This window comes from Crocodylus siamensis, chromosome 15 (genome assembly GCF_052110815.1).
Source record: "Crocodylus siamensis isolate JL-2025a chromosome 15, ASM5211081v1, whole genome shotgun sequence".
Taxonomy (NCBI): domain Eukaryota; kingdom Metazoa; phylum Chordata; order Crocodylia; family Crocodylidae; genus Crocodylus; species Crocodylus siamensis.
Window position 1 is genome coordinate 55,746,115 of NC_143409.1, and position 72,089 is coordinate 55,818,203.

General features: G+C 46.3%; 2 protein-coding genes across 2 annotated transcripts; both read right to left on the minus strand.

Annotated features, from left to right (window-relative positions):
• Nucleotides 1-28,450: 28,450 nt before the first annotated feature.
• Nucleotides 28,451-29,407, minus strand: LOC149853010 (olfactory receptor 14A16-like). Its single transcript, XM_090029454.1, has one exon. The coding sequence runs from the start codon at nucleotides 29,405-29,407 to the stop codon at nucleotides 28,451-28,453; it is 957 nt and encodes a 318-aa protein (XP_089885580.1).
• A 34,080-nt stretch (nucleotides 29,408-63,487) lies between these two features.
• LOC149853011 (olfactory receptor 6M1-like) lies at nucleotides 63,488-64,375 on the minus strand. Its single transcript, XM_090028440.1, has one exon. The coding sequence runs from the start codon at nucleotides 64,373-64,375 to the stop codon at nucleotides 63,488-63,490; it is 888 nt and encodes a 295-aa protein (XP_089884566.1).
• Between the last annotated feature and the right edge of the window lie 7,714 nt (nucleotides 64,376-72,089).

The following is a 72,089-nucleotide window of genomic DNA, read 5'->3' on the forward strand; positions in this document are numbered from 1 at the left end:
AGTTGAGCCAATTATAAAAATCACAAAAAAGCCTTGCCCATCAGACATATTCTGGACCATTACAGCTACAAAACACTTCAGTCCTAGTACATGATCCTCCTAGACCCTTGTGTGTATCCTAAATTAAGATCTACCTCTACCAGTGTTGGCTACAGTGAAGAGTTCTGTTTTACACAAGAAAAGTCTAAACATGATAAAACTTGCTGCACATCAGAGTAGAGATGAGATACCTTAACATTGTATAAACAAATAGACCCTGGGTATACCTGAAACAGTACACGTTCCAGGAAGAGAATTTATGACATATGGTGTGTGACATGGGTGGGGGAGGGAGGGGAGGAGGGTTTAAATTGTCTTGTGCAGTAAAGAAGGAATCAGTTCTACCATCAAAAAAGTTCTCACTTGAGGAAATGTTCACTTTTGGCCCTGCAGATCAATTTAAATCATAGGGTACAGGAAGTCACTAAATGAAAGAGAAGAGTTTTCAGGTCAGAAAATAAATAAAAGTAATAACTAAGGGGAAGTCTAGGGTATGTCCGTTTCCTTTCTTAGTGAAGCAATGTGTGTAAATCTTAAACAAATCAATGCTGATTTCTCTTTTCAGACTCTTATGACCTACAACAGTGGTTCCCAACCTTGGATTGTGACCCAAATGAGGGTCGTGGTGGCAATGCCAGCATCACTGCACAAAAAGGATGAGCCACTCTGCATGCCAGGAGCTCCCTTGTCCCTGGGCTGCCACCACTGCACTCTGCTCCCAGCAGCAGATCGTGGCAAAAAAAGGTTGGGAACCACTGCCCTACAATGTGTAACTGCATGGAATTTCAAAAATCCCCTTAGCAAACACATCATTCTTTTTTGTTCCTTCTGAAAATCTAGTTTTTCAAGCCACGGAAGAAGAAACTGGATACACTGAACTCCCCATGGTTGCATTCACAATTTGATTTCAAAACAAGTATCACATATTACACAGAGATACAATAGGAGAAACTCACCTAACAGTAGAAACATGATCCCGGGATATATGAGATTTTACGACTTGATACCTCATTCTTTTCTCCTATAACAATGAGAGAGAGAGGACAAGGAAAGAGAAGGAGAGAATGCTCACATCCATTTAAACTTGAATGATTTTAAATAGGGTAACTGACTGTTTCTTTCCTGAGCAACAGAATCTTGTATCTTATGAATGGAGATATCCAGAGTAGAAATGAATTGGATGTAGTTACATCAGTTCTAGATCAACAACTATTTTTTTTTCTGATGCCCAGTTGATCAATTATTTCCAAAGAATGAATGATCCCTTGGGGGCAATTCTTTTCCTTGTCTATTAGTTGGATTAAAAGAAAAGGAACTCTTTCAAATGGTTGTGAATGTAAAGCTACCACAGAGCCCAGTTTGGCCAGGGAGAAAAGAACTGGCCCAGCATCTCAAGGGAATTTATATTCTTGGATTTTTTTTTCATCTTAACATGTTTGGCTGGGAAATGCACATGCATTAATAGATTCATAGATTGTAAGGGGCTTGATGGGACCTCACAGATCAGTGGGTCCACCTCCCCCGCCCCTCCGCTCTAGGCAGCAAAGTGGCTGTCCAGTCTCCTCTTGAAAACCTCCAGGGTAGGTGACTGCACCACCTCTGGAGGGAGTTTATCCTACAGTCTGGACACCCTGACTGAGAAGGAATTTTTCCTGGTATTAAGCCTGAAGCAGCATTTCAGGAGTTTATATCCATTGGTCCTAGTTTTCCCCAGGGGTGCCCTAGTGAACACTTGTTCACCAAGCTCCTGATGCACTCCTCTGATATGGCAGTAAGCCACTATCAAATCCCCTCTCCACCTTCTCTTCTTTAAGCTAAAGAAGCCCAGGTTCCTCAGTCTTTCCTTGTATGACCTGCCTTGCAAGTCCCTGATCATGCAGGGGGCTCTTTCCTTTCAGGGTTTTCCACATCCTTATTGAAGTGCAGTGCCCAGAACTGGACACAGTACTCCAACTGCAGTCTCACCAGTGCTGAGTACAGTGGGAATATCACTTAGTTTTACACAAGATACATCAGTTGATGCATGCCAGCATGTTATTTGCTCTTCTGGCCACTGTATTATGCTGTTTTGCCCCTAGATCCCTTTCAGCTGTAGTGCAAGTCAAGTTGTCACCTCTAAGCCTGTATGTATGTTGAGGGTTATTTGCCCCCAGATGAAGCACCTTACACTTGGAAGTGTTAAACTTCAGTGGTTCCAGTCTGCCCAACTCTCTAACCTCTTCAGGTCCACCTGTATTGGCAATCTATCTTCTGACATGACCACACTGCCCCATAACTTAGTGTCATCCATGAACTTGGTGTGGTAAGTTATTCCATCCCTTTTCTGTGCATGCTACCTCCTGTACCAGATGTTGTGTAACCACCTTAGTGTAGTGCTGCATACACCAGTGCTGGCCCAGAAACATATGAGCTGAATCACTGATATTTCAATATCTTTAGAATGATCCTGCTATGAGTCAGCTACATTCCTGGGCCAATTTCTGCACATGTGTGTTGGACTCCCATTGCCAGTAAATAGTATCAATAATCCAAGGAGGTTATCTTACAGATAGCTTTGGTGGAAAGCAGGGTATTTTAAGGTCTTCCACCAGGACTATACCAACACATGTGTCCCCTGGTAAAAATGGTGTAGCCCTTGGGTAGTGTGTGTAATAGTACATTGGAGCTATTGCCATGCATCCACTTAGGGTGCATCCAGATGTTCACAGTCATGCAGTTTGTGGCACTGAAAACACATTTTCAGTGCCACATACCTCACAGTCTGGAGTGCTCTGCACTGCAAGGGCATGCTGCCGGAGCATGTGCTGCTCCATTGTTTTTCCCCCCACCTTTTTTTAACCCCAGAGGTTAAACAAATAAAATAAAAAGGGAAAAAAATGGAACAGTGCATTCTTGGGCAGCATGCGCTGCTAAAAACCGAAGCTGGGCTGCTTGGCCAGGCTCTACCCAGCTTAATTGCCATGGCTGAAGCTCTGGGAGGCCCCCAGCATCCCAGGAAAGGCTTCTGGGGCCAGCACAGTGCTGTCCCCAGCCTCCTCTATGCCACCTGGGGCAACCTGCTGTTCAGCAAAGTGCACTTGGCATGAGTATTCCCCGGGGACAAGGAGCAGCAGTGCAAGGTGTGCTGCTGCTACTTGACCCTGAGGAAGCAAACAGCCACACACCTCTAGATATGTCCTTAGAGAACAATCCAGGTTGGTCATACAGGTATCTCTACTAAGGCATTAAAGCTCTCCAAGTTTAGGTACCTGGTTTACATTGGGAAGGTTAGGCACCTATGAATCGTATACAACAAACAGCAACATTTAGGAGCCTGTGAAGGGTGATTCAGAGGGGCAGGATGTGCTGCATGTTAACCAGTAGCATAGAACATATGACCCACTCCAAATCTTCATTCCCTGATTCAAGCTATGCATCCTACATCTCCATTCCTTTGATATACGGAGCACCTACTTCTACTTCTCATGGGTGACTGCCATGCACCTTCTGCACAACAAACTACATATCTGAACATTCCCTCAGGAAATGTGAGACCTGGGTTTTGGGTCCCCTTTAATCTTAGTTAAGCCTAATCTAAGTTCCCCTTCAGTGGACACTAGCCTTTCCACTAGGCTTTGTAATAGACTGGGGAGGTGGCACTCTTCAACTTTTCTGTAGCTGTAATGGGAGCTGGACTAACTTGCAAGCAAAGATGCAAGAGTCAGGTTCAGAAGAAACTAAGGAAGAAGGAGAGTGAGTGTCTGACCACTTTTTTTTTAACAACACTAAAAAGAATGCCTGTGTTATGATTTCTGGATCCAGGCCCACTTGTCTACTGTAATTATATAGGCCCCAGATAAGAACAGGAAAGACCTGTGAGCAGGACTGATCCAAAGCCTCCTTCCACCCAGATGAGTGCCATAAGCATGAAGCTACAAGGCACAGACAGAAGTTACAATTGTCACATGGCTGAAAGTTCTCTACAGTTGTTCTGTGACACATGTGCATGGCTGCAGAGCATTTTAAAAGTGGCCAATCATGCAACACAGCTATATTCATGAACCGAGGGATCAGATGAAGGTGCTTTATTTTGGAGTGCCTTAGGGGGATGTGTGTACTGCAGGATTAATTTGTAGTAGATCAGGGCTAGGCTGTCTGCAGGAAATGAAAGGGCAGGGGAGGGGAGTGATCTGCAGTCTGAAATTTGCTTTTCCTGATCTAATGGGGTGGGGATGAGTGGATTGGAAACCCACTGCCATACAACACCTCTCAGGCCCTCCTTCCAACTGTTGGTGTCACTGGGCATAACCCTAGATAACTCAGAGGGATGGAAGACCATGAGTGTCAATGAAGCCCCTCTGCTCTAGGCCCAGGCGAGCTAGGGCCCCCCCTTGCCCAACCTTTGTAACCCTTTCTTTGGCTCCTGTAATCTCCTGTCCTTCTGGAAAACAGGCAAGCTGAAACTGTTATCTGTGGAATGCAAGGGCACCGCTCAGAGAGAGAAGGGAGGAGGGAAAGGGGAAGGGCGGGGGCCAGCTAGTGGAAAATTACTGCAGAAAGTGACCAGGGTATAAATATACACTGTTGCAGGGCTAGGGGCGCAGGATTTGAGACAATACAGTCTCCCTGCACCTTTTACTTGAGTCTACTTCTCCCCCCAGTGTGTTTATTTGGCGCGACACACACCGGGCAACGAACCCAATTGTTGCCTCCCTCGGGCACCTTGTGCCGGCAACACAACTCATGCCAGGCAAACCCAAGCCCTCAGCTTGCTCTTCCTCCCTTCTCCATCCTCCCTTCTGGCAGACAGCACTGGAGCTGGGAGGGGCAAGGGTTGGGGTTGGGTTTATAAGCAACGCCTCTGTAGGTAGGCTCCCTGGGCTCCTGTAGCTAGTTTCAATACTCCCTGCCCCGACTCAGAATTTTAGGGCTGGAAGGGAACTTATGAGATCATTGGGTCCAGCCCCAGTGCTCTGGGCAGGAAATATTGCTGAGGTCAAAAAAACTCATCAAGGTGTGCATCGTCTCCTTTTGAAGATTTCCCGGGTAGGTCTCTGCACCGCCCCCACTGGGAGTCTATTCCAGAGTCTGGTCACATGAACTACGAAGAAGTTTTTCCTTATGTCCAGTCTGAAACCTTCTAGGAGGTCATGACCATTGCTCCTGGTTTTCCCCTGGACCACTTTGGTGACTGTTTGCATAGCTCCAGACTCTCTTCCTTGATATTACCACCAAATCCCCCTGAAGTCTTCTCTTTTCTAATCTAAACAGTCCCATATCTTTCAGCTTTTCCTCATCTGGCTTGCGTAAAAGAGTGAAGGAAAACTCTCCCAAGCTTATAGCAGGGAAGGACTCACCAGCCCCATTAGAGCTGACACCCGAGAAACACCAGCAACTGGGACGCTTTGTCAGCAGCTGCTCAACCAGGATTGGCCCTGGCCACAGCTCCACAGCTATTTCTGACAAATACTTCTGGCTGACAGGGCAGGGAGAGGAATGAGACTGATGCCAGATGAACAGTGCCAGATTTACACCTCATGTGCCCCTAAGCACGTGATCTTCAGTGCTGTCTATTTATTCTGACTTTCATTTTTTTCTAGGTAGTTCAACAGAAAGGTTTCAATTGTGTATTGTGCTGCTCACTGTCCTTATTGATACTACTATATATAATATCTATTTTATTATTTTTATTATTTTTACTTCAATGTCCACATTGTTAATGAAGATGTTGAACAGTATGGGTCCCAGGACAGAGCCTTGAGGGACCCCACTGGTCACAGGGCACCACGATGAAGGAAGGGGATGAGCTATGATGCTCGCCAGCTTGTTGAGTACCCTGGGGTGCAGAGTGTCAGGGCCGGCTGACTTGAAGGTATCCAGCTTCTCAAGGTGTTCCTTCACGAGGTCAGCATTGATGGAGGGTAGGGGATCCCCATCACTCGGATCTCCCTGTCCCATAGCAGGCATGGGCGTCCCATGGGACTGATGAAAGACTGACGCAAAGTACCTATTTAATAGCTTGGCTTTTTCCTGGGTGTCAGTTGTCAGTTGCCCCATCTGGTTTAGCAGGGGTCCAACATTGCCCTTGCTTTTCCTCCGGCTCCCCACATATCTGAAAAAGGACTTTTTATTGTCTTTGATGCTTGAAGCTAGTTGGAGTTCAGTTTAAGCCATGGCTTTCCTGGCTTGGTCCCTGCAGGACCAGACCAGAGCAGAAGAATCCTCGTTGGAGGTGAATCCCATCCTCCATCTTTTGTAGGCTTTCCTTTTCAGCTGCAGGAGGTCCGCTATGTCCCTGGAGAGCCAGGAGAGCTGTTGTGCCTTCTTGCTGCCTTTCCTCTGTGTTGGAATAGTGTCGCGGGGCACTCCCGCGCCTCGCTCCTAAGGAGATGCCCCAGGAAGGGGAGAGGTGTAAAAGGGCACCAGGGTGCCTGCTACTAGCAGGAGGAATAGGGCTGTGGAAGCACCCTGGAGCAACACAGATGGGGGTTGCTAGGGCAACCAGGCGGGTCATGTAGCCAGGAGGGGGCAGGGCCAGGCCCTTATAAAGAGCTAGGCCAAAGCCTGGCTAGCAGTACCCTTCTGGATGCCACAGGAGCAGGAGCTCTGTGGCTGAGCTGAGCAGCCAGAGTCGGGGGTTGCAGCCTTACCTTACTGACCGGCGGCAATGATGCTAGGGACAAGAGCACCCTGATAAGAGGTAGGGCTGGGAGCCCGAGAGGGGCTGAGAGTTGGCTTTACGAGCGGGTAGGCTCTTTGTTGGTTTTGTTACAGCCGTTCGGGCTTGGTTTGAGTTATGGTTAACCGGAGGACCGGGTGAGGCTGTAGGGGAGCGAGGAGGCCTCAGCAGGGCTCCCCAGCAGTTTGGGGGCTCCAGGTGCCCAGTAGGGGCACAGTGCCAGGGAGGCACAACGGTTTGTGCCGGAGTGGCATGGAGCACGGGGTTGGACCCCGGCCTGTAAGGACGGCACTTTGCCCAGTGGGGCAAAAGACCCCGGAAAGGGTCAAGGGGGCCAGGCACGGCTAAGGCCACCTGAGCCCCAAGCCCAGAGAAGGCGCAGCGCTGAGAGAGCGCGGTACACAGGCCCCAGAGAGGGCGAGGCCCCCAAGAGAGGGTGCGGTGCTGAGAGAGCGCGGTATACAGGCCCCAGAGAGGGTGAGGCCCGGAGAGGGCGCAGAGTAGAAACGACCCAGGAAAGGGTCAAGGGGGCCAGGCACGGCTACGGCCACCTGAGCCCCAAACGCGGGAAACCCGCAAGCGCGGAGGACGCGGCAGAGACCCCGAGTGGGGCCGCAAGCGCGGAGGGCGCGGTGGAGACCCCGAGAGGGGTGAGAGGAGCTAGGGAGACCCAAGGGCATCAGTAATAGGCCGGTGGGTGAGAGCCCGGCCCAGGGGCGCCAGGTGGGTGACGAGCCCAGGGTGCCAGAGGGAGAGCACCCGAGGGGCAGGGGACCAGACAACTTCCCCCGGGACAGCTGCGAGGCTTGGGGCGTGCTAAAGGGGAGGTTTTGGAGGCACGCATTTGCCCATAAGGCTGGGGTGAGAGGACCCCACTTTGGAACGGAGGGGATACCATCAAGGTGCCGTTAGGTGTAAGTAGGCAGCCTCCCATTCTGGACCTCAACAGCAAAGATGTGGCGGGCCAGTAGAGGGTGCCAGACCACCCTAATTGGCACGGCAAAGGGGCACTTGCGAGCTCACGGCCGCTCGCGGGGCCATCCGTGACAAATAGATTTAGCGTGTGCATTGAGGATCGCTTCCTTGAGAAGCAACCACTCTTCTTGAACTCCCATCTCCCTGTGGTCATGATCCCTAAGGGCCTGACTGACAAGCCTCTTGAGCTTGTCAAAGTCGGCTTTTCTGAAGTCAAGGACTTCTGTGTTGCTGACTGACTTGCCAGCTTTATGGTGGATGGTGAAGGTGATCAGCTCATGGTCACTGTCACCCAGCTTCCCATCGATCACTAGGTCGCCGATTAGGTCGTCCCCCGTAGCCAGTACCAGGTCGAGCAGCGCTTTGCCTCTCGTTGGCCCATAGACTTCTTGAATCAGGTAGAGGTCATCCATGCACAAGAGAAAGCTTTGCGACTGCTCGGATTTTGCTGAGTGATCTTGCCACGAGATGTCCGGGTAATTGAAGTCACCCATGACAACCAAGGTCCTGGAGCAAGCGGCCGCAGTCAGTTCCCGGGCCAACTCCTGGTCAAGCTCAGGACTTTGAGTGGGAGGTCCGTAGTACACTCCCACCGTTGTGTCCCGTGTGCTGTATTCCCCACAAATTTTTACCCAGAGGGCCTCTAGCTGTCCATGCCGGTTGCCAACATCAGCTTGCAGGGACATGTAGCTGTCCTTCACATAGCGAGCTACACCCCCGCCCCTTTTGTCAACACTATCCCTCCTGTACAGTCCCATGGTCCAGTCATGGGTGGAGTCCCACCAGGTCTCCGTTATCCCAATGACGTCATAATTCTTTGCACTGAGCAGGAGGACGAGTTCATCCTGCTTGTTGCCCAGGCTCCTGGCATTAGTGTACAGGCAGGCAAGTGTGCCCTTGGGGGCTCTTGCCTTGCCCACAGATTGTGCCAGGGCTGGGGCAGGGGTGGGCTCCCTTAAGTGCCTTGGTCTGCTGGCTTTGCAAGGGTTGCTCATTGGGCCAGCAGTGGCAGTAGTCCCCCCATCCCCCAGCAGGCTTAGTTTAAAGCCCAGTGGAGCAGGTCAGCCAGCCTGGCTGAGAGGAGCCTCCTCCCCAGGGGGGAGAGGTGGAGGCCATCTCTTCCCAGCAGCTCGCTGCCTCTCTCGCCAAAGAGTGGACTGTGGTCATGGAAGCCAAAGCCTTCCCAATGACACCAGCTCCACAGTCTTTGGTTCACTGCGTGGATCCTCCTCTCCCTCCTCAGCCCATAGCCTGAGTCTGGGAGGATCGACGAAAACACCACCTGAGCTCCCAGTACATTAGAAGCCAATGACTTGACAAGGGGTCACTTAAGCCTTTGGATGAATGGGGTATAAAAGGGGCAATAAGGATGAAAAGGCAATTGCTGAGAAACTAAATACATTCTTTGTATCTGTCTTCACGGCGGGAGATGTTAAGGAGATTCCCTCAATAGATCCACTTCTTTTTAGGGAAAAGACCATGGAACTGACCCAAATTAACATTTCAATAGATGTGGTAGTACAGGAAATCACGAGGACCTGATAACATTCACTCTAGGGTCCTGAGAATCTCAGATCAGAAATTGTTGAACTCCTAATTGCTGTATGCAATGTAACACTAAAAACAGCCTTGGTATGAGAGGACTGGAGGGTTGCCAATCTGAATCCCATATTTAAAAAAAAAAAAAAAAAATTGAGAGAAAACAGAACTACAGGGTTGTGAGCCTAACTTCTGTTCCTGGAAAAATGGTCAAAACAATAATTAAAAAAATGTTTAGTACATAGATGAACGGGACTTCATAGATTTCATAGTTTTTTTAGGATCATAAGGGACCTCAGTAGATCATTGAGTCCGACACCTTGCCGTGGGCAGGAAAGAGTTCTGGGGTCAGAGGACCCCAGCCAGGTGCTTGTCCGATCTCCTCTTAAAGACCTCCAAGGTAGGGGAGAGAACCATGTTCCTTGAAAGCCTAGTCCAGATTCTGGTCATCCTTACCATAAAGAAGTTCCTCCTGATGTCTAATCTAAATCTGCTCTCTTTCACTTTGTGTCTATTGTTTGTAGTTACTCCAAGAGGCTCTCTGGTAAATAGTATTTCCTATTTCTTGCTGCCACCACCCCGCAATGAATTTATAGACCACCACAAGATCACCTCTCAGCCTTCTCTTGCAGAAGATGAAGAGGACCAGGTCCCTTAGCCTCTCCTCACAGGACCCTACTCACAGGCCCCTAATCATACGAGTGGCCCTCCTGTGGGCCCTGTCAAGGTTATCCACATCCCTCTTCAAGTGTGGTGTCCAAAACCTGGAAGCAGTACTTTAGCTATGGCCTCGCCAATGCCACATAGAGGGGAAGTATTACCTCCTTAGATCTGCTTTTGATGTCCCTGCTAATGCACGACAGAGCGTGTTTAGCTTTACCTATCACTTGGTAAGAGCATTAAAAATTAATTTCAGATGAATGCATGAGTGAGTGTGAGAGAACAAGGAAGATAATAGGAAAGATAAGGAGCAAAGCAGACACCCTGTCTTTCAGCTTCAGGATGTTGTAAATCAAAGTAACTCCTCACCATCCATACATGTGCACACCTAAGCCATGAGGTATGTGACTAGAGCCAGCTCAATGACAGCAAAGTGATTGGGTGAGTGGGTTGTCAGGAGTACCACAGCAAACTGCCTAAACTAAGTATATAAAAATACCAGGCCCCAACAATACTGGCCCCACATCCCATCAGGAGAAAGCTGTCAGCATCCCTCCCATAAGTTCATCATGATAGACAGTGGCACTGCAACTGTCTATCATGAGTGAACCTGAACACCAGTGAATTGGCTTGTGTGTGTATGTTTGTGTGAGTATGAATGATTTTAGATAGAGAATTGCTTTTTCCCACTTGTTCTGTGTGTCACTCAATAAAGACCTTGGTTGCTGTAGCTGGGTGTTGGTCTTTCATCCAACATGTTTATCTTGGAGTCATCTATGACTCCAAGATCCCTTTATGCTGCTGTGGTGCTTAGGAAGTCACCCCCCAGTTTGTAAGTGTGTTGTTGTTTCTTTCTCTCTAGATGCAACACTTTGCACTTATTTTTTTTAAACTACATCCTATTCTTTTCTGCCCAACTTTTCCAACCTGTTCAAACCAAGATGAATCCATTCCCTGACCCCCAGAGAGTTTACTTTTACCTATAATTTGGTGTAATCTGCAAATATGGACAGAATGCTTTCGATGCCCTCATCTAACTCACTGATGAAGATCTTGAAGAGTGCTCCTTCAGGGGGACTTCACTGCCCACATCTTTCCAGGTCGATACCAGCTCATCCACCATCACTCTCTGGGTGCATCCCATAAGCCAGTTTGCCACCCACCTGACTGCATAAAGAGAAGCTTAGTTTACTTATAAGAATGGGATGGGACACAGGCCCTTTGGAAAACTAAGTAAATGACATCTGCTTCAATTTCTTCATCTAACGAGTTGGTTACCTAATCATTAAAAGAAGCATGGTTAGTCAGGCAGGAACCATCTGCTATGAATCCATCCTGGTTGCCTTTCAGCATTATTTTTCCCACTGGACTCCCGCAAAGGTGGTCCTTAATATTTTTTCAAAGATTTTCCCAAGGATAGAGGTGAGACTAATTGACCTATGGTTACCTGTATTCCCTTCTCCCCTTCTTGAAAATAGGAACCACACAGGTCCTTTTCCAGTCCTCTGGTACCTGTTCTGAGCACCACAAGTGTTCAAACAGTCATGCCAGTTGTTCAGCTCAAACAGTCATGTCAGTGGTTCAGGACTTGCTGGGTAGAACTCAAGATGGCATTCTCAAAGGGAAATCATGCCTCATTAACTAGAGTTATTTAAGGGTGCCAGCAGCAGTGATCCCTCATAGTGGGGGATGATCACTCCCATGGGTCAAGTAAAGTTTTAAGGGTATTGCTTAGGGGTGGGCAATTATTTTGGCTGGAGGGCCACTTAACCAAATTTGGTGAACTGTATATGTGGGTGGGTGTATCTGGGTGGTATGTGTGCGTGTGTGAATCTATGTATGGGGTTAGTGAGGGTTGTGGGTTGGTGTGGGGAGTGTGGGTGTGTGTGGGTGGGTGTGTGGGTATGTATGTGTGGTGGGGGAAGGGGTGGGTGAATCTGTGGGGTGTGGGTGGGTGTGGGGGACTTGTGGAGGCTGTCTTTAAGGGACTGTGTGGATGAGTATGGGGTGGATGTGGGGTTTGTGTGGGTATTTTTGTGGGGATGTATGGGTGTGTGTGGGTGCATATGGAGTTTGTGGGGCGATGTTGGGGGTGTGTGGTTACTTAATTTACACACACACACACACACACACACACACACACTGCATTCGTACCCCAATTTCTGTTCTCCACTGGTATACTTTACCAGTCTTATCAGTACTCTTACCAGCCAAAGTAAGTACTAAGGGGAGTACCAAGGGGACCCCTTGCCTGTCCCACATGTGCCTGGATTGAAGGGTCTAGAAGGGCAGGTGAGGGAACTCCAGGCTGAGGTGAGCAGGCTGCATGGAATGAGGGCTGCAGAGGATGATACTGATGAGTACTTTCATTCCCTGTAGGACCAGGCAGCTAGTACAGAGGCACCATGAAAGGGTCCCAAGAGAGTTGAAAGGAAGACAGCTACTTCCAGAGCCAGACAGTGTGCAGCTCTGACTGCTTTCCCAACACAGATGGGGAACAGATACAAAGCCCTGGCAGCACTGAAGAATGATGCAGCAGAGGAAGTCACAGGGGAAGACACATCCACAACAAGCATGCAAGCTGAGCAACAACCAGGCAGATGGAGGTCATCGTGGTGGGTGGCTCCCTCCTGAGAGGCACCCACCACGATGAACTCCTGAGAGGCACCCTCCTGAGAGGCACCCACCACGATGACACTCCTGAAGGGCCTATTTGTTGACCGGATCCCATGGCATGGGAGGTTTCCTGCCTGCTCGGTGCCAAGATCTGAGACATCACTGCAAGAATTCCTGACTGCATCCAGCAGTCCGATTACTATCCCATGGTCCTTATCCATGCAGGCACAAATGATGTGGCCAGGAGTAGTCAAGACCACAACATGAATGAGCAAGGCTCTGGGGGCCAGGCTTAGGAAGTTGGGGGTGCAGGTGCTCTTTTCATTGATCCTCCCAGTGAGCTGTAGCTGTCCACACCAAAACACCTGTATCAGAGAAGTCAATCTATGGCTCTGGAGTTGGTGCTATCATGTGGGTTTTGGATTCTACAACCACAATCTGCACTTCTATGAGAGAAGTATCCTGGGATGAGATGGTCTTCATCTTCCTTCTAAAGGTAAGAGTATGTTCTCTTACAGGTTGGCTGATCTCTTTCAAAGGGCTTTAACCTAGGTTTTTCCAGGGGATAGGGATGCAGTGGACAACAAAAACCTAGGTTCAGAGGTTCAGAGAGCCACAAACCATGCACTGGATCAGCCAAGGTAAGTACTAAGGGGCCTGATAGACATCAGGTCAGAGGGGTACCAAGAGCACCCACTGGGGGGCTTAAATGTACCTACACTAATGCTAGAAGCATAGGGAACAAACAGGAGGAACTTGCACTCCTGCTTGCAAGCAATGACTTCAACCTGGTTGGATTAAATGAACCCTGGTGGGACCTTAATCACAACTGGGTGGCAAGCATTAAAGGTTATAGGTTGCACAGATGGGATAGAGTGTGAAAAAAAGGAGTGGGGAGTTGCTCTCTATGTTAAGAATCAATATACATCTTCTATAATCAAGATGGGATCAGAGAAGGACCAAACTAAGGTACTGTGGGTTAAGATACAAGGGGACTGGGGGGAAAGGGATTTGGTACTGGGGGTCTACTATACACTGCCACACCAGGAAGATGAGCTAGACCTGTAATTCTCCGCGCAGCTCTCAGTGGCTGCACACTCAAGAGATATGGTTGTCATGGGTGACCTAAACTACCATGACATCTGCTGGGAGTATCAGTCAGCCAGAGCTAATCACTCATGTAGGTTCTTAACCTGCATGCAGGACCTCCACCTAATGCAGGAGGTATACAATCCCACTGGGGGAATGCCTTGCTGGACTTGGCGCTGGCTACGGAGGATTACTTGGTGGAGGATCAGCAGGTACAAGGCAACCTAGTGGGTAGTGACCATCAATTAACTGAATTCACTCATCCCTCATGGACTCCCATATCCTCTACCTTTCGGGCCCTCAGTGCCTCCCCCACTAATCTCCTAAGTATGTTGAAGTTGGCCCTTCTGAAGTCAGGGGCTTTAGTTTTGGTATAAGCCCTCAACACCCTGTGCTGGATAGTGAATTCCAGCAGGTGATGACCACTGTCACCCAGGTGGTCAAAGACCTGCAGTCCCCTCACCAGGTCATCCCCAGTGGCCAAAACCAGGTCCAGCAAGGCATCATCCCTAGTGGGGCTGTGCACCTCCTGGATAAAGTGGAGATCCTGTATTTCAGCTAGGAATCTACACAAATGGTCAGACCTGGCTGACTGCTCCTCCCAACAGATGTCTGGGTAGTTTAGGTCCCCTATGACTATGACATCCCTAGATCCAACTGCCTCCATAAGCTGTGCTGAGAAATCCTGGTCCAGTTCAACCCCTTGGCAGGGTGGTCTGCAGTAGACACCCACCGTAATATCCCTTTCACCTTGCTTCCCTTGAAGTTTGACCCACAGTGCCTCTGCCTGACCTTCCTCTGCCCCAAAGGTAATTCTTGACGTTGTGAGTTGCTCTTTGACATAGAGGGTAATCCCTTGCCTTTCCTTCCAGTCCTGTCCCTTCTATATACTGTGTATCCCTGAATGCCCACCACTGAGTCATGGGTAGGACACCACCAGGTTTCTGTGAGCCCCACTAAGTCTGGATTCTTCCCTGCTATCAGAAGGCAAAGTTCCTCCTGCTTGTCACCCATACTATGTGCATTAGTGTACAGACATAAGAGGCCTCCTGAGAGTGCACGTATGTCCCCCCTGCTCCCAGGACTGCCGTGCCTATTGTTGGTTACTTGGGTTTCTGTTTCTCTTGTTCCCTTGCTAGTTGGCGAAACATCCCTTCCTCTTTGGGCAGCCCCTTCCCCTGATGAAGCTAGTTTAAAGCCTGCCAAACAAGATCAGCCAACCTAGAAGAAAAAAATGTGTTTACCCTTGGGTGAGAGATGTAGTCCATCCCACCCCAGCATGTCCTCAGCTCAGAAAACTGGGTCATTGTCCAGAAATCCGAAGCCTGCCTTATAGCACCAGCTCAAAAATGCTGGTTAACTACACCAATACAGGCCTCGTGGTGTCTACTCCATCCACTTACTGGGAGATTGGAGGAAAATACCACCTGGGCTCCCATCTCCTTGAGTAGGTGACCCATGGCCTTGTAGTCTTCCATGATGGAGTGAGTCTTACCCTTAGATGTATCATTAGTCCCCACATGGACCACCACTAGAGGTTAATAATCGAGGGCTTAATGATCTTTGGGATGGTCTCTGTGATGTTCTGAATCCTCGCGCCGGGCATGCAGCAGACCTCCCGCAACATGGGGTCAGAACGACAGACTGGGCCATCAGTTCCGCTAAGGATGGAGTCCCTGATGTCCAGAACTCTGCGTCTTTTCTTTCTCGGGGGCTTCCTCTTCACTGCCTGTGATGTAGGTGGAACAGCCTCAGTGACTCTGGGGATATGTTCTTCTACCCTCTCCTCCCAGGTGGCCAGGGCTGAATACCTGTTCACAAGGGGGATCTGATTAGGCACAGCGATAGTATGAGCCACCTTGGCCCCAGACATGGCAAGAACCTGCTGCCATCATTTAGTTGGGTGTTTTGCATGGGGGGTCTCTGCCATGGATTCCTGGCCCTGCAGAGAATGAAAATATATATCAATTTCATCCTCTGCTGCCAGAATCCCCCACAGCCTGCTCACCTCAGCCTGGTGCACTGCCATCTGCCTCTCTAGAGCCTGAAGATGGTCACAGGAGGGGCAGGCAGGGGAGTCACCAGATCTCATCCTTACCACCGTGGTCCCCACCCACCTGCTCCCACAAACAGGGGGCAAGTGGACAACAGGCACCCAATGGGCTCCATCTGGGTGGCAGCATCAGTGGAGCCCCGGGAGGGTGGCACCACCAGGGCAGAGACCCTGGTAGCACTGTGGGTCCTCACCATAGCTTGTAGGTAGTACTTACCTCTCTTCTTGGTGAAGCCCCCTTTCTTCCTAGGAAGACTTGCTCTCAGCTCCACCTGTTTCTGTCCATGTGAACACTGGTGCAAATGCCAGTGCACTCTTACAGAGCAGGCCTGTTTCCATGCTCTGTTCATGCACACGGCTCGGGAGCGTGGCTCCCTGCCCAGCTCAGCCAAAGAGGGCTCTGGGAGGGTTCCCCTCTGGATCCTCTGCAGCTGTGGAGGCTCCTACCCCACTTACCTTGAGGGGATGAGCTGTTGCTACCCCCACTGATGGTCCTTGGCCTCCACCACCAGTAAGTTGAAAGTTGAAAGGGGTACACGTGTGGTGAGAGCCCCATGTGTGCCCGGTCAGTAAGAATGCTCTGAAACTCCCATGGCTCAGCAAAGGCATTTAAGAATGCCTGAGGGCCAAAAGGGAGGTGTACACCCAGTGGAAGGGAGGGGCTATCACCAAGGAGGAATACTCCTCCTTGGCCCGTGAGTGTAGGAGGGCTATTAGGAAGGCCAAGGTGGGGGTGGAGCTCAGGCTAGCAGCCAGGATTAAGGACAACAAAAAGTCCTTCTTCAAATACATTGGGAGTAAGAAGAGTGCACTGAGTAATCTAGGGCCCCTGTTAGACTCAAATGGTAATCTTGTGGCTATACTAGATGAGAAAGCTGAAATTTTTAACAAGTTCTTTGCCTCTGTTTTCTTGGACAGGGACAAGGACAGCTGTCTCACCACAGGTAGGGTCAATCTTGGGGATAGCACTTCCAGGCCTCGGGTCTGCACAGAAGTAGTTAGGGATCTTCTGGAAGGGCTGGATGTTTTCAAATCTGCGGGCCCTGATGCCCTCCACCCATGGGTGTTGAGAGAGCCAGCAGGGGTTATTGCTGTGCCCTTGGCCTGGCTGTACAAGCGATTGTGGTCCATGGGCCAGGCGCCTGGAGATTGGAAACTAGCTAATGGGGCCCCCATTTATAAGAAAGGAAGAAAGGAGGACCCAGGAAACCATAGGTCCATAAGCCCCACATTAGTCTTGCGGAAAATTCTAGAAATAATTATCAAGGATTACATGGCCTTTGACACTGTTTTGCACCCCATTCTCATTAATAAATTGAGAAACTGTGGCATTGATGCCTACAGAGTTGGATGGGTCAAAAATTGGCTGATGGGGTGCACCCAGAGAGTGGTGGTGGATGGGTCATACTCGACCTGGTGGGATGTGAACAGCAGGGTCCCTTAGGGCTCAGTCCTGGGGCCCACACTGTTCAACATCTCCATCAGTGACTTAGATGAGGGGGTGGAAAACACATTGTCCACGTTTTCCAATGACACTAAGATGTGGGGAGAAGTAGGCATGCTGAAAGGGAGAGAGAGGCTGCAATCAGTCTTTCATCAGTCACACGGGATGCCCATGCCTGCTATGGGACAGGGAAATCTGGGTGAGGGGGATCCCCTACCCTCCATCAATGCTGACCTCGTGAAGGAACACCTTGAGAAGCTGGATACCTTCAAGTCAGCTGGCCCTGACAACCTGCACCCCAGGGTACTCAAGGAGCTGGCGAGCGTCATAGCCCAGCCCCTGGCACGGATCTTTGAAAACTCCTGGCGCTCTGGTGTAGTGCCCAAGGACTGGAAGAAGGCCAATGTGGTGCCGATCTTCAAGAAAGGGAGGAGAGTGGATCCGGCTAACTACAGGCCCATTAGCCTGACTTCTATCCTGGGGAAGATCTTAGAAAAGTTTATTAAGGAGGCCATCCTTGAGGGACTGGCCCAGGCTAACATCCTAAGGGACAGCCAGCACGGGTTTGTTGCGGGTAGATCTTGTTTGACCAATCTCATTTCCTTCTATGACCAGGTGACCTATCACCTGGACAAGGGAGAAGAGATTGATGTCATATAACTTGACTTCAAAAAAGCTTTTGATCTGGTATCCCATGATCACCTCTTGGCCAAACTGGTCAGTTGTGGCCTTGGCTCCACCACGATGCACTGGCTGGGAAATTGGCTCCGTGGTCAGACCCAGAGGGTTGTGATTGATGGCAGTCACTCATCGTGGTGCCCTGTGACCAGTGGGGTCCCTCAAGGCTCTGTCCTGGGACCCATACTGTTCAACATCTTCATTAACAATGTGGACATGGCAGTCAGGAGTGGACTGGCCAAGTTCGCTGATGACACCAAACTTTGGGGCAAAGCATCCACGCCAGAAGATAGGTGGGTGATCCAGGCTGACCTGGAAAAGCTCAGCAAATGGGCAGATGAGAACCTCATGGTGTTTAACACCGAAAAATGCAAGGTTCTCCACCTTGGGAGGAAAAACCTGCAGCACCCTTATAGGCTCGGCACTGCTACGTTGGTTAGCACTACAGAAGAAAAAGACTTGGGGTCATCATTGACCACAAGATGAACATGAGCCTACAATGCGATGCTGCGGCTAGTAAAGTGACCAAAATGCTGGCGTGCATCCATAGATGCTTCTTGAGCAAATCCCAGGACATCATTCTCCCCTTGTACTCGGCCTTGGTGAGGCCGCAGCTGGAGTACTGCGTCCAGTTTTGGGCTCCACAATTCAAAAAGGATGTGGAGAAGCTTGAGAGAGTCCAGAGGAGAGCCACATGCATGATCAGGGGTCAGGAAAACAGATCTTATGATGACAGGGTGAGAGCCATGGGACTCTTTAGCCTGGAAAAGTGCAGGCTCAGGGGTGATCTGATGGCCACCTATAAGTTTATCAGGGGTGACCACCAGGATCTGGGGAAACGTCTGTTCACCAGAGCGCCTCGAGGGATGACGAGGTCGAATGGTCACAAACTCCTGCAAGACTGTTTCAGGCTGGAGATAAGGAAGAATTTCTTTACTGTCCGAGCCCCCAAGGTCTGGAACAGTCTGCCAGCGGAGGTGGTTCCAGCACCTACATTGAACCCCTTCAAGAGTAAATTGGATGCTTATCTTGCTGGGATCCTATGACCCCGGCTGACTTCCTGCCCTTTTGGGCAGGGGGGCTGGTCTCGATGATCTCCCGAGGTCCCTTCCAGCCCTAATGTCTATGAAATCTATGAAATCTATGAAATTAGATTGAGACAGACTACAGAAGTGGGTGGATGGTAATAGGATGGGGTTCAATGTAGATAAATGCAGGGTGCTGCACTTGGGTAGAAGAAATCCACAGCACACAGATAGGCTGGGTAGCTCCCCCTTATGAGCACAGAGGTGGAAAGGGATCTTGGAGTCATTATTGACTCTGAGATGAACATGAGCTGCCAATTCCAGACCACAGCCAGCAAAGCCAACTGCACCTTGTTGTGCATCCAAAGATGCATCTCAAGCCAGTCCAGAGAGGTGATCCTCCCCCTCTACGTGACATTGGTCCAGCCTCAATTGGAGTACTGCATCCAGTTCTGGGCACCGCACTTTAAGAAGGCTGTGGCCTGCCTTGAGAGGGTTCAGAGGAGGGCTACCTGCTTGGTTGGAGGGCAACAGGGCAGGCCCTATGAGGAGAGGCTGAGGGGAGATTTGGTGGCTGCCTACAAACTCATTAGGAGAGAGCAGCAGCAAGTAGGAAGGACCCTATTCTCCCCATCAGCAGGGTGATGAGGAACAATGGCCAGAAGCTGCTGGAGAATAGGTTCAGGTTAGAGATTAGGAGGCACTATTTCCCTGTTAGGATGGCTAGGATCTGGAACCTAGGGAAGTGGTCCTCACTCCTAACTTGGGTAAATTCAAAAGAAGTTGGATGAACACCTGTCTGGTGCCCAGTGTGTGCTCCTGCCAGTGGGGGAAGGTCAGACTAGATGATCTATTCAGGTCCCTTCTGACCCCAAAGTACTATGAAACTATCTGGCAAAGTGTTGGAAAAGTAACCAGCAGGGCAGAAGTGCTAGACTTCAGAAAGTCTGACTTCAGTGTGCTTAGGGGATTAATTAGTGGGACAATAAATGTCAAGATCTCAAGATCATTGAGGAAATGAGCATTCATGAAGGGTGGTTGTTCCCCAAGGAAGAAATCCTTTTCATAGTTTCATAGTTGGTAGAGTTGGAAGGGACCTGAGCAGATCATCAAGTCCGACCCCCTGCCATGGCAGGAAAGAGCACTGAGGTCAAGTGACTCTGGCTAGTTCATCCAGCCTCCTCTTAAAGACCCCCAGGGTAGGAGCCAGCACCACTTCTCTTGGAAGTTGGTTCCAGATCCTATCCACCCTGACAGTGACGTAGCATCTCCTGATATCTAGGCTGAATCTACCCTCTGCCAGCTTGTGACCATTATTTCTTGTCACTCCTGGTAGTGCTAGGGGTAACAGGGACTCTCCCAATGCCTGCTGGTCCCCCCAACTAGTTTGTAAATGGCCACTAGATCCCCACTCAGCCTTCTCTTGTGGAAGCTGAACAGGTTCAGGGCCCTTAGCATCTCCTTGTAGGGCCTGCCCTGCTGATTCCTGATCATGCAGGTGGCCCTCCTCTGGACCCTCTGCATGTTGTCCACATCCCTCCTGAAACTGGACTCAGTACTCCAGCTGTGGCCTGACCAGTGTCTCATAGAGGGGGAGGATCACCTCCTTGGACCTGCTTAAGATGCATCTGTGGATGCATGACAAAATATGGTTGGCCTTCTTTTTGGCACAGAAGGACACAATCCCACTGCATAGAAAAGGGGTCAAAGGGACCAAGAAGGTCTCCTGGCTAAACAGCAAAATCCAGGAAAGCCTAAAGGCAAAAAAAAGGGCCATACAGTCTATGGAAGCATGGGGCAGCTACCAAGGAAAAGTACAGATCCTTGGCTTGCACTTGCAGGTAATCAGCTAGGAAGGCCAAAGCAGCATTAGAACTTAGGCTTCTGTTACCTCCCAGGTCCATGTTCTTGGGGAACCCTAACACAGGACGCAGACTGTCTGATTCACAAAGAAATCCCCACCCCCAAACAGAAACTGATTAAGATGCAGTGAGAGACACACCTAAAACCTTCCAGATAAGAGTGGCAAGAGTGAAACAACTGCCCTAGGTCTCATTTGCATCAGAGAGGGAACCAGATGACCATTCATTTACATGAGAGATGGAGAACAGAAAGCCTGAAGCAGAGAATTCAGTTCTGGGAGCAGAGAAGCAGGGGAGCAGTGCATGATGGGGAATCTGTGCTCCAAATGCTAATCAACCTGCACACCCAGCTCAGCATTTATCAGACCAGTTCTAACCTGGATTTACAAAGGACTTTTCCTCCCCCCCTCACACACACATCTCTAAGCAGAAGTAAAGTTTACTAGGCATCTCGGGCCGTACATTCCTTGGTCCCACTATGGGAGGCCGATGTAAACTTAATTGGCTAAAACTCGGTTGATGGGTTAGGGAATGCTGAGGCAATACACCGAGTCGGGGGTATGGGCAACATTTGAACAATGGTAAAGGGTTCATCACAACATTGAGCCCATTGGAGCCCTGACCACAAGTGTTGTCATACTTTTCCTGGGATGACTGGTGGAAGTCCTCTCCACAACAGGTTATGAACACTCCAAGAATTGCCTTAAGTCTGTTAAAAGACTATAGTAAGATCTGGAAAAGTCATGCTAAGCTGAGGCTTGTTCACAGCAAGTAAAAATCCAAAAACCCTGATGCTGCAATCTATTGTTTCTGAAGACACCAGGAGATATCCCATCAGTATATCTGTTATCAACAGGAATGTCAAGCTGGCTCCTAAGTATGTGTTTCCTGAATATCAATCAGTTTCCTGAGATGTTCCAACCAGATAACCCCTTGTCAAGAGAAAAGACAATTTGATTTACACTACTGAGAATGCTTGACAGAAGATGAATTGAGGGTATAAAAAATCTGTAAAAAGCAGCAGTGTGTGTGTGCTGACACTACCCGCTTTCTTCTGGAGAGGCTGAAGGAGACAGATCATCTCCCTTCAAGGATCGTGCTGAGAACTTTAACCAGTCAGCTTTGCAACCTGAGTGCCTTGGACTGGTGAGATCCCAGCTCTCTCTCTTTTCTCTCTAAACATAGATTTCTGAATCTGAACTGTATTAATTAAGCTTGAGCTAGGTTTCCCCAAACACTTCGTGAAACCAGGCTCATACTGGAACTGTTTGTGTTTGTTTTCCTTTGCATGTCTATTACGGCTAGTGTCATTATATATTGCATCTACTTAGCAATAAATAACTTTTATAGTCAAACTGGTGGCAACTGGGTATATTTTTCCTTCTCTACTTCTCCTTTCCCACTTGCTCTGCCTAAGCTAAAGATCCCTGTGAAGCCCAGAAATACTGTGGGGTCTGCTCATCAAGAGGTTAAAGATTGGGACGTGCTGAGTTTGAAACACATAAGGGGATCAGCTTGTACAGTCTGACTGACCCAGTTTGGCTCAGACATGCCCTAATGAACTGAATGCTGGCCCATGTGTATGTCATCTACACACCCAGCGAGATTCAGAGGTATTCTGTTTAACTGTGTGCTTGTGTCTGACTGTAATTATTGTTGCTCTGATGAACTGATTCTTGGCATATGAGGGTGTCAGCTTGTCCATGCTGATCAACCCAGCCAGGTCAGGTGTGTCACATTAATCTGTGTGTGTATAGAAACACAAGTAACACAAGCAGAACATTAATAGAATTACCAAGAAGCTATCCCTAATAAATGAGCACACCTCAAAGTAGCAGGCAAATCTAGTAACAAAATTGGTGGAGAAGGCTGGCAGCATGTGACCCTAATCACGTGGTAATTGTTGAGTAGTTGCTGCAGAGTGGTAAACTGAGGCATCAATCTGAAAACTTTACTTTCCTTTTTTTTTCTCTCTTTTCTTTCTTATCAGACCGAGCTCCTTCAGGAAGGTTCTCTCTCTTAGAACCTTCTGTAACTTTTAAATTAAGAACTGTGCTGGAATAACTTTAAGATGGTTCTAGAGAGTTAAGAGTTGTGCTTTAGAACTAAGATTTTGGAGTAATACTGTGTCAGTGTAAAATCTATGTGACTGTGTAAAAGAGGCTTTTTTATAGTGATCATTAGTGTGATAAGGTGTGAGAGAAGTATCAATATCGGAGACTTTCCAGGAGTGGGTCCGCCCTCCTGTAATGGGCCAACCGCCTGCTTACTCTCCTGCCATGCCTTGATCTTACTTGATTAGTAGATTGATGTAATCAGCGAGAAGCTGCCCATTTTTCATGCCCCAGTGACAGGGGACGGTACCTGCAGATCCTTTTCCTCCCCTACACCACAGCCCAAGCCTCCCAGATGGTGTTGATGTGGTTTGACCTGGACCCTGTTATGTCTTGGCCCTCCTCATTACTCCTGGGGCTCCTCGCTGCCCCCTCTCACTCTGGGGCTCCTCATAGCCCCCTCTTTTTCTGGGGCTGGAGCCAATGCACCCCACAAATGCTGCACCCTCTCCGGCACCAGGAACCCCCACGCTACTGGGGAGTCCCTATGAGGCCTCCTCCAACCCCTAATAGCCTCACCCGGTCCTCTGGTGAAAAAAATGAACATAAAAACACAAAGCCCCTGGGCTACAACATAAAACTAGACCGTCCAGTCAAAACAGATTCACTCCCTACTAGAGAGTGAGGGAGAGAGGAAGGGAGGGCTCCCCAACCCCAGCAGTAACCAGGGGATGTTCACAACACTAGAGTTCTGTCCTCTGCCTGTCCTAGGTGAGTTCCTACTCCCACTGCTGCTGGAGAGGAACTTCTCTCCTGGCCTCCTACCTGGGTTTAAGAAGGGTTAAGCCCTGCCCCTTCCTGTCAGCTGGTTTTACTGGTTGCCTCAGCAACCAGCACCTGTGCAGCCCTGGTGACTGTCATCTGAACCTACCCCTTCTTGCCACTAGGGGTCTCTCCTGAGCCGTATCCACTTTCAGGCGCAGGGCACCTGAGTGCACTGTGACATTAGGGAAATGGAGATGTCTGGAAAAACCCCTTTAGCTGCTCATTTGAGGCAGGAGAAACCCTGCAGGTTAGAGAGATGGGTAATGAAGAAGGGAAAATGTCCCTGGGAAAAAGGGGGCTTCAAGGGTGAGAATCCCCTGATTGAGGCAGGTTTGAGTTTTGAACAGTATTACCCCACTCTTAAGCCACGTAGTAATGCAAAAGATGTAGCTGCTGCCTGGGCATTGTTTTATGCATGTTTGGAAATGATTGAAATGTTGAAGGGGAAGCAGGAATTGGAGCTTGAAAAAGAACAGTTAAAACAGCATTTGAACGATCGTGAGATAAGTGGTTGTGATTTTGTAGCAGAAAAGCTTAAACTGGTAACTTTACTTAGAGACATACAGGAAGACAGAGACAAGGCAAGCAAGACTTTAGAGCTGTGTAAGAAAGAGTTAACACATACAAAAGTGTTGTTAGAAGAAGTAAGAGCTGCAACTCATCTCTTGGCAGAGGAAAACAAGGCAGCAAAGACAGCAGCAAGCCATCAGAAGTGTGAGGCTGAGAGCAGTAAATTGCATGCCCAAAATAGTGCCCATAAGAGAGTGATAGCAGCTGTAAGGTTGAGAGAGGATTGTGACTTTGAGTCCCCTGGGAAAGTCGAGATACTCCCTGATGCAGTCCCCAAAAGCCCATTCAACCCCGATTGGCCCTACATGCATAATGTTGCCCCGTTACCATAAAGGAGGTTAAACTCCTAGTTGCAGGAGATGATCTTGCCACAATGGAGATAGTGACATAGTGAGATGATATCCCAGTCAAGCCAAGGCTATTGCTGAGAGACTGGGGCCACTGAACCGAGACACTGTCATTGCGTGGCTGGCTCATGTTTGACAAATGCACCCCTCTGCTGATGGCATAGACTTAACTCAGTTAGCTCAGTTATGTGCCTCTCCATGTGATGCAGATGCTCTAGACATGGGCATAGGGTCTTGGGAGCGAACTGCTCCTGGACCCCGGGAATGGATGATAAGCACTCTTAAAATATTACTGCCTGCTTCTGCCCTTAAGAAATTATATGTAATGGAAGAGCAGAAAACAAGGAGGTGCTAACTTCTGGAAATAGGCTAAGTGCAGGCAGGGGACATTAAGGAGGTGCAGACAGATGAGGGAAGGCTGATCCCTGTTAAATCAGCTGAAGCAGTGACTCAAATATCAGATATTATAGGCTTTGGCAAATAGCAAATACAATTTCTATGATGAAAAAGGTTGCTTGCCTTACCTATGTGTGTCTTATCCCTCATCCATTCTCATGAAACCATAACTGTTGTTGTTCTCATGGGGTAACTTTTTACCCCACAATTCAACATTGTTGGTCTCATGGGGTAACTTGTTACCTTGCCCATATGAACAAAATAGAAACAGTGACAATATAAATGTACCAAAAACTATTTATTAAACATACATATTGTTTGAAAGAGTATTTATGATGATTTGAACCCAAAATATCATTTAACTAGAACTATGAACAAAACTGAAACTTTTTTTAGAGTTTCAAAAAGTAAATGAACAATTTTCTAAGTCTGAAGTTCATTGTTTTCAAACTAACAATTACTTCCAAAAACATTCCCTAACTGTTTTAACTAAATAATGCATTCCTCACAAAGCAGCATCCATGTAATGTGGTGGACACAAACAAATCTGTTACAGTCTTTGCATTGTTTCCTGGTTTTGCAGTCATCTGTCCTTGGACAAGAAGCGCAATGTCTACTTGTGCTTGCTGAAGGTTGTAGCAATTTGTAATTTAGGGCAGTCATACCAGACTTGACAGACTTAGACATATTATGTATATCCATCATTCTTTGTTTTATTTGTCCATCAATCAACTGTTCTTGAAGCTCCTGAAAACCCCCCAAAACAGAACAGTGTCTTCTTAAATGTGATCTTTGCTTCCGGTTTGCACTGTGGGCTAGCCAAATGGTGAGGCTGGCAATAGCAGCCACATCCAGCATGTTGAAAAAGAATGTAATTGGCAACCTGTTGATTTTCCATCTGTAAGTGATCATACTGACTAAGTGGTCAAAGTTATCCACTCCACCCTTGTTTTTACTGTAGTCATGGATAATGTCTGATTTTTTTTCCTCTCCACCCACTGACAGGTCACGGTGCATGCTTGACAGCAACAGCACAACTTCGGAATTCTTTGGAAAGTGGATAACTAGGGTGAGTTCCCCAACAAAAGCAAAACTGGGTGAAAATGTTTTTTGGTTTTTTATTATTTTCTCTGAATCATACCCACATAGGTCAAGTCCTGCCGTAGTAGTCTTTCTGCCAGGTCATTACTTATGAAGAAACTGTCAACCACAATATTACTTCCCATCTTGTACCAGGAATGAATCAGTTATTCAACAACCTGGGTACTAATGTTACTTTGGCATGGAGCTTCTGGTTGCGTGTCTGGGTAGATGTCTCCAGACAGGAGGAATAATGTTGCCACGTCACAGCACTGCTAAATTTTCTAGGCATATTTGGCAGGCTAGCTGGGCATACCCTGCCTAAAGAGACAGCAATCCTTGAATGCAATGAGCAGCTCATCAACCATCAGGTGTATTCCTGGAATATACCATTTCCTGAGATGCTGTACAAATTGTATCCAAATATCTCTGAACTCAGCAAGCTTGTCCACAGCTATCCTTTCCTCACATGTCAGTTTGTTGTCAAATCTCAGGTAATTAGTGATTTGACAGAATCATTTTAAACCCATGGTGATACAGAAGCAAGGACACCCAGTGCATTGCTCATACAACTCCTTGTGACTGCCATGGTATAGACCACCCAGCAGTAGGAGGCCAATGTAGGCTTTCAGCTCTGTTTCATCCAGTTTTTTCCACTCCTTTCTGTTTTCAGGATGGCTACCATTCCACCCCCTGAAACTTTGCATCTCCTCTCTGTTTGTTCATCTTATGATAACAGTCAGGATATACTGTGATAGAAACAGATGGAACATTTCCACCACTGGGTCTTTATTACTTTCTCTTGTTGGCCCAGCACTTTCATGGACTGTCTTTGGCTGTTCTCTGATGACATATTAGCTGTGGATTTTTTTCCCCACATTCTTCCACTCCTTCCTCTAAAGGTGTCATCATCTTCAATATTTTCTGGGGGTGGTAGCAATGGTTCTGCTCCATGTCTTGCTGTAGCTCTCCTTAATCTTCCATGGTAGCCTTAGGCTAGTCCTCTTCCCTTTCCCACTGGAAGTGTTGGTATCACTTCTACTTGTGGCACCAAATCCTCCTCATCTGACCTGGGTGAAGCTTTCATAGAAAGATGCTCTTCTTGCTCTGAACAATCTCCCATGTCTGGAATGAAGTCAGCATCCTCACTGCCTTGGGAGAAGATTCATCAGTGGATGTGTTGCTGTCATCCCCAGTTGCCTGTGCAAGACAGGCTTCAGCACTGAATATGTACTGTCTTCTTATCCTGGACTTCATAAAAAAGAAGAAAAAATATTACTGCTGAATGCATATAAATAACAGGCAAAGGCAAGCCTTTCCACCTATGCTGTCACAGAAGGAATTCCACCCTGCCCTATGGCAGCACAGGTAGCAACCTTTCCTCATGGGCACAGAAGCCAGAGATCAGCATCCACCTTTTTCAGGCAAGCCAAATGTGGGTGGATGCTATATGGAAATCACACATGTAGGGTTTTATTGAGAGCTGGTAAAAGGGACATGGGGGTGTCAAGCCCTTACCGTTGAAGGGGACGGCATAGTGTACGCTGTATTGCAGTATGATGTTGTTCTATTTCTTCTCTGCTGTCCCTTTGCTCCTTTTCCTCACTTCCAACAAAGGCAGGGCAAAGTAGCTTGCATATTATGAAAGGGGCAGGTGAGGTGGAATTTTGCCATGAGAAAAGAGAGAAGAGATGGATTTAGGTGTGACACAGGCTTTCTTTTGTTTATGTGTTTTGGCAAAGGGCATGGTGCTTTGATGACCTTGCAGTGTGCAAACAAACTGGTTAGCAAAAGGGATTACCACATCTTCTGTAAAAGTGGAGTGGAGGATGGCCATCCATTAGTTACCATGAATACCTGAAGTGGACATAAATGAGGTGTAAATGAATGCTGACCTTTCAGATGCATCCACCCAAAGTGCTCAAACAGGTCTAGACCTGTCATTTATAAAGAAATTGCCTTGGGGTAACAAGTTACCCCAACACATTAACAGGGGCTTGAAGTAAGTTGTTACCCCATATGGAAAAATACATTCACACCTAACATGCTACCCTTGGCAGTTTTTCATCCATAGAGAACAAACCATTCATGTAAGCTGGATGTTTTTTGGGGATATTGAGTGCTGTGGTGCCAGTGACAATGTCCTAAAAAGAAAAAAAAAATAGAACTAATTACCTTTAAGATACTGCACAAAATATGCCTGTGGGGTAGGAAATTACCCCATGGAAACATATGAAGGTTAAACAGTTTAGATACCAGCCATTTTAGTAAGTATGCCTAGCATTTATGGGCCTAAACCTCCTTTAAAAAAAAAATGGAAGCTAGGCCCTGAGACATTTGTAGAACTCCCCCTAAGCCTCCATGTGTCTTCTGTGATCCTTTAAAAACTCTTCCTGGTATGCATGAGGAAAAGAAAGACTCATTGGTCATTTGCTGGTTGTCATGAAACAGTTCTCAAAGGAATGGAATGTACTTTTATAGATGCTGTGCTCTTAAAGAAATATCAGAGCTTGGCCAAGAAGCAGAGAGTTACAGTAAGTTCATTTGAAAATGATGGGCACCTGATGGACAGTGAAGAACCAACAGTGAGCCAGTTTCCTCATAGCAGCAAGGATCTCCTTGTTCCTCATGCTGTAGATTATGGGATTCATCATGGGAGGCAGTACTGTGTACATGCCAGCCATTATGAGATCCAGTCCTGATGGAGAGCGGGAGGTAGGTTTAAAGTAGGCAAACATGCCTGTACAGACGAACAAGGAAACTACAGTGAGGTGAGGGAGGCAGGTGGAGAAGGCTTTATGCCGTCCCTGCTCTGAGGGTATTCTCAGCACAGCACTGAAGATCTCAATGTAGGATGTAACAATGAGAATAAAACAACAAAGAAATAAAAACAAAGTAAGGAGTATCATATAAAGTTCCCTTATATATGTGTCTAAGCAGGAGAGCTTGAGCAGCTGGGGAATTTCACAGAAGAACAAATCTACCACATTGCCTCCACAGAAGGTGAATGCAAACATGTTCCCAGTGTGCATGATAGAGTTGAGTATACCTGCCACCCAGGCACTGGATGCCATTTGGACACATGCTCTTCTGTTCATGAGCATTTCATAGTGCAAAGGCTTGCAGATGGCAACATAGCGGTCATATGCCATGACAGTCAGAAGGGCAAAATCTGCTGCCGCAAAGAAGTCAAAGAAAAACACTTGGGTGGCACACCCAGCATAGGATATTGTCCTGATGTTCAGCAGGGAGTTGGCCAAGGCTTTGGGGATGACAACACAAATGGTTCCAACATCCAACATGGACAGGTTCATCAGAAAGAAGTGCATGGGGTTGTGGAGATTGTGGTCAAGGATTACAACTGTAATGATGAAAAGGTTCCCCATCAGGGCTGTGAGGTAAATGACTAGGAACATGACAAAATACAAACTCTGCAACTCCCCAGCATCAGACAATCCTAGGAGTATGAACTCAGACACAAAACTTCGGTTGGGCATTTTCTTCCTTGCTACATTGTGGCCTGCCTGCAAAGGAAAGACATACAAAACACCCAGAGTTAGATTCATCATATAACTGCCAACTTTGGAGGAGGTGGAGGGGAACTCATGAATTCCCTAAAGACAGAGCCTTCCCTGATCTTACTCAGTTGGCTGCATTAGGATCCTGCTGATTTCAATAAGGAGGACTGGGGAAACAGTTCCTCCTAACTGAGTTTGTCTTGGCTAATGACACAAGGGAAGGAAAGGCTGAAACAGCTGCGTTCTGTTCAGTGAGTTTCATCCCAATTAACATAGGTCCAGGGGAGTGATAATTTAGAACGAATGAAACAAGAATACTTTACCGAGGAGAGATTTAAGGAGTCTCAGGACCATTGGCTTTGAAGAATAGTACAGATATATTTTAAGAGAAAGGAATAAGAGTTTCCCCATTTCACGAAAGGAACATCACAGCACCTGGAGTCAGATCCTGATCTAGTTTGATTATCAACACCATTTCCTCCTATTCTGAGAAAAGAAAGAGACAAAAGATACATAGACAAACATTTTTGTTGCTATTAAATGAACATTATTAAGTGGAAAAAGTGGAACTAGAAACAAATTCCTTCCCTCCCTCCATCCCTCTTGCTGTTTTCTTTAATTTCACTTTTTCACTGTTGTAAGTTAGTTCCCTCCATCAGGTGTCAGTTGCTTTCTGGTTATCTTTGGCTTTGCACCTTCTTTTCATAGTTTCATAGTTTCTAGGGTGGGAAGGGACCTGAGCAGATCATCTAGTCTGACCCCCTGCCATGGCAGGAAAGAGTACTGGGGTCAAACGACCCCAGCAAGATGTTCATCTAACCTCCTCTGAAACGCCCCCAGGGTAGGAGCCTGCACCACTTCTCTTGGAAGCTGGTTCCAGACCCTAGCTGCCCTGACTGTGAAGTAGCGCCTCCTGATGTCTGGTCTGAATTGCCCCTCTGCCAGCTTGTGACCGTTACTCCTGGTCACTCCTGGCGATGCTCGGAGAAACAGTGACTCCCCCAATGCCTGCTGATCCCCTCTGACTAGTTTCTAACAGGCCACAAGATCCCCCCTCAATCTTCTCTTTTGGATGCTGAACAGGTTCAGGTCTCGTAGCCTGTCCTCATAGGGCCTGCCCTGTTGTCTCCTGATCATACAAGTGGCCTCCTCTGGACCCTCTCCATGCTGTCAACATCCCTCCTGAAGTGCGGCGCCCAGAACTGGACGCAGGACTCCAACCGTGGCCTGACCAGTGCCGCATAGAGGGGGAGGATCACCTCCCCGGACCTGCTCGAGATGCATCTGTGGATGCACAACAAGGTGCGGTCGGCCTTCCTGACTGCAGCCCCACACTGCCGGCCCATGTTCATCTTGGAGTCAATGATAACCCCAAGATCCTTTTCCGCCTCTGCTAACAAGAGGGGAGTTCCCCAACCTGTAGCTATGGTGCTAGTTATTTCTCCCCAGGTGCATCACTTTGCACTTGTCTGTGTTGAATCCCATCCTATTCTCATCTGCCCACCCCTGTAACCTGTCTAGGTCTGATTGTAGCCTGTTGCACCCTTCCAGTGTGCCCATGTCCCCCGACATCTTAGTGTCATCAGCAAATTTGAACAGGTGCTTTTTACCCCCTCGTCCAAATGACTGATGAAGATGTTGAACAGTGCGGGCCCAAGAACCGAGCCCTGCAGAACCCCACTGTCCACGTCCTTCCAGGTTGAGAAGGAGCCATCCACTACCACCCTCTGGGTGCGGCCCTCCAGCCAGTTGGCCACCCATTTGACTGTGTGGGTGTCGACACCACAGTCCCCCAGTTTCTTAATGAGAATGGGGTGAGAGACAGTGTTGAAAGCCTTCCGGAAGTCCAGGAAGGCTATATCCACTGCTACCCCTGCATCTAATGATCTGGTGATCTGATCGTAAAAGGCCACCAGTTTGGTCTGACAGGACCTGCCACTGATGAACCAGTGTTGGTTGCCCCTAAGCATGCAGTCCCCTGCTGGCCCCTCCTGGATGTGGGCCAGCATAATTTTCTTAAACAGCTTGCCTAGGATCGGGGTAAGACTAACGGGCCTATAGTTTCCCGGGTCCTCCTTCCTAACTAAATCCTTGCTAACCCATGGCCCAGATGTGCCTCCCTGGGGCCCGAGGGGGGCCCAGCAGGGAGGTGGCTGTTCTGGTCCCTACTTAGGAAGACGGAGGCAAAGAAATTGTTAAACATGTTAGCTTTGCTGTCTGGTGTGATGACCAAGTTTCCCAATGCATCCTGCAAAGGCCCCACATTACCTGGGACCTTGTTTTTACCCCCTATGTATTTAAAAAAGGACTTCTTATTGTCATTAATCTGAGAAGCTAGTCCCAGTACCATCTCTGCCTTGGCCTTCCTAACTACCTCTTACATCCCCGAGCAACTGCAGAATAGTCCTCCCTGGTGATGACCCTTTCTTTCCATTGGGTGTAAGCCTCCTTTTTAGCAAGGAGACATTCCCGGATGCTTTTGGTGAGCCACGGAAGCTTGTGTGCTCTCCTGCTCCCTTTGATCCTCATTGGGATTACCTTCCTTTGGGCTTGGAGGATCATCTCCTTAAGGAGCGACCATTCTCCTTGGACACCTGGCCCCCCTCCCCTCCAGGACCTCAGCACAAGTTAATGCATCATGTAGGTATACCAGAATAACAGAAAGGAGATCTTCATAGCTAGGTGACAAATGGAATCTGTTTCCACAGAAAATCGCTGTTGTTACAATTTTTATTGTTCAAAAGGTAATGAAGGGTATGAAATACATTTGAATTAGAAATCACAAAAGTTTTTTAAAATCAAAATTAGACTAATGAGAAAATCAGTTTAAATGAGAAAAGGATCTTTAGTTGCATAGCAGAAACTGTTTAAACATGTTTAGTGAACTTCAGCAAAAGCTGCATTTCAAATTTTACATCAGACAATTTTCCTCTTCAGTCTTGCAAAACTAAGGTGCCAGTACTGAACAATCACTCTACATGGGCAGATGAGGGTATGCTTTTTTCTCTCTCCAGGAGTCCTGTTGACTTCTGTAAATGCACAGAGAATACTAGCATGAACTAAGGAACTCTGGGACTTGTAGCTCTTAAGAGAGCATATCTCATAGGAAGGCACATTACTCCCTGTCTCTCAAACAAGAAGTCATAGCATTTCAATGAAGAAATTTCATTCTATGTAATTCCTACAGAGTGGCTGTGTCTGGAGAAATTCTGGAAAAGCCAGATTTCTTTTTTTTTTCACTCTTAACTGATACTTAAAAAAAGAAAAAAAGTTAATCTTTTCTTCTTTAAACTAGTTAATGTTAAAAGTTGACAGCTGAAAAATTTAACTAGTTAAAGTTAAGAATTAGCCATTTCTTTAAACTTTTCACATTTTAACTAGTTAATTAACTAGTTAATTCCCATGACTGCAAAAGAGCCAACTCATTTTTCACCATGTAAATCTTAGATAGCCACCTAACTCCATTTCTTTCATTTACCCATTGGGCATCCTCAGTCAGCTGCACCACACCCAGACGGACATCCCAGCAGAAAAGGATTGCCCTACTCATGCTGGATACAGGGCAAGCCCAGGAATTGAGAAAATAATATGAATACTAGGTGTTTGGGTCTCCCTCTCAGCCAAGATCTTAGACTCTAGGTCACTTGATCAGGGAGTAAAATATTGTGACATGTAGCTTCCCCCACCCAGAGAGGATTTAATCCTGCATCTGCCACTTTGCAGGCAAGTGTTCTAACAACAAGGTGATATCTGTGGAATGCCAGTCTTTAAATGTGAAATGCAGTTGAATTCTAAGGCTGCTTGAAGATGTTAAAAAAAAGAAAAGAAAAAGAAATAGTTGTGATTTTTAAAAAAATTTGGTGCATTCCCATGCCCAGCCCAGCACATGAACAGAAGAGGCAGCACATTACTTGGTCTAGCTTGCCTGTTGTTTGTATAGAACGGGTACTTTAGGCGGGGGTTTCTGGCACTTTTATCTAATTGGTCAGGGGTTGTCAACCAGAGGTACCCATACCCCCAGGGGTATTTCAGAAGGCCCATGGGGTACACAGTGCCCCTCATCAGGCTCCACAGGCATCACCCAGCCCAGACATGTGGGAAGGAGGTCACACATGGTAGCCACCACTGCCACCCACCAACCCACGCTGCTGCCACTCCATGTCCAGCTGCATGCTACACCCCCCTGCCCCACTCCATGTCTGGCTGCACACCATCCCCATCCCCACTTCACATCCATCCATGCACCACCTCCCACTCCACACTCCATGTCCATCCACCAGGGGTACACTTATGAAAAAAAAAGGTTGAAAACCCCTGTAATAGGTGATTGAATCAGGTTTAGTAAAGCACTGGAACAGACTATGCAGAGATGTTGTGGAATCTCCCTTGTTAGAGGTTTTTTTAAGACCAGGGTAGATAAAGCCTTGGCTGGCATGATATGGTTGGGGATGGTCCTATTTTGAGTAGAGTTTGGACTAGATGACCTCCTTGGGTTCCTCCCAACCCTAATTTTGTGTGATTCTATGATAGAAATAAAGTCTAAGAGATGGACAGACAAATAGATAATCTATACTATTAGCAGTTTTCTTGCATATGCTCCCTGGTCCCTTCCTCTCCCTGTGTCTCATCTGCCCTGTTTCTCAGGGCTTCACTTATTCCTGATACTTTCTGTCTTTCACCACTGAATTGTCCTGGATATTAAATTACCCCACATGCAATCTATAACCCAAGTTACTGGGATTTAATAGAAATGCGCTAGCTACTAACATCTAGTCTTTGTAATCCATTATAGGCAGGCAAGGTTTTTGGGGTACATGTGATATTTTTTATCAGACCAAATGAGTAGTTGGAAAAAAGTTCTTTGCAAGCTTCAGTGCACAAACACCCCTCTTCAGGCATAGGGAGACCTCATCTCTGCAAGCTTTTGTAAATTTTCTAAACTTTTCGGCACAAGCACCTTTCTTCAAAGAACCAGGTCAGGACCCATGCAAGCAGGGTATGGTAAGCTGGGTGGATGGGGGAAGAAAGCATCCAGGAGGAGGACAGGCAGGTAGGTCTGAGGCCCGGGATGGGATTAGTATGGCAGGGAAGTAGCTGCATGAAGCTGGAGCCCAGGGCAGATCCACAATCCACTCTGTGCACTCCTCTGGCCCCAGGACCAGCTCTACACTGTCTAGGGAGACTTCTTATGTCTGAAGAAGGGTGCTTGTGCCTGGAATCTTGCAAATAATTTTATTCCAACTACTCAGTTGGACTAATAATATATATCATATCTACCAAAAATCCTTTCCTGCCTATGAACTTAGACAAACACAGTTACAACCAAAACCCCTAATCCATTCTAAACATCTGTGAATCACCTTTGTTAGTGTTTGGACCTATCTCTTAGCCCAAGAGATTACTCTCTAAGGGAGACTTCCTAAGGGAGCACGACAATGTGACATGTAGATTCCCACAGCCACAGAGGATTTGGGATATGCATTTTCCATTTAGCATCCAAGTTTTCTAAGCAATATAAGTGGCACTCTCTCTTTAAAAGTGAAATGAAGTTTGACACTAATTCTTTCCACATTTGTCTAATAAAATCTGATTGTACACCTTTAAACACTAGTTCAGATTAGATACATAGACAGGCAGGCAGGCAGGAAGACAGAGACTCAAGCTGCAGCAAGGGAAGCTTATGTTATTATGGAAAACCTTTTCAATGGGAGTAAAATAAAACACAGAAACAGGCTGCACAGAGAGGTTGTGGAATATCTCTTCTTAAAGATTGTTGAGATCCAGATAGAAAAAAACCCCAAACCCTTTCCTGGGATGATATAGTTGTGGATGGCTCTTCCTTAACCACAGCTTGGACTAGATCCCCCCACCACCTCTCGATGTCCTTTCCAATCCTATTTTTGTCATGATTTTATGACATAGAGAAAGCAGAAAGGTAGATTATACTATTAGTAATTTTCTCCCACATGTGCCCGGCTCCCTTTCTGTCTCTACCAGTATCTCATTTGCCCTATTTTTCATGGCTTCAGTTATTTTAGCTTTCCTGTCTTTCACCATTGAATTGTCCTGGAATATACCATGTACAATCTCTAACCCAGGTTACCAACATTTAGCAATGGTACAGAAATTCTCCTTTATACTTCTTGATTTGTTATAGACATCTGTGAATCATCATTGTTATTTCCCTGTCTTTTCACCAGACAGAACTGGGAGACAAACGTTCCACCTTTGCTTTCTGAAAGTAACCACTGCCTTGTGACACCTCATGGGTTCTCTTAAAAGAGTCCCCAAGCAACAGATTCCTTATCCAGAAAAGTGGAGAAGTATAAGCTGGTTAGCCCAGTTGCTTTACAGTCTCCACTTATTTTGGCTCAATCCACTTTAGACAGGATCAAGTCAACAAGAAAATCTCCTCATAAGGCACTAACAAAGTTGACCTAATGCACCTGAAAGTGCAATTTAGACATGGATCCCACCAGACTCACAGTAGACAAACATTTAATTTTCCCTACTGAAAATTCAGCTGACAACAAAAATCTGGAAAGAAAACATACTGACCTTCAATGTTTGGTTCCATAAATCAGCCTTAGCAGAGGGGCCAAAGGAAGTAGGGCTGAAAGAACCTAGTAGAAATAATCTAGCTCACTTTTCAAGATAAGACATTTTGACAAACCATCCCAGCCAGAAATAATCCCATATATAATCCCATGGTATTTCTAAAACCAGCAGCAAACTCACTGTGCTTCTCTGTGTGGATTCCTCCCTCTTCAGATATCTTTACTCTTCTTAACCTAGAGTTCCCAGAATCTATCTATCTATCTATCTATCTATCTGTATTTTTATGTCTCTCTCTTTTTTGCTCTTTCTGCCTATTTATCAATCTATGTATGTGGTGATCTATTTTTCAGGGGACATTTTAAAGTCTATTTTCTGGAAATATTCTGAGGTTGTTTGATGCCTGCAGATGATCTGTGTAGCTAACCTCTGTGCTGTGGAAGAGTGTTTATCAATGTCTAGTCTAATGAGATTCAAGGCAGACATTCCCAGGGGCCCTAAATAATGCCCAAACAAAAGTTCCAAATGATGTGGTGGAATACATCAGGTCTCTGGCTAGGAGCCAGGAGTAGATCTGGTTAGGAAACATTCTGATGAGATGGCATTCTGCCCCCCAAATTTTTATCAACATTTCTCATGCATTCTGTTCAAAACATTTTGGATCCAAGGCACTTTTCCTCTATCCAAGGGAGGGCTCCTATATAACTGTAGACCCATATGCTCTGGGGCAGAAAAGCCCAGGGCAGTTCCATGGATACAAGCTTTCCCAGACTTTTGTCCACACAGCAGCTGCTTGCTTGAGAGCAAGGGAAATGGTGTTTCCAAGATTTAATGTTCTAAAGACTGATCATCCTCTATGTTGCTATCTCTAAGTCCACACTATCCCTGCTAGTGAATGCTGTGCTCAGCTCTCATTTTTTATCTGCAATATTTTAGCCCAGATTACATGGCCACGGTATAGATCACTGGGCGACAGTGATCATTGCCTGCTGGAATTCACCATCCAGCGCAAGGTGGCAAAGGCCTGCAGCAAGGCAGCAGCCCTAGATTTCAGGAGGGCAAACTTCAATGAGGTAAGGAGGATAGTTGGAGAAGCGCTGAGGTCCCAGAGGGGAGGCGAGCAAGGTGTCCAAGGAGAGTGGTCGCTCCTTAAGGAGATGATCCTTCAAGCCCAAAGGGAGGTAATCCCAATGAGGATCAAAGGGAGCAGGAGAGCACACAAGCCTCCATGGCTCACCAAAAGCATCCGGGAATGTCTCCTTGCTAAAAAGGAGGCTTACACCCAATGGAAAGAAGGGGTCATCACCAGGGAGGACTATTCTGTAGTTGCTCGGGGATGTAAGAGGTAGTTAGGAAGGCCAAGGCAGAGATGGAACTGGGACTAGCTTCCCAGATCAAGGACAACAAGAAGTCCTTCTTTAAATCCACAGGGGGTAAAAAGAAGGTTCCGGGTAATGTGGGGCCCCTGCAGGACACGTTGGGAAATTTGGTCATCACACCAGACGACAAAGCCAACATGTTTAATGATTTCTTTGCCTCCATTTTCCTAAGCAGGGATCAGAACAGTCACCCCCCCACGGGGCCCGCCTCAGGCCCCAGAGGAGGCACACCTGGGCCACGGGTTAGTGAGGAAACAGTTAGGGAGCTTCTGGAGGGACTGGATGTATTCAAGTCACTGGCCCAGCTGATTTCATAGATTTCATAGATTTCATAGACATTAGGGCTGGAAGGGACCTCGGGAGATCATCGAGACCAGCCCCCCTGCCCAAAAGGGCAGGAAGTCAGCTGGGGTCATAGGATCCCAGCAAGATAAGCATCCAATTTACTCTTGAAGGGGTTCAATGTAGGTGCTGGAACCACCTCCGCTGGCAGACTGTTCCAGACCTTGGGGGCTCGGACAGTAAAGAAATTCTTCCTTATGTCCAGCCTGAAATGGTCTTGCAGGAGTTTGTGACTGTTCGACCTCGTCATCCCTTGCGGTGCTCTGGTGAACAGACGTTCCCCCAGATCCTGGTGGTCACCCCTGATAAACTTATAGGTGGCCATCAGATCACCCCTGAGCCTGCGCTTTTCCAGGCTAAAGAGTCCCATGGCTCTCAGCCTGTCATCGTAAGATCTGTTTTCCTGACCTCTGATCATGCACGTGGCTCTCCTCTGGACTCTCTCAAGCTTCTCCACATCCTTTTTGAATTGTGGAGCCCAAAACTGGACGCAGTACTCCAGCTGCAGCCTCACCAAGGCCGAGTACAAGGGGAGAATGACGTCCCGGGATTTGCTTGAGAAGCATCTATGGATGCACGCCAGCATTTTGGTCGCTTTACTAGCCGCAGCATCGCATTGTAGGCTCATGTTCATCTTGTGGTCAATGATGACCCCCAAGTCTTTTTCTTCTGTAGTGCTAACCAACGTAGCACTACAGATCCTACTCTAGGATCTCAACCCTAGAGTTCTAAAGGAATTGGCCGAGGCCGTTGCAGGACCCCTGGCATGGCTTTATGAGCACTCGTGGTGCTCTGGTGTGGTGCCAGAGGACAGGAAGAGGGCCAACATGGTTCCCATCTTCAAAAAGGGAAAGAAGGAGGACCCGGGAAAGTATAGGCCAGTTAGTCTTACCTTGATCCTGGGCAAGCTGTTTGAGAAAATTATTCTGGCACACATCCATGAGCAGCCAGCAGGGGACTGCATGCTTAGGGGCAACCAACACGGGTTCCTCAGTGGCAGGTCCTGTCAGAGCAACCTGGTGGCCTTTTACGATCAGATCACCAAATCATTAGATGCAGGGGTAGCAGTGGACATCGTCTTCCTGGACTTCCGGAAGGCTTTCAACACTGTCTCTCACCCTGTTCTCATTAAGAAACTGGGGGACTGTGGTGTCGACACCCACAAAGTCAAATGGGTGGCCAAATGGCTGGAGAGCCACACTAAGAGGGTGGTAGTGGATGGGTCCTTCTCAACCTGGAAGGACATGGGCAGTGGGGTCCCCCAGGGCTCAGTCCTTAGGCCCGCACTGTTCAACATCTTCATCAGTGACTTGGATGAGGAGGTAAAAAGCACCCTGTTCAAATTTGCTGATGACACTAAGATGTGAGGGGATGTGGGCACACTGGAAGGGTGCAACAGGCTACAATCAGACCTAGACAGGTTACAAGGGTGGGTGGATGAGAACAGGATGGGATTCAACACAGACAAGTGCAAAGTGGTGCACCTGGGGAGGAACAACCGGCACCATAGCTACAGGTTGGGGAACTCCCCTCTTGTGAGCACAGAGGCAGAAAAGGATCTTGGAGTCATCACTGACTCCAAGATGAACATGGGCTGGCAGTGTGAGGAGGCAGTCAGGAAGGCCAACCGCACCTTGTCATGCATCTCGAGCAGGTCCAAGGAGGTGATCCTCCCCCTCTATGCAGCACTGGTCAGGCCACAGCTGGAGTACTGCGTCCAGTTTAGGCACCGCGCTTTAAGAGGGATGTGGACACTCGCATAATCAGGGGGCAGCAGGGCAGGCCTTATGAGGAGAAGCTACGGGACCTGAACCTGTTCAGCCTCCACAAAAGAAGGCTGAGGGGGGATCTAGTAGCCTGTTACAAACTAGTCAGGGGGGATCAGCAGACATTGGGGAAGTCTCTCTTCCCCTGAGCACTACCAGGAGCGACCAGGAATAACGGTCACAAGCTGGCAGGGTGTAGGTTTAGGCTAGATATCCGGAGATGTTACTTTACGGTCAGGGCAGCAAGGATCTGGAACCAACTTCCAAGAGAAGTGGAGCTGGCTAATACCCTGGGGCTCTTTAAGAGGAGGTTAGATGAACACCTTGCTGGGGTTTTTTGACCTCTGTAATCTTTCCTGACATGTCAGGGGGTTGGACTTGATGATCTATTCAGGTCCCTTCCAACCCTAGAAACTATGAAACTGTACCCGATCATTCAGCTAGGTTTGTTGCTGCTGCCTGGGGTAAACCCAGGAACGGGTGCCTGTCATGGCTGCTGGCCACATGCCTGCAGTTAGGGGTTGAAGAAGTTGCCCAGCTCCGGAAAAAGGTCACCCAGCTGAGTAAGGAGTTAGAAGATGTGAGAGATTCCAACAGCATGGTGTGTGAGTCCGTGTGAGCCACTCAGAGCCGCTTGGAGACTTTAGAGAGGAGGGAGGGAAAAATTATGATCCCGCACGTGGCTGATTCCTTCCAGAAGAGGGCGCAGTTAGCACAGGCTGTGAAGCCATCCTTCCACAAGATCAAACAATGTCTTTATGGGCAGAGACTGGAAGTTGAGCTCTGGGAAGATGAGGAGAAGGAGACTGATGATGATCCTGGTGTTGAACTGCTCCCGTATGTCCCTGCCTAGAGGGAGGAACCTAGCCAAGTCTTCCCCATAGTAGTAACCCATTCAGGGCCACAAGGAGGAAATCCCTGAAAAGAGCTACATTCATTTACCCTAGCGGAAATAAGAGATATACAAGAACAGCATAAGTCTAAGCCAGGAGAACCAGTAATAGACTAGCTAGTTTGAAAGTATAGTGAAGGAGCTTCTGAAATTTCAGTGCATAGTGCTGAAGCAGCCCAAATCATCCTGCGTACCGAGCTCCAGTTAAATCAGCTTGCAAGAGATGATGAAAATGTTACTTTGTTTTCTGCTGCACTCCAATCACTGCAGGCAGTTATGGTAATATGGAAGAAGAGTTTAGCCCTGCCCCTCGGGCATGGATCAATTTAGAGGAGGCTGTCTGCTGCTTGTATCAATTGGCACTAACTGAATTTATTCGTGCAGTGGTTTGGACTTGCATGCCAGATGCAGAAGTTGTGACAGCATCATTGTGGAAGAGGTTTTAATAATGAGCAACAACAGAGTGTACTTTGGCCTTGTTGGCCTTGGAGCCAGAGGTGGTATATCACCCGGTAAGAGATGTAATCCAGCGATTAATGCAACTTCTACCCATTTTGCAGAAGCCAGGGCTGGCTAAGCCAACAAAAACTGCCAAGGCCATGGAGGTGGCCTCAGGAAAAGACAAACCCCTGATCCCCCTGAATTCTTAGAAAAAGCTGGAGAAGGCTGGCCCAAGACCCCGCAAGGAAAATTGTGGAAAGACTTGTTAGCAATCAGTTTTAATAAAGTGTAAATTGATAGAGTGCCCACCAATATTTTGCAAGGGCTATGAGCTAAACACTGCAGCAAAAAAGCAAGCCCAAAAGCAGAGCTGTCAGCACCACCAGAAGGATCACTGAAGAGATTCTCTGCCCTGAGGGCAGAACTGTCAACATTTTCCCAGGCATCTGTGGGACTGCCAGCCTTTATTCCACCTGTTCATGTGGCCTAGGGAGTCTGGCTGGCCCAACCCCCAAAGAAAAGAGCCACAATGGGGGCATTAACAAGCCGGGGACTGGTATCTAAAGTTTATATTAGCCCCTTAATTTGGATACCTGTACAGATTCAATTAAGTAAGAGTAAAAACCAATTGCTATGCTATTAGACACTGGTGCCCAGATTTGCATTCTAGATTCTGCAGATTGGAAGGGGGAGAAAAGAACCCCTTATCAAGTAATTGGAGTTGGAGGTACCAGATGACCAGATGACATCTAGTCCAAGCAACCTTCGCGTTGCCTAATAGTTCTAAGGTAACAGCGACAGCAGTAATACTAGGGGGACCAAGCTTACTAAGACTTAATGTACTAAGAAGACAGCAGTTTGCCCTTGAACAAGAGAATTGGCAGTTTGGGTGCACAGTGCCTCACCAAGAAACAGAAAAAACAGCTATAACAGCTGTAACTCGATGTAGCATGATCCCACTAACCCCACCTCCCATTAAAAGAGTACATAGATCCCAGTATTGAACTCCCCCAGAGCCCACCCAACCTATGCAGTGTATTGTAAGTCAGCAGTTAGAAGATGAGACTATTATCCGAACCCACTCTCCGTATAACAATCCAGTGTGGCCAGTGAGCAAGCTAAATGGAGAGTGGCAGCTGACTATTGACTTTCAAGCTTTTAATGCTAATACTGCCCCCTTACCAGCTGCTGTCCTACCACTACCAGCCTTGATAGAAAGCATTCAGTGTTATGGACCTGTGTAGATGGGATCCGTTGATATCAAAGACATGTTTTTTGCTTTTTCCATCCAGGAGAGCCACTGGCCAGTATTTGTTTTCACATGGATAAGGCAGTAGCATACCTACTCTGTGTTGCCCCAGGGTGGATACACGGTTCCACCCTAGCTTATGGGGTTTTAGCTACAATAGTTCATAAAGTTAAAAAAAAAGTACCCCAACATATGCGTGTGGCAGTATATAAATAACGTCATGGTAGGCCATCAAGACAGAGAGGCTGCCACCAAGGCCTTTGAATCATTAAAAGAAAAAAGTGCTTACCTTTGGATTCACACTGTCTGAACACAAATTTCAAAAAGTGAGGCCCCAGTGTGAATTTCTAAGAATAGAATGGCAGAATGGCGTGCCCATAATACCAACTGAAGGGCTGTGAAATATAGTAGAGACCCTGACTCCCACTAATGTGAAAGAACTGCAAGCCCAATTGACAGCACTCAATTTTTAGCGTATGCATGTTCCTGAGTTAAGCGTATTAGCTCGTTCCTAGTATAACCTATGTAAGAAGAAAACTAAATGAGAATGAAGTCCTGAGCATAAATATGCCTTACAAGCCCTTAAAGAAGCTGTAACTGTTCATTCCTCCCTAGCAGCACGACATCCAGAAAGAGAGCTTTGGCTCCATATAAGTGTCTCCGAAGGAGGACTACACTGGAGCCTGTGGCAGGAGAAGTCTTTGGAAGCAGAAGAAAAACCCTTTGGATTCTAGAGCTGTAGCTGGAGAGGGGCAAAAGTAAAGTATAGTCTCTTAGAACAGATGTTGTGTGCAGCAACAGCAGCCCTGGAAGCCACAGAAGCACTGAGAGAATTACCCACAGTTATCACTACTCTGATACCTAGCCTCAGAATGGCTCTGTCAGACCACCAGCTACCACCGGGGGGAAGAACCCAAGACACCACAGTCCAAAAGTAGATTTATTGCATTTTGAGCCAAGTCCAATGATTAACCCTGAAGGGACACCCTGCATTAGTTGAAAGAGTCACAGAAAGTACAATGAATGTTTATCCTGATCAAACAAGCTGCAGTGAACCTTCAGCCATCAAAGAAGCACCTCCTTTCTCACCTGAAATGGAGACCTCAGCTGATGTTGAAGTCTAGTTCACAGGTGAGTCTGCTTGAAGTCGTGCCTGGAGAGCAGCTGCCTTGAGAATTCGAGATGGCAAGCAAGTAGTATCACAAGGCCTCTGAAAAAGCGTGCAGTATGCCAAGCTCCAAGCAGTGCTTGGTGTGGCTATGTGGGAATTAGCAGAAAGTCCACATCCTATATTTATAGCCACTCCTGGATGGTAGTAGAAGGATGTACTAAATGGCTACCCCTATAAAACAAAGAAAACTTTAAAAGACGAAGATAAGACATTTAGAGCCATGAACGCCTTATGGGAGGTACCCCAAAATAAGCTTCCTCTACATATCCGACATATGAGTGCAGCACATGGAAATAAGGCAGGAGAAGGCTCAGAGGCAAAGTAGAATAGGTGAGCTGATCAGCTAACAAGAGAGGAGAGCGCTGAAACCATGTATGTTTCAGAAGAAAATAAAGCGGCTAGTCCATTACTACCCAATTCCTCCCTCCACTGTACACCTGAGGAACAAGCCGCAGAATAGCTACATCGACAACATGGACACCCCAGGCATGATAGAAGCACCCGCCTGGTCACATCTTGGAGCATTTATGTAACTAAGAAAGAAGCACAAGAAATAGTCAATACATGCATCACTTGCTTTGAGGTAAAAATGCGACTAAAACCCTACCCAACTGTCCCATTGTCATTACGTGAGAGAAAAGTAGTGTGGCAGGTATGGCAATGTGATTTCATAAGCCCCCTCCCTCAGACTTCCTGAAAGCAACAGTATGTGTTTGTACCTGTAGAAGTTGTCACAGGAATGACATTTGCCCATGCCTCAGCAAGAGCTACAGCACAAGACACTTGTGCAGCACTGGAAACTTTGCTAGCTGTGTATCCACCACCTATAGAACTACAGAGCAATAATGGCCCTCACTTCCGCAAGCATCTTGTGTATGACTGGACCACAAAACATAGCATGTTATGGACATATCACACCCCATACCATCCGCAGTTTAACAGATTCATAGAGCGAGCCAATGGCATCCTCAAATGCAATTTGTGGTTAGCTGCTGGCCTGGCTCTTAAAGAGTGAGACTTGCACTTAGATCGAGCTATCAGTTGAGCCAATAAATGACCCCATCCAGGAGGTAGCCCCATGCAACAAGCCTTTGGATTGGGTGGTCTCCGCGAGCTGGCAGTAGAGCGACCTAGGGGAGGTGACCCAAGAAAGCTCCAGGAAGGAGATCGAGTAGTAGTGAAGCATCCTCAGAGAGATAAATGAGCGGGGACACTTTTAGCCAAAAGTATGCATAATACTTGGTAAGTATTTAAGTCAGAGTCACCTAACGGGAGCCAAGCTCCTTGTTGTCTTGTTCCTACAGATTAGATCTGTCCACAAGTGCAGCCATAACCATTCCTATTTGAGCCTGCCACTGAAGATAAGTCCTGCTCTGTCACCAGTCTGAATCAATTAACACCATGAAGTAGTGAACTGTTATGGATGTACACTTTTTATTAATGCCTTATTGTGTTTCCTGAGTAGAGCATGTCTACTATCCTTCTTATCACCCAGATATTAATGAACTTGCTCCTGAAGACCTCAAGGAGTAGCCTGACCCTGAAGAGCATCACCTAGAAATGCATTCAGATGGCCTTCATGTGGTCCAGCTGCAGGATCCATACTGGAAGAAACCTGCCACCCAGGAGCAAGTAAAGTCCTGGTGTCTGAGTAGAAGAAACAGGATAGTTGACTGACAAAGTAGTAACTGTTAGTGCACCTGTAGCACCAGTTATCTTGAGTTTATTCCCTACCTGAAGGCTAGAAAGGCTAACTGTGGGAGGGAGGTGATTGTTGTAGCTTTGCTTGTTTGAAAATTTGCTGTTACATACTTCCTGGGAACCCCGTTGAGCTCAACAGCTCTGAGTTTGTGTCCCCCATTCTTCATCTGTTCAGCCTCTCGAGCCATTGCGTTTATGAGAGAATCTGCCCCCTCCCATCCCTATGGCTGACAACACTCTCCAGCGATGATGTGAGGCACACCAGATGAGAGAGCACATTACAGGTTAGAACAAATTTATTACATAGTTTGTGAATCATATCTACACAGAGGCATAGTAGAATGGTACCCACTTTAATACAACCAGAAGGAAGCTGTATCTACAAGTCTCCACCGCTTGTCCTCATCCTTTTATACTAGTGGAGTTCCTAAAGGAAATCAGTGCTATGATTCTGCCCAGACAATGCCATTTCATTAACTTGATACAGCATCATCCCCATGAGTGACAATGGAAGGTCTTTCACTCTGAGAAGTGAAACATAGTTACAGGCTTCCAAGGAAAGAAGGATAAATGTGCTCTGTAAGCAAGCGGAGTGTTCACTACTATTTCTGGCCATTCCCGCACAGGAGGCCCCAACACCACCCGTGTATAACTCCACATCCTGCTGGAGGTCACAAGTTAAAATCCCAACCCTCCTAAATGCTTCATTGTTCACTGCCCGAGTATTGTTCAGACCAGAACAATGGTATGTCCAAGCTACTTTTCCAAACTGTTCAGCAGGAGCCCGTGTAGCTGAAGAGTTGCTTAGATAAGAACAGCCAGTCATTTTCCGTTCCATAAGTGCACTTAAGTCCCACAGACAAAGAGATACTTCAGGTTATCTTTGAGACAGACTTCACTAGGATAGACATGCTCAAAAGAAAAACAGAGCACACCGACAAATTGCTAACTCAGGCCAGTGCACACATCTTCAGCAGGCCCCAACTGCCTCTACACAAATGCTCATAGTATAGGAAACAAGCAGGAGGAACTTATCCTCCTGCTAGCTGACACCAACCCAGACATAGTGGGGCTCACAGAAACGTGGTGGGACTCAACGCATGACTGGGCAGTGAATATCAAGGGCTATAGGCTGTAAAGAAGGGACAGGACAGGGAGGAAAGGTAGGAGTATGGCGCTCTACATCAAGGAGGAATACACATCCTCATCAAGTAGCACAAAGTCAGAGGAGGGGCACAGTGAAGTGCTCTGGGTTAGAATACAAGGAAGTGAAGTGGAAAGGGACTTAATGTTGGGGGTCTACTACAGACCACCCAACCAAGGGGAAGAGCTAGACCGGGAATTCTTAAGTCAGCTCATGGAGGTAGTTAGGTCAAAAGATGTGGTCATCATGGGTGACCTGAACTTTCCAGATATCTGCTGGGAAGAGCAGTCAGCCAGGTCTGCCTGCTCAGGTAGGTTCCTAGCTGAAATGCAGGACCTCCATCTAACCCAGGAGGTGCACAGCCCCACCAGGGGAGATGTCTTGTTGGACCTGGTGCTGGCCACAGGTGACAACCTGGTGAGGAGGCTGCATGTGCTCAACCACCTGGACAACAGTCATCATCGCCTTCTGGAATTCACCATCCAGCGCAAGGTGGCAAAGGCCTCCAGCAAGGCTGCAGCCCTGGAATGCAGAAGGGTGGACTTCAATGAGCTAAGAAGAATAGTTGGGGAGGCACTGAGGTCCTGGAGGGGAGGGGAATCAGGTTTCCAAGAAGAGTGGTGGCTTCTTAAGGAGATGACCCTCCAAGCCCAAAGGGAGGTAATCCCAACATGGATCAAAGGGGGTAGGAAAGCAAAAAATCCCCCATGGCTCACCCAAAGCAACCGGGAATGTTCCCTAGCTAAAAGGGAGGCATACACCCAATGGAAGGGAGGGCCCATCACCGGGGAGGACTATACTGCGGTTGCTCGGGAATGAAGGGGGGCAGTCAGGAAGACCAAGGTGGAGATGGGACTGGGACTAGCTTCCTGGATCAAGGACAACAAGAAGTCCTTTTTTTAAATACATAGGGGGCAAAAAGAAGGTACCGGGTAACTTGGGCCACCTGCAAGACACGCTAGGAAATCTGGTTGTCACACCAGACAACAAAGCTAACTTATTTAATGACTTCTTTGCCTCCATTTTCCTGAGCAGGGACCAGATCAGCACCCCCCACCACTGGGCCCCCTCAGGACCCAGGGGAGGTGCACCTAGGCCAAGGTTCAGTGGGGATCATAGAATCATAGAAGTAGGGTCGGAAGGGACCTTGTAGATCTTCAAGCCCAACCCCCTACCTGGGCGGGAAAAAAAAGACTGGACTCAAATGAGTCCAGCCAAGTAGTCATCAAGCCTCTTCTTAAAGATCCCTAGGGTAGGAGCCAGCACCACTTCCCTTGGAAGTTTGTTCCAGCTCCTAGCTGCCCTAACTGTGAAGTAGTTCCTGCGGATGTCCAATATAAATCTAGTCTCTAATAATTTGTCTCCATTGCTCCTTGTCATGCCAGGGGGCGCTCGGGGAAACAGCGTCTCCCCTAACACCTTCTGGTCCCCCCTAGTGAGTTTATAGACAGTCACCAGGTCCCTCCTCAGCCTTCTCTTGTGAAGGCTGAACAGGTTTAGGTCCTGCAGTCTTTCAATGTAGGGTCTGCCCTGTAGTCCCCGGATCATGCAGGTGGCCCTCCTCTGGACCCTTTCAATGTTGTCCACATCCCTCCTGAAATGGGGCACACAGAACTGGACACAGTACTCCAGCTGCGGCCTGACCAGTGCTGCATAGAGGGGGAGGATCACCTCCCTGGCTCTACTTGAGATGCACCTGTGGATGCACGACAAGGTCCGGTTAGCCCTGCCAACCGTGACCTTGCATTGTCAGCCCATGTTCATCTTGGAGATGACTCCAAGATCCCTTTCTGCCTCCGTGCTCTCAAGAAGGGAGTTTCCCATTCTATAAGTGTGCTGCTGGTTTCTACTGCTTAAGTGCAGCACCCTGCACTTGTCAGTATTGAAATGCATCTTGTTTATGTCAGCCCACTCCTGTAACCTATCCAGATCTTGCTGCAATCTTTCCCTCCCTACTAGCGTGCTCACCTCACCCCAAAGTTTGGTATCATCAGCAAATTTAAACAGGTTGCTTTTCACCCTGTCGTCCAAATCGCTGATGAAGAAATTGAACAGCGCAGGCCCCAGGACCGAGCCCTGGGGGACTTCTTTGCCCACTTCCCCCAGGTCGAATATGACCCGTCCACCACCACCCTCTGAGTACGACTCTTCAGCCAATCTGCAATCCATCTGACTGTGTAGGCATCAATTCCACAGTTGCCTAGTTTTTTAATGAGGATGGGATGGGAGACAGTGTCAAAGGCCTTGCTGAAGTCTAGAAAGACTACGTCCATGGCAACACCTGCATCCATTGCCTTTGTGACCTGATCATAAAAGGCAATCAGGTTGGTCTGACACGATCTGCCCCAATGAAACCGTGCTCGTTGCCCTTGAGCATCATCCCTGAAGCCGGCCCATCACAGATGTGCTCCTTGAGGATCTTCTCAAAGACTTTCCCAAGAATAGAGGTAAGACTGATGGGCCTATAGTTCCCCGGGTCCTCCCTCTTCCCATCACCCTCCCCAGTGATGGGATCTAGTCAGGGAACTTCTGGAGGGACTGGATGTATTTAAATCAGCTGGTCCTGACAATGTCCAACTCAGAGTGCTGAGGGAATTAGCTGAGGTCATTGTGGGACCCCTGGCATGGCTTTACTGGGACTTGTGGTGCTCTAGTGTGGTGACAGAGGACTGGAAGAGGGCCAACGTGGTTGCCATCTTCAAAAAAGGGAGGAAGGAAGACCCAGGAAACTATAGGCCACTTAGTCTTACCTCAATCCCGGGTAAGCTTTTTGAGAGAATTATCTTGGCACATGTCCATGAGGGGCCAGCAGAGGAGGTTATGCTTAGGGGCAACCAACACAAGTTTATTAGAGGCAGGTCCTGTCAGACAACCTAGTGGCCTTCTATGACCGGGTCGCAAAATTCTTAGATGCAGGGGTAGAAGTGGACATAGACTTTCTGGACTTTCAGAAGGCCTTTGACACTGTCTCTCACCCCATTCTCACTAAAAAACTGGGGGACTGTGGTGTCGACACCTACACAGTCAAATGGGTTGCTAACTGGAGGGCCACACCCAGAGAATGGTAGTGGATGGGTCATTTTTGACTTGGAGGGATGTGGGCAGTGGGGTCCCCACAGGGCTTGGTCCTCGGGCCACACTGTTCAACACCTTCATTAGTGACTTGGACGAGGGGATAAATAGCACCCTGTTCAAATTTGCTGGTGACACTAAGATGCGGGGGGATGTGGGCATGCTAGAAGGGAGGAATAGGCTGCAATCAGACCAAGACAGGTTACAAGGGTGGGTGGATGAGAACAGGATGGGTTTGAACACTGACAAGTGCAAGGTGCTGCACCTGGGGAGGAACAACCGGCACCATAGCTACAGGTTGGGGAACTCCCCTCTTGTCAGCACAGAGGCAGAAAAGGTTCTTGCAGTCATTATTGATGCCATGATGAATATGGTCCGGCAGTGTGGGAACACGGTCGGGATGGCTAACCGTACCTTGTCATGCATCCACAGATACATCTCGAGCAGGTCCAAGGAGGTGATTCTCCCCTTCTGTGCGACACTGGCAGTTGGAGTACTGGAGGCTAAGGGACTTGAACCTGTTCAGCTTCCACAAGAGAAGGCTGACAGGGGATCTAGTGGCCATTTACAAACTAGTTAGAGGGGAGCAGCAGGCATTGGGGAAGTCCCTGTTCCCCCGAGCACTACCAGGAGTGACTAGAAATAACAGTGACAAGCTGGCAGAGGGTAGATTCAGACTAGACATCAGGAGGCGCGACTTCACTGTCAGGGTGGCTAAGATCTAGAAACGACTTCCAAGTGAAGTGGTTCTGGCTCCTACCCTGGAGGACTTTAAGAGGAGTCTAGATGAACACTTTGCTGGGGTCGTTTGACCGTAGTACTTTTTTCTGCCATGGCAGGGAGTTGGACTTGATGATCTGCTCAGGTCCCTTCTGACCCTACAAACTATGAAACTATAACTGATGTAGGATTAGAGACAGCCTGTCTTGCCCAGGTCATGATGGACACTGCTTTTAAAGCAGACAAAAATCAAACTTAGAGTACTGCTTGTGTGCAAGTTCAATTATCATTAAGTATGCATTTTTTCCTAGGTAATAAACAACATTAAAAACAGAGAATAGCCCCCTGGCTTAGAGCATCATGAGATGCCTGCAACATTTAAAGAGAGATACCCGTATCAAAGTACCTAGATTACCACTTGAGAAGTCTGTGATAAAGAAAAATGTTCATTCCTGGTGCAGGGGGTAAAAGATAGAAACTGAACCACTGCTTATTTGCTAAACACGGAGCTAAGAGGAAGTTGCCTTTGAGACTAGAATCTGCATTGCCCCATATGGGAAATAGTTACCCCTGATGGCCCTCGTTATGTAGCACAGTCTCCCTTAGTTCAAATTAGTAGACCTTGATTAGATTAGATTAGAAACCCTATGGAGAGGCTGGCCTCTCAGCCAACCTAACATAACCTGCATATACAAGTTACCTAATGTGTCATATGTAACAATAGGGCAATGTGTTTGTTGAGAAAGACCAAGTCATTTGCTGCATGAAAATGGTACCACCTAGACTTTGTGCAATTCATGTTGCTTAGGAGATAAAAGTAGAGCCATTGCTCTACTGCAATTAAGTAACCATACTATTGCCCTAAAATGGCCAAAAATTTCTTCTGAGACTATCTCTGTCAACTTTACGATACCCACTTCATGGGTATCAGATGTAGACATGCCCAGTTAGAAAACTAGAATAAAATGAAAAATAATCTGCAAAGCCTTGAAGCAAAGGCTCAGCAAGGCACTCAGTTGGCTCTCCTTGCTCGAGAGAGTGAGTGACTTATTAGTCGGCCGTCAACGTGCCCAAGCCATGTAAATAGTATGATGTGTGTACTATTCATGTGTCATCAAGTGTCACCTCACTGGGTGGATAGGTGGTGGGGCATGGTGCTGGTCCAGGTCGAGAGGTCATCCCAAGGAGTCAGTCTTCACTACCCCTTTCTATGGGGCAGACTATCTCTGATCTCCTATGGGGAGGGCCTGTCCAGTGTCAGTCCTGTTCCAGAGGGTTCCAGGTGTTCTTACTGAGCATTTGCAGCCTTGGCACAATGGTGGGTTGCCTCATCTTTTGTTTCTTGACCAAGGGCTGGGTTGTTGGTCCAGGTATTGGTTTTGAAGGTTTGGTCATTCAGAGGGAGCTATTTTTAGACCTACTGCCATTGTCTCTCAATCACCTTCATTCATCCCCATTCATTCAGGGACCAAGTTAAATAGGAGGGGTAGCTATGAGTCATAGGCTACACAACAGGGCATGGGAACAAGATGGAGACTTGACAAACAAAATGGAAACTTGACATGAGTTATGCTAACTTACATATGTAGGCCTAAATCATATAGTACCAGTAAAACAGTAATATAGAACAGTAAAAACAAATATAAACAGAATAATTATACAATGTAAAGAATAATTAAATCAATGAGTCGGAAGGAGAAAAAAGAAAACAAATACAACTTGCTCCCAAATAAAATGCTCAATTATACTTATCTATAGGGAATAGAGAGGGAGAGAAAAAGTCAGAAATGGTTGGGGAAGGGGCGGGAATGCATTTTAAAATTAAAAGAAAAAGAAAAAACTGGTGGTTTTGCTACAATTTAATGTATTTATGTACTGAGAAGTAAGTGGTGATACAGTTGCTTACTTTAAATAATATCTTACATCAATTTCTCAGTCTGCACAAAACAATTTAGCATTAAAAAAAATTTGTTGTTTCCTAAATGTCATCAATTTTTAAATGGATCACCTCTAATTGATAAAAGTATTGGTTCATCCCCTTAGGTTTTTTTAAGAGGGAAAAATAATGTGGTATTGAAGAAACTTCTCTTGAGAACTTCATCACTGCATTTTTTTTTTCAGTGTATAAAATTTTGTTGGGAGAGTTCAGTGAAGCATCCCCTGTCCACTCATGCATTTTACCTGCTTGCTGTCTCCTGAAAATGAGGTGATATATCTCCTTTTGACTTTCAGGCATGCTTATTTGCATACACTCCAGGCAGCTCCAAGTCAGCAGTGTTGCCATGTTTTTGCCTTTACTCACTAAAAAGCTGAACAAAATATTTCATGTGATGGCACCATGTACTTGGTAGCATTGTGCAATGACCTTGCACTCAAATTTAAGCAGGTGTAAATGAGAACCATAAGGTACAAATCAGCAGAATTTAGGTTGAAGAGTTAGCCAGAAAGCATCTGTTTAATGCCCGTTTTAACATTCTCTTTTGGCCAGATGACATAGATAAGCAATCTGTGCAACTAACAGATTTGGTGGTGTATCTCATATCTCTCTGATTGTTAGGAGAAAGCAGAAATAATAGTTTAGTAACAAGGAAAACTCTTGCAAGACAAAGAGACCTGCTCTCATTTTAGCTATGTAAACCAGGAACAACTACAAATGAAATCTAAAATACCAATTCTGACCTACTTTACAAATCTAAAAGTTGTATAATGATATCAATCTCCACCCCCTCTCTGTATTACAAATGTACACTTGGCTGAGTTAAACAAATGATCACTGGATTGTATCTTTGTGAGTGAGTGAGAAGCAGCTCCCTGACTCCAATGCAGTTTCTTCTGATGGACAGACAATATATCTGAAGGCATGATCGCTCTCACCGTGACTTCAAAGAACTTAATGCCAGTATATGCCAGTGATCTCAGAAGCCGGACATATAGAGTCAGTTACTTAACCCCCTTTAGTTTTTGGCTGCTGCTGCTTAATTTATTCATTTCTTTCCCTTCTCTTGTGGATCTCTGTCCAGGTCAGACACAAAGTGGAAGCATGGAAATAAAGAACATAATCACTGTGACTAAATTTATTCTGGTGGGGTTTCCCAGTGAAAACAAGGTGGAGATTTTCCTCTTCATGTTCTTCCTTGTTATGTAGTTGGTGACAGTGCTCAGTAATGCTCTTATTGTGCTGTCTGCTTTAACTACTGACTCCTCACCCCCATGTATTTTTTTTCTCTGCAATCTATCCCTTATTGAGGTCTTCATGGCCATGTGCATGGTGCCTAAAATGTTGGCCAACTTCCTGACTGAGAGGAAAGCCATTTCCTTGATTGGCTGCTCTGTCCAGTCACATTTCTACCTCTTCATTGCATGCACAGAATTCATCCTTTTTGCTGGCATGTCTTATGATCAGTATGTGGCTATATGCTATCCACTGAGATACTCTACAATAATGACCAGTTTGTATTCACTGGTTCCTGTGTTGCTGGGTTCCTGCTCATACTGATGTCCACTATTTTGAAGTCCAAATTAGTCATCCATGTGAAACAACACCATTTCATTTCAGCTTCTGTTTTCCTGTTTTGACAGGACAGTGTTTTATTCCGAGTTTTGTTTCATCTCAAAAGCACTGTTCTGTTTTGTTCCATCAAAACTCTTTTGCTATCTTTTGCTATTTTGACTCTGTTTTTATGTTTTGCCCATAGAGTATTATAATGGGGAAGCATGAAACTGCCTATAATTTTGTCAGTTTGTGGAAGATTTGGATGAAAAGAGCAGAAATGGTATGCCCTTCTGAGGCCATGAGGCCTGCCAAGTTTCAAGGGGAGATAGGTTCAGGGGCTTCTGGGAAACTGCACTTCAGGCTCCTGACAAGCAAAACTTGTGACATGTGTAACTGCCTATTTGTGTTATGGTGCATCCTCACTGGTGCTGGGGCCTCTAAACGACACAGTAGTGTACTCCAATGAGGTCACCTCCTCCCCTACAGCCTTAGTCTGGTCCGCCACTTTAAATAACAACAGGTAATAACTTAGTAAGAAGCACAGTAGCACCAGCAGCATCTCAGGCAACCAAACTGTCACAGAGCCTTTCTTTCCTCCTCTGCAGGAGCTTTTTCTCCAGCACTACTGGAAAACTCTCCCAGATCACAGTCCCTGTCCAGCTACACAGTCAATATGAAAGCAGTCCTTCCCCTTCCTTCCCCATTCCCTTTCCTTACTTTCTGTTTCCCTGTAAGCAAGCTCAGCTTCAAAACTCAAAATGTTTTTAAACTTTCAAAATGTTTTGACTGCCCTTATTTCATTTCTAGGCTGTTTTGAAACCTTTAATTTCATTTCAATTTTGCTGTTTCAAGCTCAAAATGAGTACAACCAGTGTCAAAATGAAACACCGGGCAAAATTTTGCACAGCACTACAAAGTACTGTGCTGCAGCCCCAATCTGATCAACCATTTATTTTGTCATAGTGCCCCTGTTCTCCACCTTGCCTGTGCTGACATCTGGCTTATTTAGCTAAGTGACTTTCTCTCTTCTCTGATTCCCCTGCTTGGCACTCTGTCATTGACACTAGCCCCTAATGTCTACATAATCTCTACTAGACTCAGGAATCGTTCTGCAAAACAAAGGCAAAAGGACTTTGTCACTTGCATCTCCCATTTCACTGTTGTCTCAATGGCCTATGGCATCTCCATATTTCTCTATGTCAGGCTATCACAGGGTGACAGCATAAACTTCAATAAAACTCCAGCTATTCTCTCCAGCAATGTGACCCCCTTCCTTAAACCCTTTTATCTTCAGCTTGAGGAATGAGCTAATGAAGGTAATTTTGAGAGAGACTCTGAAGAAATGCCTCTTGATCCCCCAAAATGGGAGATTGTTGTGACTCTCAGTGAAAATACATTTTTAAACCATCTTATAAAACCAGGAATTTCTTTTGGTTATACATTGTTGTGACAATGGGTCCTACACACAAATTCTACCTCTACTTTAAGGGCTATTGCTCTGGCCTAAAATTCTTTGACCTATATTAGATAGAAAATCAGACTAGATAGCCACAGCACTTTTTCTGGCAGTCTTGTTTTTCGTCGATCCTCCCAGTCTCGGGCTATGGGCTGAGGAGGGAGAGGAGGATCCACGCGGTAAACCAAAGACTGAGGCGCTGGTGTTATCGGGAAGGCTTTGGCTTCCATGACCACAGCCCGCTCTTTGGGGAGAGAGGCAGCGAGCTGCTTGGAAGAGATGGCCTCCACCTCTCTCCCCTGGGGAGGAGGCTCTTCTCAGCCAGGCTGGCTGACCTGCTCCACCGGGCTTTATTTCATAGACATTAGGGCTGGAAGGGACCTCGGGAGATCTTCGAGTCCAGCCCCCTGCCCAAAGGGCAGAAAGTCAGCTGGGGTCATAAGATCCCAGCAAGATAAGTATCCAATTTACTCTTGAAGGGGTTCAATGTAGGTGATTGAACGACCTCCAAAGGCAGACTGTTCCAGACCTTGGGGGCTCGGACAGTAAAGAAATTCTTCCTTATGTCCAGCCTGAAACGGTCTTGCAGGAGTTTGTGACCGTTCGACCTCGTCATCCCTTGGGGCGCTCTGGTGAACAGACGTTCCCCCAGATCCTGGTGGTCACCCCTGATAAGCTTGTAGGTGGCCATCAGATCACCCCTGAGCCTGCGCTTTTCCAGGCTAAAGAGTCCCGTGGCTCTCAGCCTGTCATCGTAAGATCTGTTTTCCTGACCTCTGATCATGCGTGTGGCTCTCCTCTGGACTCTCTCAAGCTTCTCCACATCCTTTTTGAATTGTGGAGCCCAAAACTGGACGCAGGACTCCAGCTGCGGCCTCACCAAGGCCGAGTACAAGGGGAGAATGACGTCCCGGGATTTGCTCGAGAAGCATCTATGGATGCAAGCCAGCATTTTGGTCGCTTTACTAGCTGCAGAATCGCATTGTAGGCTCATGTTCATCTTGTGGTCAATGATGACCCCCAAGTCTCTTTCTTCTGTAGTGCTAACCAACGTAGCACTGCCGAGCCTATAAGGGTGCTGCAGGTTTTTCCTCCCAAGGTGGAGAACCTTGCATTTTTCGGTGTTAAACACCATGAGGTTCTCGTCTGCCCATTTGCTGAGCTTGTCCAGGTCAGCCTGGATCACCCGCCTATCTTCTGGAGTGGATGCTTTGCCCCAAAGTTTGGTGTCATCGGCGAACTTGGCCAGTCCACTCCTGACTCCAATGTCCACATCATTAATGAAGATGTTGAACAGTATGGGTCCCAGAACAGAGCCTTGAGGGACCCAATGGTTACAGGGCACCATGATGATTGACTGCCATCAATCACAACCCTCTGGGTCCGACCACGAAGCCAATTTCCCAGCCAGCGGATCGTGGTGGAGCCAAGGCCACAACTGGGCAGTTTGGCCAAGAGGTGATCATGGGATACCAGATCAAAGGCTTTTTTGAAGTCAAGATATATGACATCAATCTCTTCTCCCTTGTCCAGGTGATAGGTCACCTGGTCATAGAAGGAAATGAGATTGGTCAAACAAGACCTACCCGCAACAAACCCATGCTGGCTATCCCTTAGAATGTTAGCCTGGGCCAGTCCCTCAAGGATGGCCTCCTTAATAAACTTTTCTAAGATCTTCCCCAGGATAAAAGTCAGGCTAATGGGCCTGTAGTTAGCCGGATCCACTCTCCTCCCTTTCTTGAAGATTGGCACCACATTGGCCTTCTTCCAGTCTTCGGGCACTACACCAGAGCGCCAGGAGTTTTCAAAGACCCGTGCCAGGGGCTGGGCTATGACGGTCACCAGCTCCTTGAATACCCTGGGGTGCAGGTTGTCAGGGCCAGCTGACTTGAAGGTATCCAGCTTCTCAAGGTGTTCCTTCACGAGGTCAGCATTGATGGAGGGTAGGGGATCCCCCTCACCCAGATTTCCCTTTCCATAGCAGGCATGGGCATCCCGTGTGACTGATGAAAGACTGACACAAAGTACCTATTTAATAGGTTGGCTTTTTCCTGGGCGTCAGTTGTCAGTTGCCCCATCTGGTTTAGCAGGGGTCCAACATTGCCCTTGCTTTTCCTCTGGCTCCCCACAGACCTGAAAAAGGACTTTTTGTTGTCCTTAATGCCTGAAGCTAGTTGGAGTTCAGTTGCAGCCTTGGCTTTCCTGGTTTGCTCCCTGCAGGACCGGACCAGCACAGAGTAATCCTCCTTGGTCTAGCTGTCCGTGCCCGTTGCCAACATCAGCTTGCAGGGACATGTAGCTTTCCTTCACAGAGAGAGCTACACCCCTGCCCCTTTTGTCAACACGATCCCTCCTGTACAGGGTCCACTGGCTTTGCAAGGGCCGTTCAGTGGGCCAGCAGGGGCAGTAGTCCCCCCATCCCCCAGCGGGATTAGTTTAAATCCCGGTGGAGCAGGTCAGCCAGCCTGGCTGAGAAGAGCCTCCTCCCCAGGGGAGAGAGGTGGAGGCCATCTAAGCCTGATGGGACCAAGGCACTTAAGGGGGCACTTAAGGGAGCCCACCCCTGCCCCAGCCCTGGCACAATCTGTGGGCAAGGCAAGAGCCCCCAAGGGCATACTTGCCTGCCTGTACACTAATGCCAGGATCCTGGGCAACAAGCAGGATGAGCTCATCCTCCTGCTCAGTGCAAAGAAATATGATGTCATTAGGATAACGGAGACCTGGTGGGACTCCACCCATGACTGGACCACAGGTATAGAGGGCTATACCCTGTACAGGAGGGATCGTGTTGACAAAAGGGGCGGGGGTGTAGCTCTCTATGTGAAGGAAAGCTACATGTCCCTGCAAGCTGATGTTGGCAATGGGCACGGACAGCTAGAGACCCTCTGGGTAAAAATTCATGGGGAATTCAGCACAGGGGACACAACGGTGGGAGTCTACTACAGACCTCCCACTCAAAGTCCCGAGCTTGACCAGGAGTTCACCCGGAACTGACTGAGGCCACTTGCTCCAGGACCTTGGTTGTCATGGGTGACTTCAATTACCCGGACATCTCCTGGGAAGATCACTCAGCTAAATCTGAGCAGGCGCAAAGCTTTCTCTCATGCGTGGATGACCTCTACCTGACTCAAGAAGTCTATGGGCCAACGAGAGGCAAAGCACTGCTTGACCTGGTACTGGCTATGGGGGACGACCTAATCGGTGACCTAGTGATCGATGGGAAGCTGGGTGACAGCGACCACGAGCTGATCACCTTCACCATCCGCCGTAAAGCTGGCAAGTCAGTCAGCAACACAGAAGTTCTTGACTTCAGAAAAGACAAATTTGATAAACTCAAGAGGCTAGTCGGTCAGGCCTTCAGGGACCATGATCCCAGGGAATTGGGAGTTCAAGAAGAGTGGTTGCTTCTCAAGGAAGTGATCCTCAGTGCACAAGCTAAATCTATTCCAACACGGAGGAAAGGCTGCAAGAGGTCACAGCAGCCCCCCTGGCTCTCCAGAGACCTAGCGGACCTACTGTGGCTAAAAAGGAAAGCCTACAAAGGATGGAGGATGGGATTCACCTCCAAGGAGGATTACTCTGTGCTGGTCCGGTCCTGCAGGGAGCAAACCAGGAAAGCCAAGGCTGCAACTGAACTCCAACTAGCTTCAGGCATCAAGGACAACAAAAAGTCCTTTTTCAGATATGTGGGGAGCCAGAGGAAAAGCAAGGGCAATGTTGGACCCCTGCTAAACCAGATGGGGCAACTGACAACTGACGCCCAGGAAAAAGCCAACCTATTAAATAGGTACTTTGCGTCAGTCTTTCATCAGTCACACGGGATGCCCATGCCTGCTATGGAAAGGGAAATCTGGGTGAGGGGGATCCCCTACCCTCCATCAATGCTGACCTCGTGAAGGAACACCTTGAGAAGCTGGATACCTTCAAGTCAGCCGGCCCTGATAATTTGCACCCCAGGGTACTCAAGGAGATGGCGAGCATCATAGCCCAGCCCCTGGCACGGGTCTTTGAAAACTCCTGGCGCTCTGGTGTAGTGCCCGAAGACTGGAAGAAGGCCAATGTGGTGCCGATCTTCAAGAAAGGGAGGAGAGTGGATCCGGCTAACTACAGGCCCATTAGCCTGACTTTTATCCTGGGGAAGATCTTAGAAACATTTATTAAGGAGGCCATCCTTGAGGGACTGGCCCAGGCTAACATCCTAAGGGATAGCCAGCACAGGTTTGTTGCGGGTAGGTCTTGTTTGACCAATCTCATTTCCTTCTATGACCAGGTGACCTATCACCTGGACAAGGGAGAAGAGATTGATGTCATATATCTTGACTTCAAAAAAGCCTTTGATCTGGTATCCCATGATCACCTCTTGGCCAAACTGCCCAGTTGTGGCCTTGGCTCCACCACGATCCGCTGGCTGGGAAATTGGCTTCGTGGTCGGACCCAGAGGGTTGTGATTGATGGCAGTCAATCATCATGGTGCCCTGTGACCAGTGGGGTCCCTCAAGGCTCTGTCCTGGGACCCATATTGTTCAACATCTTCATTAACGATGTGCATTGGAGTCAGGAGTGGACTGGTCAAGTTCGCCGATGACACCAAACTTTGGGGCAAAGCGTCCATGCCTAGAAGATAGGCGGGTGATCCAGGCTAACCTGGACAAGCTCAGCAAATGGGCAGACGAGAACCTCATGGTACAGTAAGATTTAGGGTATTCAGGGTAACTTTAAGGTCCGGGAGGTAGTGTATGTGTATGTGTTGGGGTGGGGTGGGGAGGGGGAATGGATTTCCAGCGGACAGAATAGGGATTAGAAGGCTATATAAGGGTATTTAGGATGAACCAAGAAAACACTAGAGACAAAATGAGGAGGCAGGTGTGGGAACAGAATGCACCTCATAAGGAATGAGAAGTTGGGGTGAGGAGGGGATGTGCGCCTCTCAGGCCATGTCTCCTAAAGTGTTCCAAAATGCTCCCATGGGCATGCTGTGTGCTGGGACTTGTGCTCTGTGCACAGGCGGATCCAAGATTTTGGAAAGGTTGTTGTGGGAGCAGTGATCTGCACTGCACTGCAGGGGTAGCTGCACTTGCACTCCCATTCCCACCCCCCACACACACACATCAGGGCAGGAAGGCCAAAATGCAGAAGGATAAGTGGGACACTTTTTAAAAAGTCCCTCAAGTAGTTCCCCCCTTCCCTTCCTCTCCATGCTCAGCAACATGTTCCCTCCCCTCCTCACCCATTCCCGTCCCCCCACCAACCACTGCCATTGCTGCCATTCCCAGATGATCCAGGCAGGAGATTACTCCAGAGTCACTCCTTACCTCCTCCGGTTGGTGTATATCTGAACATAGGCTATGCTACAGAGGCAGCACTGGACAGGTTTTCTTTCAACATGTCTGCTCCTGGGCAGGCAAGGAATATCTAGAGGGGCTGGGTAGAGATGGGGAATCTGCCCTCTCCTGCTGCTGTCCCTGGCTGAGCCCAGCTTCATGTGGAACCTGGCTGGAGCTGTCAGGAATGGCTTGGAAGATCCTCCCCTGCCCCCAAGACCATTGAAGACAGTAACCTCAGTGGTCAAGGGAGGGGGGGGGCATGATACAGAGCATGGAGGGTGGATTCTTACTTATTTTGGGGACTTAAAAAAACCCATATCCTTTTCCTGCATCTATACCACTTCACCACCCCTAGGTCCACCCCGGCTCTGTGCCTCAGAAGGAAACCAAGCCATCAGACCAGTGCCAGGCCCCTGTTGTACCTAACTTCATTTGATCCTTGAGGCATTGACTCAGAAAACACCAATTGCCACTGGAACAGTGACTGTGAAGAGGCTTCTAGATATAGGTAGGCGTGCCGTATCTTTAAATGCAACCTCCAGGTCAAAGCTGCAGGTTGCAGCCTGTGTCTTGAGGAGGTATGACCTTGCCCACTGTCTCAGGTTCATCCACTTCTTCTGAATGGACTCCACTGCTTGTTCATGCCTCACAAAGACTTTATCTTCTGACAGTTCTCCTCATAGGCAGTCATATTCCATAAGGCCCTTCCCACTGACCTTCGCCAGATGCTGGATCATAAAATTCCTTGGGGGAGAATAGAGGTGCTCAGTAGGGATAGTACTGTGCTACCTGATCCTCCCTGTGCTAACTTGGCTTCCTTCATGGCAGAATCAACCTTGTCAACAGTGGGCAGCTTGCTAGCAGGTAATTAGGACCCATACTCCCAATTTTGGAGGTGAGGGGGGCATTAATGATTAAAGCAAGATTCTTTGAGAGCAATTCCTAGGTATGAGAAGGGAATTATACATAGTGATTCATGCAAGGAAGGTAAAACATTTTTCCAAGACTTCCAGATTCTATTCCAGTGTGGGCAAGTAGTAAATCTATTTCAGTAACTTTCGACTAGGATGCCCTGGCATTCTGGGTTGCCTTGAGATCCTGTTAAGGATTCTGTGAAGTGCCACACAAAGTTAGCAGTTAGGCACGCAAACATGATTCACAAGATAAGCCCAGAGATTTCAAATAGGAATCTATAGTGTAAAAACATGCTGAGACATTGTGGTCTTTCCAAGTTCTTTGTAATGAGAGAATTGCCCTATTATTTTTCTGTAGTCCAAAACCAGATGAAAAATATGAGCTGGAAATTTCCAGTGGTTGCTTTGGGTCTGGATCATACCAAACCTATGACTTGAACACTTTGCTGGGAAGCTGGAGATTCAGGTTCCAATTCCCTGGTGTGGGAAGAAAGAGCTATAACTTAGACCACCTCCTCCCTCAGCAAGTGCCTTAATCATACACACACTCTAGGTGCATCTTCATGTACAATTAATTTAAAGAAATAAACTCCAGAGCATTTTGAACCAGAGTAAATTACTCCTGGGCACAAAATCTACAAGTGTGCTCAGGAGAACTGCAAACTGAGTTGGGGTAGAACATTTTAAAATAGGCCTGGGGCTGGCAAGGAGTGCTGGGGGAGCAGGGTGAAGGGGGTGAACCTTGGGCTCTGGGTGGCAGCACTGGGTAGCGGAGGAGTTGTCTGGGATATGAGGGTGCTGAAATTATGGAGTCGTTGGCTAGGCAGCAGGCAGAAATCTGACCCCTTGCTGGCTGGGCTGACCAGGCACAATTTACACCCATGGTCAGTATTACACATGCATTTAATCTCAGTTAATTACTTTTGCTGTAAGATAGTATTGTCCCTGACATTTAATTAATTTACTGTGGCTTAATCAGATTGCACATGTAAACAGTGAGGCTTTACTCTGCAGCTAATTAGTCTACTCCACAGTTAAGCGCACATGTAGATGTGGCCACAGAGATGCACAAAATCAAAAAAAGGTATAACATCCTCTACTGTTTGATGCACAAGGCAACTGTATTTCACCACTGAGAGAATTAGAATCTCAAACTGTATGTAATGACAAAACCTACACATATGTTAATATGTTCATGACATTTAGGCATGTAAAGTTAACAAGACACAGCCCTAATTCTGTAGAGGTATTGCTTAGCCAATTAGTAAAACAACACCTATTCTTCTATTAACTCTTAATATAAAATGTAGCCAAGAAGAGTTTGAAAAAGAGCTATTGTTACTTATTACATTTCACACATTATAGTGCTTCAGATTACACATGCATTGATGAGATCTCTAATTGTATCAATCAGTGCATTTAAAAAACTAGATGAAAATATTTAAAAAAATGGAAATTTAAAACATTCAAATATATTTTGAACCAATTGTTTTTATAGTTATCAACATTTTCAGTGTCTTTAACATACTTTCATTTTTAATTTAAAAAATTACTTATCAGAAAAGGTGTTTTCAATACTGTTCTTTCCTCTTTTGCTGTCAGAATCAGAAATATTTTGAAAAAAAAAACATTATTTTTAAGTCTACTAACTTTTTCAGCTGACCCATTAAAATGAAAAAAACCCTGCAGAACAATGTATAGTTCAATTTTTTAGTCTTGATTCTTTTATTTAAAAATGGCAATGTTTAATTTTTTTAAAGTTACTTAATGATTAGATTATTATGGAAATTATTACAGTAAGATTTTTGTAGGTTTTTAATTCTTCATCACAATTCTACTTCGAAAAAAGTCCCTACTTCTGCCCTCTTTCTAAATAATTTTTTTTCCATCTCAACAGACCACACTAAATTTGTATGCAAATACAAACAAATATGGATTTACTGTGGTCCATATTAATTGCATTGTGCTCACATTTCCACTACACTTGGAATTCTCCTAATATAAAAATAAACTGCCAGGTCACACTTGGTTCCTAAGCATCTGCTCATTATAACTTTCCATGGATAATTTTGTTTTCTTTATTGTACAAAATCAACAATATTTTTAATGAACATTATAATTGAACAATATCATGCTTAATTTCATATGTTTAGCCTATGTCAAAACTTTTATTTTTGAAAACCAGAAGTTGCATTATTCAAACAAAATTGCAGCATACACATTTTAAGAGTGATTTTTTGTCCACTAACCAGAATAAATAAAAAATGTTATCTAATGTTAAACTTTTTTCCACCATTTTTTCCTTATTTTTCTACCTCCTCCCCCTTTTTTTAAATCAGGGATTTCTTTTTTCTATGAAAAAGAAAAAAAGGTTAATTTTCATTAGTCTTTTACTGAGAAAGTATATCAAAAATTTTTTAAAAATCACTAACTGTGCTTTTCAGATCTTTATGAAGACCTTGTGCTTGTGGAATACATTTTTCAAGGACTCCTTAACTTTTTGGTTTCTCAAACTGTAAATGAAAGGGTTTAGCATGGGAGTCACCATTGTGTTGAGCACTGTCCCCACTTTGTTGAAGTCCACTATGTTCTCCTTGTTGGGTTGGACATATATGAAGATAGAGCTCCCATAGTAGAGTGTAACTACAGTAATGTGGGAGACACAAGTGGAGAAGGCTTTCTGCTTACCTTGGATTGATGGTATCTTTAGGACAGAGCTGATGATATAAATATAAGAAACCACTGTCAACAATAAGGACCCCAAAAGAAGTATAGAAGAGGTGATGAAATCTACCAGTTCAGCCAGATGTGTGTCAGCACAGGACAGCCTGAGTAAGGGGGCGCTGTCACAGAAAAAGTGGTTGATGACATTGGGACCACAGAAAGGCAGACCAGCAGTGACAATGCTGGGAACCAAAATAATCAAGAATCCTCCAGCCCAGGATCCCACCAGGAGCTGGAAGCAGCATTGGGCACTCATGATGACTGCATATCTCAGAGGATGGCAGATGGCCAGGTAGCGGTCAAAGGACATGGTTGCCAGGGTGAAGAATTCAGTGGACCCTAAGAAGAAGTAGAAGAAGGATTGTGTGAGGCATCCCACAAAAGAGATGGTCTTTGATCCTGAGATGGTATTCACCAGCAACTTGGGCACAACAGCTGAAGTGATCAAGAGTTCCAGGAAGGACAGATTGCCCAGGAAGATGTACATTGGAGACTGGAGATGATGGTCAGTCAGGATGAGGATGATTATTGTAAGGTTACCCACCACAGTCACGGTATACATGAGCAAAAAGACACTAATGACCAGGATTTCAACTGAGCGCATATTTTCAAATCCAAGAAGGATGAATTCAGTCACAGTGGTTTGGTTACTTGTCTCCCTTCCAATAAATGCTTTTATATCACCTGCTAACCTGTATCCATGGGAACAAAAAATATAGTTTAAAACTGCAAGTGTGTCAAGTTCCTTCAACTTTTCAAACATTTGAAATAGAATGTTGAAAAGCAGGGGAGGTGGCAGAGAAATCCCACCCCTGAGGAATGAATTGAGGGCTAAAGAAAATGTTTGACAGTGAGAAACTGAAAGGTTTCAACCTTTTAGTTTATCATAAAGAAGGTGGATAACCTCATGGGGAGAAAAGATTTGTTATGAAAGGTTCTTCACTCTCACAGAGAAAGGCTGATAAACTAAACTTATTCCAATTAGAAAAGCTACTTTTAACAGGGCAAGTGATTAACTACCAAAAAACCACCAAACCAAACCAAACCAAACCAGACCAAACCAAGCACCTCAGGGAAGTAATGAGTTTTCCGTCTCTTGATATCTTCAGATCAAGACTAGAAGCCATTCTGGAAAAACTGCTTTCAACAAACATAAGTTACAGAGTTCAAAGCTGGGGGTAATGCATAATTTTTAAGGGCTGTGATATACAGAGCTACTAAATAATCTAATAGCCCAACAGTCGATCTAAGATTTGGAAAAGGAATGTTCAGTCAGGATTGGGCCCTTGGCCTCCAGGTCCATGGGTGACATGTCAGATGCAGCTGGATGACCTCCCAGTTCAGGAACAGGGCTAGGAAGGCCAGCTCCAGCAGGATCATGCCCTGGGTTCCTGATTATGTAATGTGTGGAGGAGGAATTGGAGTGGGTACAACCCTGCAATGGGTCCTGGCCTTTAAGTCTATGGATTTGGGAAAAGGATATGGGTAAGATTAACTGCCATGAAATTAGAAGGTATTCCAGTGGCAAATTCTCTTGGGAGTTCCTAAAAACTCAATCATAAACATGCGTGTCTGGTATAATAGAGATTTCTCAGGTCTAAATGAAAAACATCTATTCAATCAGTGCCTTTCAAGAAGCTTAATTTAGCTGAAGGACAAGAAAATGAAGTGATGATTGGTTAACCATCTCTGTGTGTACCTAGCTGAAAAGGAAGCTAGACAGATGTTTAGGAATAAGGTAAGTGTTGTGATAGTGAGGGTAATAAGCCATTGGAACTACTTACCTGGCAGTTGCAATGAATTCTCTACCTGAAGTCTTTAAATCAAGACTGGGCAGTATTTTAAGAGATATGAATTTATGAAAGGTACACATATTTTGCATCCAAATGGATGTTGTTATAGCTCTTCCAAGCATACTATGTGACTGCTGCATGTTGAGCCACATAAGATGCCCTTGACACATTACCAGAATACAAATAATTAATAAAAATTGTAAAATGATGACCTAACCTAAAGAAAACCTGAATTACACTGATATGTCCATGACTTCTCTGCAGTCAGACTTGTGAAGAAAGTAGATTGTAAAGGGTAGTATACCATCTTCTAAAACCATCTTATGAAGGGTGGAATTTTTAATGGACCCAAAGGGAGTTAAGCACTTAATGCACCCCCATGCATGTTACCACATTGCCTGCCTTTTAAGGCTTACTTTTTCTGTGGGTTTTGCATCACAGAGAAAGCAAAAGGTAGACTTGTACAGATTCATAAATGTTGTGGCTGATGCTGGGATTTTCAGGGAACTATTAACCCATATACAACTTGCCAAGGCCCTGGTTTGATTGATGACCTGTGCCAATGCCTATGATGTCACTTCTGCACTATTGTTCCTCTTGGTAGCTAAATGAAAAAAAATATGGGTATATCTACACATTCTGCAATGAAACCATGTTGTTATGCTAACATATTCACATTACAGACATTTGATCATCTACAATGGTCATTTTAGGAATGGGACCTAAGCTCATTCTCCTTTGAAAATCTCTACTGTAGCCAGCTACTGAACTGTAGCAGCATGTAGCCAGAAATTCAATGTAAAGACATCCTTGTTATGTCAAATCTTCTATAAAACTCATTGAGCTTGTCCACATTACAGAAAAAAAGAAACACATTTTATAAAATGCTAGCATGTACATTTTCATGAAAAATTTCTACACAACAACAACAAAAAAGTTTTTATTTTTTCAAAGATTCTTCTTAATTAATTGGCAAAGTAGTTAATTACCTGACAACCTCTCTCACACTAAGAAAATGCAAAATCAGTAATATTTGAAGGCAAAATAAGTAATAAATCATATTTGAAGTCAAGACATATGAAGTCAGGAGTCAATATAATAAAAAAATATGAAAAGAGAAAATAAGCTTTCATCGAAACCTGCAATATAGCAAGGATTTCAGAGTGCTGATTTTTTCTTTCTGCATTTTTTCCCCATTTGGGGCCTGGCTTTCATTTTCTGGTTTTAAAATACTCACATTATAGATGGCATACAATGACAATTCAAGAAGAATCTTCAAAAATGTTCAGCGCACTCTTTTCTATGAAGTGTAGTAAGGAATTTCCAGACCAAGGGTAAAACAATGTTTAAAATATTTTTAAAAAGCTAGGTGCTTTTCTCTTAGGCAGTGTTCGCATGGAAGAATTACTAAATTTGAAATATTTGTAATAAATCAGTTAAGTTTGCTCTGCCCTGCTCTGCTCTTCTGGTTATCATGCCACTTTAACTATCATTATGTTTGAGCATCTTATTACTTGATCCCTAGCCCTCAAAAATACACACATCAATGGGACCACAACCTCCTACAAATTAGCCCATACATATTCTCAAGATACATGTAGTCAGCCTTGCTAAATATTGTGCGAACTGCTCAAATCTCTCTGCAAAGTAATTCCCGTTAGGGGATCCTGGCTACTTCTGCTCACTGAACATTCCCATGGGGTATAGCTGTTGAAATGATCTAACCATCACTTGGAGACATATAATATAGTGTTCTTCTCATACTATTGCTGAACACTAACAAGGAAAACAAGGCCAGAAACAAAAACATATGCATCTAAGGGGTTTCCACAGGACACCGTTTCTTCTTTCTTCATCTGCATGTAGTATCATTAGCACCAATATTATGCATATGTAGGAATTTGTGCCACAATCTCATGTAGCTACTTTTTTCCATTTTTAGTAGTACCGAGGTGCACTCTGCTCTGAGAAAAAAAGTTGCACTCTGACTTTACCATGAAGTGAATGAATATGTGTGGCCACAATACACTTACATGCTCACTAATGCAGTGTGAATATCTTTCCTTATCTGCAGGCTAGCTCATTTAGAGCTTTAGGCAGTGGCCCTCAGTTGGCATTCTCCACCATGCTAGGGCACCATGAGAACCTGCCGCTGGTGCAAAACTGCTGAGTACAGCTCAGTTTTCTGGAGGCATGTCAAGAATCAAACTAAAAAGAGCTGCAGCAGAAAGGCCTGTTTGCCAGCTCTTCATTATGCAGGCATAGCTCTTTCTAGTTCAACTCTGATGTGCTGCATGAAAACCAAGGCACATAAGACAGTTTTTTTTCTTCCTAGAGTTGGTGACAGCCTGGTAGAACTGTACTATACACTTCAGTTTTCAAGAGTCATCTTGAAAGCAGGCATGGCTTTGTTGATATGCATCTTATATGGCTAAACAGACTAATACAAATCCAAGCTCTCTGTATGTATCGTCATCATTTCCTTATATACTATATCATTATCTTCGTGAAGTTAGAGGTTGCACATTCTGTAGGGAAAGTATGAAAGTTTTTTTTTTTTCACTTGTGGATCTCAGATGACAGTTGTACATAAATTATAAATGCTTTATCTTTATTTAAGCATGGCTACACCAGAATTTAACAACACATGTAGTCATGTCTCTACACTATATTCCTTTACTGTTATACTCCACATGCCAAATTTGAACCAGGTGATCTACATGCTGAGAAATTCTATGATGAGAAATGTCATTAAGAGCCTATGAGTGAGCATGCTGTTATCAAGAAGGAAGTACAAATTATGATTTATTTAATGTTTAAATTTTGTGTTTTCCATAATGGAAGCTTATTGCCACAAATGACTTTTGTAATAGGAGAAATCAGAAAGAGCTAAGTATGCTGCCCCTGAAATAAAATAATGTGTTTTGCTCTCTCTGTGAAAGTTTGTGGCAAATTGGAGAAAAATAGCTCCCATCTCCTAACAAAATGTAAAGTTTTAATTGGTCAGAAAATGATGTTATCCCCAAATCAATACATTATATTAGATATATTTTCATCAAAATCTTTCAAGCATTTTCTTTCAAAATTGTTAAAAAAACTGGGGATCATCCTTTATTATATTTTCATCTACTTGAAATCAGAATAATTCACATTAAAAGGAAACCCTTGAAACATATAAAATAGAGAATTGGAGAATGGAGAGCTCAGTGAACTTTATAATGATCCCCACTGGAACTGAATTGCCAGTGCCTAATAATCAAATACCCAATGTAGCACCCATATCATTAATGACCAGTGAAACTCAGGTTGACTGGCAGTTTATCCTAATGCCAGTGGGAGATGGACCATAAATTATATAGAGGGAATATTTCTAGAGCTGATTCTCTTTGGAAGTAGTTGTGTTTTCTAGTTAACCATGAGAGTGCTGGACAGCCCAAAGATTTGATTTAATAAAGGCAGTAATCACTGAAAATGTGGATACAACAGGTAGAATATTTGATTATAAAGTATGGGAAAGATGCGGTGTGATACAAAGGGTTAAAGCTGCAAGGAAGATTGCAATTTAACCTCACAACAATATTCAGGAATATTAAAAAATATATTAAGGTAGTATGGGCTGGATAAATGGACTGTAAAGTGGATAGAAACCTTACAGGAACATCGGGCTCAGAGGACAGTAGTCCATGGCTTGATGTCCAGTTGGCAGTCAGTATCAAGTGGATTGCTGGTTTTGTTCAATATCTTCATCAATGACCTGGAAGATGGCGTAGAGTGCACCCTCAGCAAGTTTGCCAATGACACCAAGCTGGGAGGAGTAGTAGAAATGCTGGAGGGCAAGGCTAGGATTCAGAGTGACCTAAATAAATTGGAAGCTTGGGCCGAAAAGGAATCTCATGAGGCTCAACAAGGACAAGTGCAAAGTCCTGCACTTAGGATGGAACAATCACATGCAAAGGTATAGGCTGGGGGCTGACTGGTTGGGTAGCAGCTCTGCAGAAAAGGACCTGAGGGTTACAGTGGACTATAATCTAAATATGAGCCAACAGTGTGCTCTTGCAGCCAAGAAGGCTAATGGCATAATGGGCTGCAGTGGTAGTAGCATTGCCATCAAGTCAAGAGAGGTAATCATTCCCTTCTATTTAGTACTGGCAAGGCTATACCTGGAGTCCAACAGGGGGCAAGAAAAAATGGTGAAGGGACTGGGGGACATGACTTCTGAGGAAAAGCTAAGGGAACTGGGCTTATTTAGCTTGAAGAAGATAAGACTGAGAGGGCATTTAATAGCAGCCTTCGGCTACCTGAAGGGGGGTTCAAAAGAGTATGGAGCTAAACTATTTTCAGTGGTGACAGATGACAGAACAAGGAGCAATAGGTTCAAGTTTCAGAAGGAAAGTTTAGGTTAGATATTAGGAAGAATTTTCTCACTAGGAGGGTAAGTAAAACACTGGAACAGGCAACCCAGAGAGGCTGTGGCTTCTCCATCCTTGGAGGTTTTTAAGAACCAACTAGACAAAGCCTTGGCTGGGGTGATCTAGTTGTGGATGATCCTGCTTTGAGCAGCAGGTTGGACTAGGTGACCTCCTGAGGTCTCTTCTAACCCTAATTTTCTATGATTCTATGATAAAATCTAGCTTTTCAGTATTTGTTTTTTATGCACATTGGACTAAACAAAAAATCTGTAGGGTGATCTGGTGGAAAGAAAAGATGTTGCAGTTTCCATTTTTGAATCAACAAGGTCAGTTTGTCTAATTAATCTGTCTTTATTTTTCTCTCTGTCCCCCAATCTTTTGCTCACCTTCATCTCTGATCACAGTGACCAGAGAACCCTGGTGCTTGGAAGCGTTCTATCAAAGGCCTTGTCAAAACATTTGGCTTCAATGAAACAGCACATTTTTCTGAAAATATTCTGAACATCTCTGCTAAAGATATGTGCTTTCATAATACATATGGGAATGCTCAGATAAGAAAAGAGTGGTCTGGGTAAAGGTACATTCAACATTACTGCAAATTTTCTTATATAGACTTGTTCATATACATAAATTACTTTTCCTTTACAACTTCCTGTGAGGAAAAAAAGAGAACACCATCATGTTCTGGAAGTAATAAATAGATATATAGGCAGCCAAAACTACTGACATGCAATTGAGACAGTGATATGTAAGAATCCTGTTACTCATTGTGCTCTCTTCTAAGCATGGGCCATGCCTTGTCATAGTTCCACCGAGAAACCAAGAGTGCTGACTGCCAGTTTTAAAGTTTTGGGCTGACACAACCCAGCCCCAGTCCAGCAAGGCCCAGGTGACTTCTGCAGTGCATCAGCAGCAGGGGAGTTTGCCTCTGTCCACACTAAGGTGCTCCTGCCACTTCTGGCTTCCTGCTCCCCTGCTTCCCAGCTTGGGATTTATTTAGCTTCCAGACAGTGAGGAACTGAGTCAGGGCCAGAACTAGGCAGCTGGGAGCTGTACCTGTGCCTCTTTCACTTCTTTCCACCTTCAGCTGCAGTGCAGGTGCAGCTGGAAGCTGCCCAGCCCCTGTTGAGTTCCCAACTAGCTGGAGGCTGTACCTGTGCTGCAGCCAGAGTGTATGCTGGGCAGGGAGAAGTGACAGCAATGTAGGTCCTAGGATAGCTCCTCTCTATCCAGACCCAGCACAGGTAGGGGGAGAGCCAAAGCCCTCCAGTTCCACGGGCCAGATCCAGGGGCTCTGCAAGCTACTGGCCCACAAGCTGTATGTTGCCAACCCCTGTTCTAGAGGCAAAAACCCACCATGACTCCTGATTCTTAATTTTTTCTCCTGAAGAGTGGACAGTGCTTATTCCAGATAAACAAAATTAGAGACCTTTAGGAATGTGTTTTAACTTTGAGGTGACAGACCCTCATTCTGGGCTCTGAGCTCAAAATAGAAAGTTGACTAGGAGCAACAAAGCCAGGCTTAAACCAGACCCCTTGTTACCAGATTTGCCCGTCACTTTAGGATGTGCTTAATTATTAGGGACATGTTTCTAGGGTCTTGGTAATTCTATCAATGTGCTGCTTGTGTTACTTGTGTTTCTATACGGAGCTGTATATCTCCCTTCTGCAAGCCCTCACCCCCAATGGAACTATCTTGCAGGACTCAGTTTCAATGGGGCTGGGTTCCTCCAGTCCCCAAATCAGTCATACACACAAACACACACAGATTAACGTGACATGCCTGACCTGGCCAGTTGCTCAGCATGGATAGGCTGACACCCTCATATGCCAAGAATCAGTTCATCATAGCAACAATAACTACAGTCAGACACAAGCCCACAGTTAAACAGAATACCTCTGAATCTGGCTGGGTGTCCAGATGACATGCTCATGGGCCAGCATTCAGTTCATTAGGGCACGTCTGAGCCAAACTGGGTCAATCAGCCTGTACAAGCCGATGTGTCTCAAACTCAGCACATCCCAATCTTTAGCCTCTTGATGAGCAGACCCCACAGTATTTTTGGACTTCACAGGGAACTTTAGCTTAGGTAAAAGAAGTGTTGCTGCAGAGCAA

Excerpts from the sequence above, each read along its gene's own strand:
- LOC149853010 (XM_090029454.1), bottom strand. The coding sequence starts at position 29,407 with ATGCCCAACCGAAGTTTTGTGTCTGAGTTCATACTCCTAGGATTGTCT.
- LOC149853011 (XM_090028440.1), bottom strand. The coding sequence starts at position 64,375 with ATGCGCTCAGTTGAAATCCTGGTCATTAGTGTCTTTTTGCTCATGTAT.